We start from the raw sequence: 72,089 nt of genomic DNA on the forward strand, positions 1-72,089 counted from the left end.
AAAAGAGGTCCATAAAATAGTTCAAAAAGACGTTCGTAAAAAAATACTTCAAAAAGAGGTCGTCTAGAAATTGGGCAGATCCTGTCATCTCTCCGCTTTGAAGTCCTTGGGTTAGAACAATATCTTTCTGTTGATTACCATACTTGAAGGAACACAGGAACACCTTCATCTTGCTTCTCCCCCCCCCCTCCCCAAAGGTTGCAAAAAGTTCACAGAAAAGGTCGTAAACAATTCACAGAAAAGGTCAGTTCAGAAAGAGTTCGTAAAATAGTTCTAAAAGATGTCCATAAAATAGTTCAAAAAGACGTTCGTAAATACTTCAAAAAGAGGTCGTCTGGAAATTGGGCAGATCCTGTCATCTCTCCGCTTTGAAGTCCTTGGGTTAGAACAATATCTTTCTGTTGATTACCATACATGAAAGAACACAGGAACACCTTCATCTTGCTTCCCCCCAAAGGTTGCAAAAAGTTCACAGAAAAGGTCGTAAACAATTCACAGAAAAGGTCAGTTCAGAAAGAGTTTGTGAAATAGTTCTAAAAGATGTCCATAAAATAGTTCAAAAAGACGTTCGTAAAAAATACTTCAAAAAGAGGTCGTCTGGAAATTGGGCAGATCCTGTCATCTCTCCGCTTTGAAGTCCTTGGGTTAGAACAATATCTTTCTGTTGATTACCATACTTGAAGGAACACAGGAACACCTTCATCTTGCTTCTCCCCCCCCCCCCTCCCCAAAGGTTGCAAAAAGTTCACAGAAAAGGTCGTAAACAATTCACAGAAAAGGTCAGTTCAGAAAGAGTTCGTAAAATAGTTCTAAAAGATGTCCATAAAATAGTTCAAAAAGACGTTCGTAAATACTTCAAAAAGAGGTCGTCTGGAAATTGGGCAGATCCTGTCATCTCTCCGCTTTGAAGTCCTTGGGTTAGAACAATATCTTTCTGTTGATTACCATACATGAAAGAACACAGGAACACCTTCATCTTGCTTCCCCCCAAAGGTTGCAAAAAGTTCACAGAAAAGGTCGTAAACAATTCACAGAAAAGGTCAGTTCAGAAAGAGTTCGTGAAATAGTTCTAAAAGATGTCCATAAAATAGTTCAAAAAGACGTTCGTAAAAAATACTTCAAAAAGAGGTCGTCTGGAAATTGGGCAGATCCTGTCATCTCTCCGCTTTGAAGTCCTTGGGTTAGAACAATATCTTTCTGTTGATTACCATGCATGAAAGAACACAGGAACACCTTCATCTTGCTTCTCCCCCGCCCCCCCCGCCCCCCCCCCCCCCAAAGGTTGCAAAAAGTTCACAGAAAAGGTCGTAAACAATTCACAGAAAAGGTCAGTTCAGAAAGAGTTTGTAAAATAGTTCAAAAAGACGTTCGTAAAAAATACTTCAAAAAGAGGTCGTCTGGAAATTGGGCAGATCCTGTCATCTCTCCGCTTTGAAGTCCTTGGGTTAGAACAATAACTTTCTGTTGATTACCATACACGAAAGAACACACACACACACACACACACACACACACACACACACACACACACACACACACACACACACACACACACACACACACACACACACAGTGGAGTTTTACAAGCCTTACTCTTGGTAGGTTTCAAAGACAGCTTTTGAAATACGTGTGCGATACGCAACCTTGTGTTGGAAAGAAACTCATGTGCGATACGCAAGCTTGTGTTGGAAAGAAAGGCGTGTGCGATATGCAACATTGTGTTGGAAAGAAATGCGTGTGCGATACGCAACCTTGTGTTGGAAAGAAACGCGTGTGCAATACACAACCTTGTGTTGGAAAGAAATGCGTATGCGATACACAACCTTGTGTTGGAAAGAAATGCATGTGTGATACACAACCTTGTGTTGGAAAGAAAAGCGTGTGCGATACACAACCTTGTGATGGAAAGAAACGGGTGTGCGATACACAACCTTGTGTTGGAAAGAAACGCGTGTGCGATATGCAACCTTGTGTTGGAAAGAAATGCGTGTGCGATACGCAACCTTGTGTTGGAAAGAAATGCGTGTGCGATACGCAACCTTGTGATGGAAAGAAAGGCGTGTGCGATACGCAACCTTGTGTTGGAAAGAAATGCATGTGTGATACACAACCTTGTGTTGGAAAGAAAAGCGTGTGCGATACACAACCTTGTGTTGGAAAGAAACTCATGTGCGATACGTAACCTTGTGTTGGAAAGAAAGGCGTGTGCGATACGCAAGCTTGTGTTGGAAAGAAATGCGTGTGCGATACGCAACCTTGTGTTGGAAAGAAATGCGTGTGCGATACACAACCTTGTGTTGGAAAGAAATGCGTGTGCGATACACAACCTTGTGTTGGAAAGAAACTCATGTGCGATACGTAAGCTTGTGTTGGAAAGAAAGGCGTGTGCGATACGCAACCTTATGTTGGAAAGAAATGCGTGTGCGATACGCAACCTTGTGTTGGAAAGAAACGTGTGTGCGATATGCAACCTTGTGTTGGAAAGAAATGCGTGTGCGATACGCAACCTTGTGTTGGAAAGAAACGTGTGTGCGATACGCAACCTTGTGTTGGAAAGAAAGGCGTGTGCGATACGCAACCTTGTGTTGGAAAGAAACTCATGTGCGATACGCAACCTTGTGATGGAAAGAAAGGCGTGTGCGATACGCAACCTTGTGTTGGAAAGAAACGCGTGTGCGATACGCAACCTTGTGTTCGAAAGAAACGCGTGTGCAATACACAACCTTGTGTTGGAAAGAAACGCGTGTGCAATACACAACCTTGTGTTGGAAAGAAATGCGTATGCGATACACAACCTTGTGTTGGAAAGAAACTCATGTGCGATACGTAACCTTGTGTTGGAAAGAAAGGCATGTGCGATGCACAACCTTGTGTTGGAAAGAAATGCGTGTGCGATACGCAACCTTGTGTTGGAAAGAAACTCATGTGCGATACACAACCTTGTGTTGGAAAGAAATGCGTGTGCGATACGCAACCTTGTGTTGGAAAGAAACGCGTGTGCAATACACAACCTTGTGTTGGAAAGAAATGCGTATGCGATACACAACCTTGTGTTGGAAAGAAATGCATGTGTGATACACAACCTTGTGTTGGAAAGAAAAGCGTGTGCGATACACAACCTTGTGTTGGAAAGAAATACGTGTGCGATACGCAACCTTGTGTTGGAAAGAAAGGCGTGTGCGATAAGCAACCTTGTGTTGGAAAGAAATGCGTGTGCGATACACAACCTTGTGTTGGAAAGAAATGTGTGTGCGATACACAACCTTGTGTTGGAAAGAAAGGCGTGTGCGATACGCAACCTTGTGTTGGAAAAAAACGCGTGTGCGATACGCAACCTTGTGTTCGAAAGAAATGCGTGTGCGATACGCAACCTTGTGTTGGAAAGAAAGGCGTGTGCAATACACAACCTTGTGTTGGAAAGAAATGCGTATGCGATACACAACCTTGTGTTGGAAAGAAATACGTGTGCGATACGCAACCTTGTGTTGGAAAGAAACGCGTGTGCGATATGCAACCTTGTGTTGGAAAGAAAGGCGTGTGCGATACGCAACCTTGTGTTGGAAAGAAACGCGTTTGCGATACGCAACCTTGTGTTGGAAAGAAAGGCGTGTGCGATACGCAACCTTGTGTTGGAAAGAAACTCATGTGCGATACGCAACCTTGTGATGGAAAGAAAGGCGTGTGCGATACGCAACCTTGTGTTGGAAAGAAACGCGTGTGCGATACGCAACCTTGTGTTCGAAAGAAACGCGTGTGCGATATGCAACCTTGTGTTCGAAAGAAACGCGTGTGCAATACACAACCTTGTGTTGGAAAGAAATGCGTATGCGATACACAACCTTGTGTTGGAAAGAAATGCGTATGCGATACACAACCTTGTGTTGGAAAGAAATGTGTGTGCGATACACAACCTTGTGTTGGAAAGAAAGGCGTGTGCGATAAGCAACCTTGTGTTGGAAAGAAATGCGTGTGCGATACACAACCTTGTGTTCGAAAGAAACGCGTGTGCGATATGCAACCTTGTGTTCGAAAGAAACGGGTGTGCAATACACAACCTTGTGTTGGAAAGAAATGCGTATGCGATACACAACCTTGTGTTGGAAAGAAATGCATGTGTGATACACAACCTTGTGTTGGAAAGAAATGCGTGTGCGATACGCAACCTTGTGTTGGAAAGAAACTCATGTGCGATACGTAACCTTGTGTTGGAAAGAAATGCGTGTGCGATACGCAACCTTGTGTTGGAAAGAAACGCGTGTGCGATACACAACCTTGTGTTGGAAAGAAATGCGTATGCGATACACAACCTTGTGTTGGAAAGAAATGCATGTGTGATACACAACCTTGTGTTGGAAAGAAAAGCGTGTGCGATACACAACCTTGTGTTGGAAAGAAATACGTGTGCGATACGCAACCTTGTGTTGGAAAGAAATACGTGTGCGATACGCAACCTTGTGTTGGAAAGAAACTCATGTGCGATACGCAAGCTTGTGTTGGAAAGAAAGGCGTGTGCGATACGCAACCTTGTGATGGAAAGAAACGCGTGTGCGATACAGAACCTTGTGTTGGAAAGAAATGCGTGTGCGATACACAACCTTGTGTTGGAAAGAAATGCGTGTGCGATACGCAACCTTGTGTTGGAAAGAAACGCGTGTGCGATACGCAACCTTGTGTTGGAAAGAAACTCATGTGCGATACGCAAGCTTGTGTTGGAAAGAAAGGCGTGTGCGATACGCAACCTTGTGATGGAAAGAAACGCGTGTGCGATACAGAACCTTGTGTTGGAAAGAAATACGTGTGCGATCAGGAACTCAATGTAATACAAAGTTTTTGTGATAATTTAAAAGCAATTATTCTAACAATTTATAAATCATGTTCTTTCCCAATATTTCTATAACTGATAACAGTAGTTCAGCCGGGATATGATCATTTAAAAATTAGATTTACAGCGCCGAAATCTTGTCTTCGCCTGCTTTTTACGCGAATTGAAATAATTGGTCATTTAATAGTAGCGACCCGTGCAGAATGATGCTTTTACCGCCTCGGCTGGAGCTCGCTTTAACCCTGAAACCTTTTTTGTAACCTAGGTTACTGACAGGAAATAAGAGGGGGGGAAAAGACAAATGCAATTATGAATGATACATTCCAACAAATGCACTGATTAGTTTGCAAAAGGACACGGCGTGGAACCCGCAGAGTCCCGTATAAAAGCTCCTGTTGCGGTCATGCGAATGACTCACAACCTGGTAAAGGGACTCCTACAGAATGGCAATTATGTGGTTTCTTTCTTCGCTCCTTGACGTGCGGTAATCACTCCTTGTATCGCCGAGTCCTGCTGGTCCATGCCGCATTTCTGTAATTGGTCAACGAGCGCCGCCCGCTCCCGAGTACGGCTAAATAACTGTCGGATTGGCTGACCTCCACACTGTGACTCTGACAACAAGTTACAACTACGACACAACTACAAAACCCCAAAATTAGTGAAGTTGTCTTACTTACTTACTTACTCAGTCCTCTTGCACTTCAGGGCGCGTAGAGCCGACCATCAGGTCTCTCCATCTGGGTCTGTTGTGGGCAAGGTGTTGAGCTTGTGCCATAGTCACATTGCAGGCCTTAAGGTCTGGCTCACCTGCACTGGCTTCCTGTGCACTTAAGAAGTGACTTTAAGGTTTTACTACTTACGTATAAAATACTACACGGTCTAGCTCCGTCCTATCTTGTCGATTGCATTGTACCATATGTCCCGGCAAGAAATCTGCGTTCAAAGAACTCCGGCTTATTAGTGATTCCCAGAGCCCAAAAAAAGTCTGCGGGCTATAGAGCGTTTTCTATTGGGGCTCCAGTACTATGGAATGCCCTCCCGGTAACAATTAGAGATGCTACCTCAGTAGAAGCATTTAAGTCCCATCTTAAAACTCATTTGTATACTCTAGCCTTTAAATAGACCCCCTGTTGGACCAGTTGATCTGCCGTTTCTTTTCTTTTCTCCTCTGCTCCCCTTTTCCTTGAGGGGGGGGGGGGGCACAGGTCCGGTGGCCATGGATGAAGTGCTGGCTGTCCAGAGTCGGGACCCGGGGTGGACCGCTCGCCTGTGCATCGGCTGGGAACATCTCTACGCTGCTGACCCGTCTCCGCTCGGGATGGTGTCCTGCTGGCCCCACTATGGACTGGACTCTTACTATTATGTTGGATCCACTATGGACTGGACTCTCACAATATTATGTCAGACCCACTCGACATCCATTGCTTTCGGTCTCCCCTAGAGGGGGGGGGTTACCCACATATGCGGTCCTCTCCAAGGTTTCTCATAGTCATTCACATCGACGTCCCACTGGGGTGAGTTTTTCCTTGCCCGTATGTGGGCTTTGTACCGAGGATGTCGTTGTGGCTTGTGCAGCCCTTTGAGACACTTGTGATTTAGGGCTATATAAATAAAGATTGATTGATTGATTGATTGAAGGTCCTGGGCTAATACATCCAGCCAGCGAGTCCTGGGGGGCGCCTCTAGGGCGTCTCCAGCCAGCTCGCTGCGGGTTGAAGTCCAGGATTTTGCGCGTGGGGTGTTCCCCCGGCAGGCGGATGACATGGCCATACCAGCGCACTCGCCGCATTGCTGCGAGGCGAGAGGCTGGGAGCTGTTGGGTTAGCTCTCTTAGGGTCTTGTTGGTGACATGCTGGCTCCAGGTGATGCCTTCTATCCTCCTGAGGGCTCTGGAATCAAAGCCATCTAGCCTGGCCGCCAGGATGTTATTCAGCGGCCATGTTTCCGAGCCGTACAGAAGGACAGAGATGACAGAGGAATTGTAGACCCTCAACTTGGTGTCCCGAGATATGTGCCGGTGTCGCCACAACGGTCTCCACAGGGACTGCATGACGGAGGCTGCAAGGGCGCGACGGCGGTCCACCTCTCGTTTGAGGTCGCCGGTGTTGGTGACTGTCGAGCCGAGGTATCTGACGGTAGGGACAAAGTGGACAGGGGTATCCTCAAATAAGAAGGGTGGTGGGTCTGGTCCAGTGAAGTGAAGTTGTCACGTTGTGTAAATGGTAAATAACAAGAGAATACAACAAATCCTTTTCAACTCATATTCAATTGAATAGACTGGATGGGTTCGCAGCCGAGTGTGAAGCGACTGGGATGGGAATCAGCACCTCCAAGTCCGAGTCCATGGTTCTCGCCCGGACAAGGGTGGAGTGCCATCTCCGGGTTGGGGAGGAGACCCTGCCCCAAGTGGAGGAGTTCAAGTACCTCGGAGTCTTGTTCACGAGTGAGGGGAGAGAGGATCGTGAGATGCGGACGCTGTATCGATCTGTTGTGGTGAAGAAGGAGCTGAGCCGGAAGGCAAAGCTCTCAATTTACCGGTCGATCTACGTCCCCATCCTCACCTATGGTCATGAGCTTTGGGTTATGACCGAAAGGACAAGATCACGGGTACAATCGGCCCAAATGAGTTTCCTCCGCCGGGTGGTGGGTCTCTCCCTTAGAGATAGGGTGAGAAGCTCTGTCATCCGGGAGGAACTCAAAGTAAAGCCGCTGCTCCTCCACATGGAGAGGAGCCAGATGAGGTGGTTCGGGCATCTGGTCAGGATGCCACCCGAACGCCTCCCGAGGGAGGTGTTTAGGCCACAGGGAAGACCCAGGACACGTTGGGAAGACTATGTCTCCCGGCTGGCCTGGGAACGCCTCGGGGTCCCCCAGGAAGAGCTGGACGAAGTGGCTGGGGAGAGGCTGCTGCCCCCGCGCAAATAGTTTAACAACAATGTGGAGAGGCGGGCCGGCAGTCCGACAGCGAGGCAGGGCACACCAGAGCCCGCTCCAAGATGGCGGCGAGGGGGCGGCGAGGCGGGGCGCGCCGGGTTCGACGCCGCAAACAGTATCAGGTGCGTAGATCGCCCAGCTGGGCACAATCAAATAATCCTCTTGAAGCGTATAAAAGGGCGGCAGCCGTGGACGTGAGAGAGAGAGAGGCGGAGAGGCGAGAAGAAGCCAGAAGGAAGCTGATGTAGAGCCAAAGAGACTGACAGCGCAAGGGAGACGACGACGCCCGAAGCTGAAAAGCTGGAGCGGAGAGGCGAGCAGACGGAAAGGCTGAAAAGCGCATTCTTTGAAATAAAGAAGTCTAAACCTGCTCGCCAACAATGTCATCACTTGGTGGTCCTTGGAACCCTCACGACAGCGAGCGACTGTCACAAACAACATTTCTCAAGCAGCTATTGCAAGGAATTTAGGGATTTCACCATCTACGCTCCGTAATATCAACCAGAGCATAGTACCCTTTTTGACGCATTAGTACCACGATACTGTACTAGTACCGGGGAACCGTACAACCTTAGTACCGACCCTTAAAAAATGGGTCGATCTCTGCTGGACATTGGAAAGAAACACGTGTGCTATACACAACCTTGTGTTGGAAAGAAACGCGTGTGCGATACACAACATTGTGTTGGAAAGAAACACGTGTGCGATACACAACCTTGTGTTGGAAAGAAACTCGTGTGCGATACGCAACCTTGTGTTGGAAAGAAATGCGTGTGCGATACACAACCTTGTGTTGGAAAGAAATGCGTGTGTGATACGCAACCTTGTGTTGGAAAGAAAGGCATGTGTGATACACAACCTTGTGTTGGAAAGAAATGCGTGTGTGATACACAACCTTGTGTTGGAAAGAAATGCGTGTGCGATACGCAACCTTACGTTGGAAAGAAATGCGTGTGCGATACGCAAGCTTGTGTTGGAAAGAAATGCGTGTGTGATACGCAACCTTGTGTTGGAAATAAATATGTGTGCGATACGCAACCTTGTGTTGGAAAGAAATGCGTGTGCGATACGCAACCTTGTGTTGGAAAGACATGCATGTGCGATACACAACCTTGTGTTGGAAAGAAACGCGTGTGCGATACGCAACCTTGTGATGGAAAGAAAGGCGTGTGCGATACGCAACCTTGTGTTGGAAAGAAACGCGTGTGCGATACGCAACCTTGTGTTGGAAAGAAATGCGTGTGCGATACGCAACCTTGTGTTGGAAAGAAATGCGTGTGCGATACACAACCTTGTGTTGGAAAGAAATGCGTGTGCGATACGCAACCTTACGTTGGAAAGAAATGAATGTGCGATACGCAACCTTGTGATGGAAAGAAAGGCGTGTGCGATACGCAACCTTGTGTTGGAAAGAAACGCGTGTGTGCGATACACAACCTTGTGTTGGAAAGAAATGCGTGTGCGATACGCAACCTTGTGTTGGAAAGAAACGCGTGTGCGATACGCAACCTTGTGTTGGAAAGAAAGGCGTGTGCGATACGCAACCTTGTGTTGGAAAGAAATGCGTGTGCGATACGCAACCTTGTGTTGGAAAGAAATGCGTGTGCGATACGCAACCTTGTGTTGGAAAGAAATGCGTGTGCGATACACAACCTTGTGTTGGAAAGAAATGCGTGTGCGATACGCAACCTTACGTTGGAAAGAAATGAATGTGCGATACGCAACCTTGTGATGGAAAGAAAGGCGTGTGCGATACGCAACCTTGTGTTGGAAAGAAACGCATGTGTGCGATACACAACCTTGTGTTGGAAAGAAATTCGTGTGCGATACGCAACCTTGTGTTGGAAAGAAACGCGTGTGCGATACGCAACCTTGTGTTGGAAAGAAATGCGTGTGCGATACGCAACCTTGTGTTGGAAAGAAACGCGTGTGTGCGATACACAACCTTGTGTTGGAAAGAAATGCGTGTGCGATACGCAACCTTGTGTTGGAAAGAAACGCGTGTGCGATACGCAACCTTGTGTTGGAAAGAAACGCGTGTGCGATACACAACCTTGTGTTGGAAAGAAATGCGTGTGCGATACGCAGCCTTGTGCTGGAAAGAAATGCGTGTGCGATACGCAACCTTGTGTTGGAAAGAAACTCATGTGCGATATGCAACCTTGTGTTCGAAAGAAACGCGTGTGCGATACGCAACCTTGTGTTCGAAAGAAACGCGTGTGCGATACGCAACCTTGTGTTGGAAAGAAATGCGTGTGCGATACGCAACCTTGTATTGGAAAGAAATACGTGTGCGATACGCAACCTTGTGTTGGAAAGAAACGCGTGTGTGCGATACGCAATCTTGTGTTGGAAAGAAACACGTGTGCGATACACAACCTTGTGTTGGAAAGAAATGCGTGTGCGATACGCAACCTTGTGTTGGAAAGAAACGCGTGTGCGATACGCAACCTTGTGTTGGAAAGAAATGCGTGTGCGATACACAACCTTGTGTTGGAAAGAGACGCGTGTGCGATACGCAACCTTGTGTTGGAAAGAAACGCGTGTGCAATACGCAACCTTGTGTTGGAAAGAAACTCATGTGCGATACGCAACCTTGTGTTGGAAAGAAATGCGTGTGCGATCCGCAACCTTGTGTGTTCCTGCTGCAACTCTGCTCAGCCCAGAAAATCAAAATGCCTGGAATTTCCTGTCATTTTGCGCCGTAGAAAACACTGTCAGCTCTTCTGCTCCCTGTTGTATCTCTGCCAATAAACTATTTCTCCTCCAGCCATGCGTTACGTGGCAAAAGTCAGCTAAACATAATCCCCCTGGGGGAATTTGAGGAGGACACACGCTCAGTTTCTAGCTCCCGGTGCATCCTACTCTACTCCCCCTCTCAAAGTAGCACAGGCGCGCACACCGCATTCTTTATTTTCCTCTCAATATGCTAATTGTCGCCAGATTGCGACTGCGCCCACTTATCAGTCCTCGGCAGAGCGGCAGGGGTTCAGTTTGCCACGGGTCGTGTTGCGCTTTGATATCGCGCCGTACTTCAAACGACTGGGATGCTTGGAAAAGGTCAATGGCTGCTGCCAAAAACGCTCGAAGAAAGAACCGAGCGAGGATCCGCTCGGCGTAAAAAAAACGCTTGTCTCTGAAGTCGAAAGATCCTCAAGTTTGACTCGAATTCACAGGAATGTCTGCCCCCTCGAGGGTCTGTGCCGCCCCTCCGCATTACCATGAGAATTGTGTTGAATGTTGCAAAAGAGGCACCTTTTTCCAGGTCGAGTAAATCCCTACTAAACCCAAAAGCAGCGCAGTTGTCACGTTGTGTAAATGGTAAATAAAAAGAGAATCCTTTTCAACTTATATTCAATTGAAAAGACTGCAAAGACAAGATATTTCATGTTCACACTGGAAAACGTTGTTATTTTTTGCAAAAATTAGCTCATTTGGAATTGGACGCCTGCAACATGTTTCAAGAAAGCTGGCACAAGTGGCAAAAAAGAGTGAGAAAGTTGAGGAACGCTCATCAAAGACTTATTTGGAACGTCCCACGGGTGAACAGGCTAATTGGGAACAGGTGGGTGCCATGATTGGGTATAAAAGCCGCTCACAAACAAGGACGGGGCGAGGGTCACCACTTTGTCAACAAATGCTTGAGCAAATTGTTTGAGAACAACATTTCTCAACCAGCTATTGCAAGGAATTCAGGGATTTCACCATCTACGCTCCGTAATATCATCAAAAGGTCCAGAGAATCTGGAGAAATCACTGCACGTAAGCCATGATATCACGCACCTTCGATCCCTCAGGCGGTACTGCATCAAAAAGCCACATCAGTGTGTAAAGGATATCACCACATGGGCTCAGGAACACTTCAAAAAACCACTGTCATTAACTACAGTCGGTCGCTACATCTGTAAGGGCAAGTTAAAACTCTACTATGCAAAGCCAAAGCCATTTATCAACAACACCCAGAAACGCCTCCGGCTTCGCTTGGGCCCGAGCTCATCTAAGATGGACTGATGCAAAGTGGAAAAGTGTTTGACGAGGCCAAATTTCTAATTATTTTTGGAAAATGTGGACGTCGTGAATAAAGAGGAAAAGAACAATCCGGACTGTTCTAGGCGCAAAGTGTAAAAGGCAGCATGTGTGATGGTATGGGGGTGTATTAGTGGCCAAGGCATGGGTAACTTACACATCTGTGAAGGCACCATTAATGCTGAGATTGTACGCCTCCCCTTTTATTTGGACTTTCCCTGATTACATGGCAACAGCTAATTCTAAGGGAAGGGGGTCGTAAACAGCCGTGTTTTTGGTCACAAAACAGTTCAAAGAAAAGATGCCTGGAGGGGAGTCGGGCCCTGCTTCCTCTCCGCTTTGTAGATCTCAGGTCAAGACAAAATCTTCCTGTGGATTACAATACATCAAAGAAACCAACACCTTCATGTCGCTTCCCATCCTACACAGTGGAGTTTTACAAGCCTTTTGCTTGGTAAGATCAAAGACAGCTTTTGTCTGCTTGCCGGGAACTCAATGAAACACAAAGTTTTGTGATAACTTAGATACAATTATTCTGACATACGTATTCGTTTTTTTCCCTTTATACCTCAGCGGTCCCTCGGGTATGTTCGTCGAAAATTGCCAGTCACTCCGAAGTCCAAGTTTGCAATAACTGAATGAATAAATTTCCTGAGTCCTTCTCACGTCGAGTAAAACCTGCAATTCTCCCGGAATATTTCTACAGAAGGAAACTACCCAATTGGCATTTATAGCACCCCCTAAGGGTTGGGGGTCAAAACGCTTTGGAAGATGGATGTTATGCAGATACCAACAACGTTTTATAGTCATTAGACCAGAGGTGTCAAACTTGTATTTTGCAGTTATGGTAACATATTAAAATACATGTGTATATATATATATATATATATATATATATATATATATATATATATATATATATATATATATATATATATATATATATATATATATATATACACATGTATTTTCATATGTTACCATAATATATATATATATATATATATATATATATATATATATATATATATATATATATATATATATATATATTTTGCAGTGATGGTAACAATGAGTAACATATGAAAATACATGTATATATATATATATATATATATATATATATATATATATGTATATATAGTTATGGTAACAATGAGTAACATATGAAAATACATGTATATATATATATATATATATATATATATATATATATATATATATATATATACACACATGTATTTTCATATGTTACCATAATATATATATATATATATATATATATATATATATATATATATATATATATATATATATATATATATATATATATATATATATATATATATATATATATTTTGCAGTTATGGTAACAATGAGTAACATATGAAAATACATGTATATATATATATATATATATATATATATGTATATATAGTTATGGTAACAATGAGTAACATATGAAAATACATGTATATATATATATATATATATATATATATATATATATATACATATGAAAATACATGTATATATATATATATATATATATATATATATATACATGTATTTTCATATGTTACTCATTGTTACCATAACTGCAAAAAAAATATTAAAATATATATATATATATATATATATATATATATATATATATATATATATATATATATATATATATATATAAAAAAAAATATATATATATATATATATATATATATATATATATATATATATATATATATATATATATATATAAAATACATTAACAATGTATTTTTTTTTTGCATAAGCTGCAAAATAAATATTTACATTTTCCTTTAAAAACTGGCAGCTCAGTCATCAGAATTTTACAGTAAAAGCAGTGGGTTTTTTACAGCATATAAAAAATTGGAAGAAATGGAATGGAATGGAGAAACAATATCACTGTTTTTAGTGATACAATTCAAGCAACAGAAGCTGTCAGTTGTTTTTGTTTTTTTACCGTAAAATCGTGTTTTAATGGGGTTTTTTGGGGGTTTTTTTTTTTTATGTTTTAGTGTCTTACTGTATATGGAAAAAAACAGTACCAAAGTCGAATTTACGGTAAAAAAAAACTCAGTCGGTGGCATTTAACCGTAAAATCTATATTGTCAATTTTACAGTCTACAATTTGATTAATAATTTGTTATGAACTCATAAGTCAAGCAGATATTTAAGTACAGTATTTATCTTTATTTATCAAATATTTTATTATTTATTAAATATTTTTGGATTACATGATAATATAATCCAAAAATATTTTTGGGGATTATATTATTTATTATATTATACAAAAAAATATTATATATAATATAATATTTTGATTTTGATAATATTGAATTTGAAAAGATATGCAATTGCATGCAGTACATGTGTCAGGACTTGGACTTTGGCTTGGTTTGTTCTCCCGTGGTGCAAATGAACTGGACTGGTGAAGGCTTGAAGGTGGGTACATGATTTATTTAAACTATCAAAAAAGGAATAAACGAAAAGCGCGCACAGGGGCGGAGGTACAAAACTAGACTTTAAACACAAAACTTGCACATTGGCAGAAACTATGAACAATTAAACAAAACACTAACTGTGGCTTAACAAACAAAAACTTACTTGGCATGGAACCGGCATGAAAAAAAGAGTAGCAAGGGTCATCAGGGTGTGGAGAGTGTGCAGGAGCATAAATGCGGGGATGTCGTCAGCACGAACAACAGAAAATGAATGAACTTAAATACTATGGACATGATTAGTGAAAGCAGGTGCGTGACGTGACAGGTGAAAACTAATGGTTGCTATGGTGACAAGAGTGCACAATGAGTCCAAACGTGGAACAGGTGCGTGACGTGACAGGTGAAACTAATGGTTGCTATGGTGACAAAACAAAACAAAAGTGCACAAAAAGTCCAAAATTTAAACCGAACATTACTAAAACAAAACATGATCACACAGACATGACAACATGATTTTTAATGCCAAAAGAGAAAATATATTTAGTAGGAAAAGATTAAGCATTTTATTAACGCATATTATTTACAGGCTTTCGTGGGCCACATAGAATAATGTGGCGGGCCAGATTTTGCCCCCGGGCCTTGAGTTTGACACCTGTGCACTAGACAATTGATCAAAGACTTATGGATAATTACCCTACAAAAATGTTTGGAATATACAGTACATACAGCTTTTTGGAGCAACACATGTTGCCATCCAAGCAACGTCTTTTTCATGGACGCCCCTGCTTATTTCAGCAAGACAATGCTTTTATTTTTATAGAATTTGTGACATTTACTGTAAGTAGTAACTTAAATTCTTCAATTACATAAATAAATCAGAGCTAAGTGTGACCCCAGGATACAGAGACAGTAGTCTGTGCATCATGTGGTCATAGTCTAAAAAAAAATATATATAAATCATTAAATGTAATTTGTAGTGCTTTGTCTCCAAATTTGCACGTTATTCCTGCAAGGCAAAACTGTGTAAAAGTTTCAAGGAGACATATTATGTAATTTTTTTCCCCCCCACAAATTAAAGCAGTTGGGCGGATAATGTTTCGGTCAAAAAAAAAAAAAACCCCAAGGATGAAGAATTATGAGCACTATCTCAACAGGCCTGCAGAGAGCAGCCAGTTTTCGGGGCCGTTGCCCTTTTTCATGCAAATGAACGACCCAAATATGTGTAGACAAGCAATTAAAAGTCCGGCTTTCATAATAACTCCCCTTCATAGTACATTTTTCTTTAGATCAACACAAAAGACTGTCCTCCTTCCACACGCACAATCACACCCAACGGCTGCAGAATTGCAATTACAAATGGCGAAATTAGTTTTTTTTTTAGCGCTATCATGGCCTCTCAAATAACATAATAAGTTAGCACTTTTATGTTTGCCAGACATGCTTCTCAGCGCTTTTTTGAGCGCGTGTACAATTACGCTTTTTTACAAGTGCATTCATCCAAACAAGAACAGTGCCATAAAATGTCCCGTAGGGATTGATTTACTATAATGAATACTCCATCACGCTCTGATAATTAGTTGTTGTTTTTTTTCTTTGCCCGTCGACCAGGGACTCAGTGAAAAGTCCAACAGTAAGATTGCATTTGTATGATTGGACTGGAACTGAATTGAAAGGGAACTGCACATTTTTCCTATCATTCATAATTCTTATGTAGGATATGAACACAAGTTGTTTTTTTTCATTCTAACTCGTAAATAAATGCTGGCAAGTGTCAGCTAACAGTGTAGTAAATGAGAGTCGCTCTATTCCGCCTATAAAGCATTAAAAAAAAAACCTCTATCAATGTTTTATATACACGCTGTAAATATATATGTAATGTAGTAACAAACACCTTCATAACAAGAGGTAACATGTACAATATACACACTGCAAGTATATATATAATGTAGTAACAGACACCTTCATAACAATATGTAATATGTACAATATACACACTGCAAGTATCATATAATGTAGTAACAGACACCTTCATAACAATATGTAATATGTACAATATACACACTGTAAGTATATATATAATGTAGTAACAGACCCCTTCATAACAATATGTAATATGTACAATATACACACTGCAAGTATATATATAATGTAGTAACAGACACATTCATAACAATATGTAATATGTACAATATACACACTGCAAGTATATATATAATGTAGTAACAGAAACCTTCATAACAATATGTAATATGTACAATGTACACACTGCAAGTATATATATATATTGTAGTAACAGACACCTTCATAACTATATGCAATATATACAATATATACACTGTAAGTATATATACATATAATGTAGGAACAGACCCCTTCATAATAATATGTAATATGTACATAATACAAACTGTAAGTATATATATAATGTAATAACAGACACCTTAATAACAATATTTAATATGTTTTATGTACACACTGCAAGTATATATATAATGTAGTAACAGACACATTCATAACAATATGTAATATGTACAATATACATACTGCAAGTATATATATCATGTAGTAACAGACACCTTCATAACAATATGTAATATGTACAATATACACACTGCAAGTATATATATCATGTAGTAACAGACACCTTTATAACAATATGTAACATGTACAATATACACACTGCAAGTATACTGTATATATAATGTAGTAACAGACACCTTCATAACAAGATGTAATATGTACAATTTACACACTGCAAGTATATATATAATGTAGTAACAGACACCTTTATAACAATATGTAATATGTACAATGTACACACTAAGTATATATATAATGTAGTAACAGACACCTTCATAACAATATGTAACATGTACAATATACACACTGCAAGTATATATATAATGTAGTAACAGACACCTTTATAACAATATGTAATATGTACAATGTACACACTAAGTATATATATAATGTAGTAACAGACACCTTCATAACAATATGTAACATGTACAATATACACACTGCAAGTATATATATAATGTAGTAACAGACACCTTCATAACAATATGTAATATGTACAATGTACACACTAAGTATATACTGTATATAATGTAGTAACAGACACCTTCATAATTGCTAGGAGACACTGAGCGTAACAAGCGGTAGAAAATGGATTAGAAAGGACAGATTAAAAAAAATAATAATACAAAATCTCAAATTAACTGTGACCGACTCTGGCTGTCGTCCGGGTTCGTAGGACCACCAAGGAATGACATTGTCGTGAGCAGGTTTGACTTCCTTATTATTTCAATAAGAAAGTCTCTTGCCGGAATGCTTTTCAGCCCTGCCGTTCCCTGCTCGCTCTTACGCCCCGCTTTTCAGCCGCGTGCGTCGACGTCTTCCTCGCGCTCTCTTTCGCTCTCGCTCTGCATCCGTCTCTCTCTGGCTCCTGTTTCTCTCTCCGTCTCTCTTTGCATGAGTTGCTGTCCCCCCCCCCCCCCCCACCTGACGTTCATTTTTATTTTTATTTTTTTTATTTTATTTTTTTATTTTTTTATTTTTTTACTTGTGACTTCTGTAGTTTGGGGACCATTGATTTATATATATATATATATATATATATATATATATATATATATATATATATATATATATATATATATATATATATATATATATACATATATATATATATATATATATATATATATATATACACAATATATATATATATACATATATATATATATATATATATTCCTCGCGTACTGATGATGATGTCGCGTTATCAATGGGAAAAAGCATTTTTAGACAATATGATTTGCCTGAGCGGCTAGGAGACACCGAGAGTAACAAGCGGTAGAAAATGGATTAGACAGGACAGATTTTTAAAAATTATAATTACAAAACGTTAAAAAAAAATAATAATAATAATAATAATAATAATAAAAATAATATATATATATATATATTTTTTATTTTTATATTTTTTTATTTTTTTATTTTTTTATTTCATTTATTTATTTATTATTTTTTACTTGGGACTTCTGTAGTTTGGGGACCACTGATTTATAATCTCAAATTAACTTTCACCAACTCAGAGGCGATGCAGCAGCTCAATATGTCGAAAAATATAAAAAAAAAAATATTTTGTCTTCTTGTCTCTTATAATGATTATTTTTTTTATTTTATTTTATTTTATTTTTTTTAATTGACATCCAGCATCAGACATTCCTATCCATTACATCATATTCACATACATCATATATCTGTTGTCTGCCCTAAATGTCAAAATATTTTTTGTTTATATCCCAACCATACCACCCCCCCCAAAAAAAGAAAGAAACAGCAATAAAACAAAGTAGTATCTACAAATACATCAGTTAAATAAACAAAAAAGAAATAATAATACATGAATAATAATAATCAGAAATAAAATAATATAAACATATATATATATATATATATATATATATATATATATATATATATATATATATATATATATATATATATATATATATATATATATATATATATATGTATGTGTGGGGAAAAAAATCACAAGACTACTTCATCTCTACAGGCCTGTTTCATAAGGGGTTCCCTCAATCATCAGGAGATTTTAATGGAAGCATTCACATACCATGGTTTATATAGGGCACAGAGTGGGTGGGTACAGGCTGGCGTAGGGGCGTGGTGATTGGCTCATGTGTTACCTAGGAGGTGTTTCCGTCTGTGGCGGCATGCTGATACAATTTCGCTGTGCTTGTTGAGGGATGACAGGTCTGGACGGTAAATAATAAACAGTTTCTCTTTCAAGCATAGGTTGCATCTTTTATTACCACTATTGTAAGGTGTGCTGGATGCAAGAATTTGCCATGTTATTGAATATTCAACACTATTGTCTTTGAGGTCCCAAATGTGTTTGCTGAGTTCTGTGGTATTCCGCAGGTTTTGGTTCCTGAAAGAAGCCTTGTGATTGTTCCTATATATATATATATATATATATATATATATATATATATATATATATATATATATATATATATATATATATATATATATATATATACATGTTTTTTTCCCACACATACATATATTGCGCTCTACTACGGCATCGAGCACTATTTTTTGGATAACCTTATTAAGACATATATATATATATATATATATATATATATATATATATATATATATATATATATATATATATATATATATATTCCTCGCGTACTGATGATGATGTCGCGTTATCAAAGGGAAAAAGCCTTTTTAGACAATATGATTTGCCTGAGCGGTGAGGAGACACCCAGAGTAACAAGCGGTAGAAAATGGATTAGAAAGGGCAGATTAAAAAAAAAAATAATAATAATAATAGAAAAAACAAAAAAACATTTTTAGAATTTTTTTTTTAATGTTGGTACTTCCTTCGGCACCCCCCGCGACCCCAAAAGGGACAAGCGGTAGAAAATGGATGGATGAATGGACTTGAACGCTGGCGGACCGTGTCCATATCCGGCCCCAGGGCCGTAGTTTGGGGACCCCTGATTTATAATAGAATAGAATAGAAATGACTTTATTGATCCCTGGGGGAGTTCATCACCACACTCACAGTAAACAATAAACACTTAGGTATTTTTTACATGTGAATAATATAAATATATTGAGCATGAAGTGAGAAGCGCGCAATAGTGTGTGCGCGCGCGCGTGCGCGTGTGGGTGGAGCCGCAGGTCCGGACCTGCCGTGAGTCACTTTGAAGATTCCACCAGCCGCGCGTCGCCGCACATCCACGCCGACATGGAGAAGGATTTCTTCCACTTCTTCTTGCACCCTCCGGAGGGCCACTTTTGAGCGACAACTGCGCGCGGACATGCCCGCTGCGCACCCGACCCTGTTCCGATGTTCCGGCGACTCCCGAAGTCCCTCTAAATGCCGCCAGCATGACGGAGTCGAACCGCAGCGGGCTCTATGCGAACGGATCCGCGTGGACGTCGGCGCCGAACGCCAGCAGCGCGTGTTGGACCTTGGCGCTGGACTCCCGCTCCGTGTGCCTGGGACTCTCCCTGGCCCTGTTCATCCTGCTGGCCATGGCGGGCAACGTCCTGGTCATCCTGTCCGTGCTGTGCAACAGGCACCTGCGGACCGTCACCAACGTCTTCATCGTCAACCTGGCCATGGCGGACCTGCTGCTGAGCATCGTGGTGCTGCCCTTCTCCGCCTCCCTGGAGGTGCTGGGCTGCTGGGTGTTCGGCCGGGTGTTCTGCAACATCTGGGCGGCGGTGGACGTGCTGTGCTGCACCGCCTCCATCCTCAGCCTGTGCGTCATCTCCGTGGACCGCTACGTCGGCGTCAAGCACTGCCTCAAGTACCCCGCCATCATGACGGAGCGGCGCGCCGGGGTGGTGCTGGTGCTGGTGTGGCTCTCCTCCACCGTCATCTCCGTGGGTCCGCTGCTGGGCTGGAAGGAGCCGCAGCCGGTGGACGCCAGCATCTGCAGCATCACGGAGGAGCCCGGCTACGCGCTCTTCTCCTCGCTCTTCTCCTTCTACCTGCCGCTGCTGGTCGTCCTGGTCATGTACTTCAGGGTCTACGTGGTGGCCCGCCGGACCACCAAGAGCCTGGAAGCGGGCGTCAAGCGGGAGCGGGACAAGTCGGTGGAGGTGGTGCTCAGGATCCACTGCCGCAGCGTGATGGAGGACCCCGGCTCCAAGAGCAGCAGGCAGCATCCCTTCAGGAGCTCGCTGTCGGTGCGCCTCATGAAGTTCTCCCGGGAGAAGAAAGCTGCTAAGACTCTCGCCATCGTCGTGGGCATGTTCATCTTGTGCTGGCTACCCTTTTTCTTCTTTCTGCCCATGGGTGAGTGCAGCTCAATGCGTTCCAGGTTCGATCCCCGCTTACGCCTGCCGTTGTGTCCTTAGGCAAGGCACTTTACCCACCTGCGCCCAGTGCCAAATGTAACTCAGATGTTGGGTTTCACTATGTAAATGCGCTTTGAGTCACTAGAGAAAAGCGCTATATAAATATGATTCACTTCACTTGGCACCATCTGGTCAATAATTCCTCTTTTGGACACTTTTACTGCCAACATAAAAAAATGTTTAATCACACCCAACAATTCGCAAGTAAAACAAATTATTAATAAAAAAAAATATTAATACTATTAATTAATATTATAATTTTAATGAAACAATATTAATTTAAAAAAAAAAAAAAAAATTTGCAAGAAATAAAACCAATTCTTGAGTTAAAATAAATGATTGTCTTCAGTTAAAAAAAAAATATTTTTGCAAGTTAAAAAAAAACCGATTTGCAGGTATGAAAAAACAGGATTTCGATAAAAGATAAGCAAGTTTAAAAAAAAATCTCAAAGAAAAAAAAGATTCAAAAGTATTAAAAATATTTTTTTTTTCAGTTATTAAAAACTATTCGCAAGTAAAAAAAAAATTAACACTATTAATTAATATTATAATTTTAATGAAACAATATTAATTTTTTTTTAAAAAGATTTTTTTGCAAGAAATAAAAACAATTCTTGAGTTAAAAAAAAAGATTGTCTTCAGTTAAAAAAAAAAATATTTTTGCAAGTTAAAAAAAACGATTTGCAGGTATGAAAAAACATGATTTCGTTTAAAAAAAAATCTCAAAGAAAAAAAAGATTCAAAAGTATTAAAAAAATATATTTTTTTCAGTTATTAAAAACTATTCGCAAGTTATGAAAAATATTTTCTTCAATAAAAACACGATTTTGTGAGTTAAAAACAACAGCAAGCAAGTTTTTTAAAAAATCTGCAAGAAAAAAATATTCATAAGTATTAAAAAATATTTTTTTCAGTTAAAAAAAACTATTTGCTCGTAAAAAAAAATTTAAAACAATTTTCTTCAATAAAAAAAAGACTGACAAGTAATAAAAACATGATTTCGTGAGTAAAAAAAAAAACATTAGCAAGTTTTTTAAAAAATTGTTTCTTCAGTTAAAAAAACTATTCACAAGTTAAAAAAAATAATTTTTAAACGATTCGCAGATATGAAAACAATTTTGTTCAATAAAAAAAAGACTGTCAAGTAGTAAAAACATGATTTCATAAGTAAAAAAAAAAACGATTAGCAAGTTTAAAAAAATCTGAACGAAAAAAGATTCAAAAGTATTTTTAAAAAATTGTTTCTTCAGTTATAAAAACTATTCGCAAGTAAAAAAAAAAATTGAGTGCAACTCAATGCGTTTTCTCACGGGTTCCAGGTTCGATCCCCGCTTACGCCTGCCGTTGTGTCCTTGGGCAAGGCACTTTACCCACCTGCTCCCAGTGCCAAATGTAACTCAGATGTTGGGTTTCACTATGTAAACGCGCTTTGAGTCACTAGAGAAAAGCGCTATATAAATATGATTCACTTCACTTGGCACCATCTGGTCAATAATTCCTCTTTTGGACACTTTTACTGCCAACACAACATTTTTTTTTAATCACACCCAACAATTTGCAAGTAAAACAAATTATTAATTAAAAAAAATATTAATACTATTATAATTTTAATGAAACAATATTAATTAAAAAAATATATATATTTTTTTGCAAGAAATAAAAACAATTCTTGAGTTAAAAAAAAAAAGATTGTCTTCAGTTAAAAAAAATATTTTTGCAAATTGAAAAAAAACGATTTGCAGGTATGAAAAAACAGGATTTCGTTAGTAAAAAAAAAAAAAAAAAAGATAAGCAAGTTTAAAAAAAAAATCTCAAAGAAAAAAAAGATTCAAAAGTATTAAAAATATATGTTTTTTTCAGTTATTAAAAACTATTCGCAAGTAAAAAAAATAATATTAATACTATTAATTAATATTATAATTTTAATGTAACAATATTAATTTTTTTTAAAAAAAGATTTTTTTTGCAAGAAATAAAAACAATTCTTGAGTTAAAAAAAAAAGATTGTCTTCAGTTAAAAAAAAAAAATGTTTGCAAGTTAAAAAAAAAACGATTTGCAGGTATGAAAAAACAGGATTTCGTTAGTAAAAAAAAAAAAAAAAAAGATTAGCAAGTTAAAAAAAAAATCTCAAAGAAAAAAAAGATTCAAAAGTATTAAAAATATATATTTTTTTCAGTTATTAAAAACTATTCGCAAGTAAAAAAAATAATATTAATACTATTAATTAATATTATAATTTTAATGAAACAATATTAATTTTTTTTTTTAAAGATTTTTTTGCAAGAAATAAAAACAATTCTTGAGTTAAAAAAAAAGATTGTTTTCAGTTAAAAAAAAATAATATTTTTGCAAGTTAAAAAAAAACGATTTGCAGGTATGAAAAAACATGATTTCGTTTAAAAAAAAATCTCAAAGAAAAAAAAGATTCAAAAGTATTAAAAATATATATGTTTTTCAGTTATTAAAAACTATTCGCAAGTAAAAAAGAAAATATTAATACTATTAATTAATATTATAATTTTAATGAAACAATATTAATTTAAAAAAAAAAGATTTTTTTGCAAGAAATAAAAACAATTCTTGAGTTAAAAAAAAATATTGTCTTCAGTTAAAAAAAAAATTTTTTTAATACGATTCGCAGATATGAAAAATATTTTCTTCAATAAAAAAAGACTGGCAAGCAATAAAAACACGATTTTGTGAGTTTAAAACAACAGCAAGCAAGTTTTTTTTTTAAATCTGCAAGAAAAAAATATTCATAAGTATTTAAAAAAATATTTTTTTCAGTTAAAAAAACTATTTGCTCGTAAAAAAAAATTTTAAACAATTTTCTTCAATAAAAAAAAGACTGACAAGTAATAAAAACATGATTTCGTGAGTAAAAAAAAAAACATTAGCAAGTTTTTAAAAAAATTGTTTCTTCAGTTAAAAAAACTATTCACAAGTTAAAAAAAAATTTTTTAAACGATTCGCAGATATGAAAACAATTTTGTTCAATAAAAAAAAGACTGTCAAGTAGTAAAAACATGATTTCATAAGTAAAAAAAAACGATTAGCAAGTTTAAAAAAATCTGAACGAAAAAAGATTCAAAAGTATTTTTAAAAAATTGTTTCTTCAGTTATAAAAACTATTCGCAAGTAAAAAAAAAAATTGAGTGCAACTCAATGCGTTTTCTCACGGGTTCCAGGTTCGATCCCCGCTTACGCCTGCCGTTGTGTCCTTAGGCAAGGCACTTTACCCACCTGCTCCGAGTGCCACCCGCACTGCTTTAAATGTAACTCAGATGTTGGGTTTCACTATGTAAACGCGCTTTGAGTCACTAGAGAAAAGCGCTATATAAATATGATTCACTTCACTTGGCACCATCTGGTCAATAATTCCTCTTTTGGACACTTTTACTGCCAACACAACATTTTTTTTAATCACACCCAACAATTCGCAAGTAAAACAAATTATTAATAAAAAAAAAATATGAATACTATTATAATTTTAATGAAACAATATTAATTAAAAAAATATATTTTTTTTTTTGCAAGAAATAAAAACAATTCTTGAGTTAAAAAAAAAAAGATTGTCTTCAGTTAAAAAAAATATTTTTGCAAATTGAAAAAAAACGATTTGCAGGTATGAAAAAACAGGATTTTGTTAGTAAAAAAAAAAAAAAAAAAGATTAGCAAGTTTATTGACCATCTGGTCAATAATTCCTCTTTTGGACACTTTTACTGCCAACACAACATTTTTTTTAATCACACCCAACAATTTGCAAGTAAAACAAATTATTAATAAAAAAATTATTAATACTATTAATTAATATTATAATTTTAATGAAACAATATTAATTTAAAAAAAATTGCAAGAAATAAAACCAATTCTTGAGTTAAAATAAATGATTGTCTTCAGTTAAAAAAAAAATATTTTTGCAAGTTAAAAAAAACCCGATTTGCAGGTATGAAAAAACAGGATTTCGATAAAAGATAAGCAAGTTTAAAAAAAAATCTGAAAGAAAAAAAAGATTCAAAAGTATTAAAAATATATTTTTTTTTCAGTTATTAAAAACTATTCGCAAGTTAAAAAAAATATTAATACTATTAATTAATATTATAATTTTAATGAAACAATATTTATTTATTTTTTTTTAAAGATTTTTTTGCAAGAAATAAAAACAATTCTTGAGTTAAAAAAAAAAGATTGTCTTCAGTTAAAAAAAATATTTTTGCAAGTTAAAAAAAACGATTTGCAGGTATGAAAAAACAGGATTTTGTTAGTAAAAAAAAAAAGATTAGCAAGTTTAAAAAAAAAATCTCAAAGAAAAAAAAGATTCAAAAGTATTAAAAATATATATGTTTTTCAGTTATTAAAAACTATTCGCAAGTAAAAAAATTTTTTTTTAATACGATTCGCAGATATGAAAAATATTTTCTTCAATAAAAATAGACTGGCAAGTAATAAAAACACGATTTTGTGAGTTTAAAACAACAGCAAGCAAGTTTTTTAAAAAATCTGCAAGAAAAAAATATTCATAAGTATTAAAAAAAATATTTTTTTCAGTTAAAAAAACTATTTGCTCGTAAAAAAAATTTGAAAACAATTTTCTTCAATAAAAAAAAGACTGACAAGTAATAAAAACATGATTTCGTGAGTAAAAAAAAAACATTAGAAAGTTTTTAAAAAAATTGTTTCTTCAGTTAAAAAAACTATTCACAAGTTAAAAAAAATTTTTTTTAAACGATTCGCAGATATGAAAACAATTTTGTTCAATAATAAAAAGACTGTCAAGTAGTAAAAACATGATTTCATAAGTAAAAAAAAAAAAGATTAGCAAGTTTAAAAAAATCTGAACGAAAAAAGATTCAAAAGTATTTTTAAAAAATTGTTTCTTCAGTTATAAAAACTATTCGCAAGTAAAAAAAAAAATTGAGTGCAACTCAATGCGTTTTCTCACGGGTTCCAGGTTCGATCCCCGCTTACGCCTGCCGTTGTGTCCTTGGGCAAGGCACTTTACCCACCTGCTCCGAGTGCCACCCGCACTGCTTTAAATGTAACTCAGATGTTGGGTTTCACTATGTAAACGCACTTTGAGTCACTAGAGAAAAGTGCTATATAAATATAATTCACTTCACTTGGCACCATCTGGTCAATAATTCCTCTTTTGGACACTTTTACTGCCAACACAACATTTTTTTTAATCACACCCAACAATTTGCAAGTAAAACAAATTATTAATAAAAAAAAATATTAATACTATTAATTAATATTATAATTTTAATGAAACAATATTAATTTTTTTTAAAAAAAGATTTTTTTTGCAAGAAATAAAAACAATTCTTGAGTTAAAAAAAAAAGATTGTCTTCAGTTAAAAAAAATATTTTTGCAAATTGAAAAAAAACGATTTGCAGGTATGAAAAAACAGGATTTCGTTAGTAAAAAAAAAAAAAAAAGATAAGCAAGTTTAAAAAAAAATATGAAAGAAAAAAAAGATTCAAAAGTATTAAAAATATATGTTTTTTTCAGTTATTAAAAACTATTCGCAAGTAAAAAAAAAAATATTAATACATTAATTAATATTATAATTTTAATGAAACAATATTAATTAAAAAAAAAAAAAAATTTTGCAAGAAATAAAAACAATTCTTGAGTTAAAAAAAAAGATTGTCTTCAGTTAAAAAAAAAATGTTTTTGCAAGTTAAAAAAAAAACCGATTTGCAGGTATGAAAAAACATGATTTCGTATAAAAAAAATCTCAAAGAAAAAAAAGATTCAAAAGTATTAAAAATATATATTTTTTTCAGTTATTAAAAACTATTCGCAAGTTAAAAAAAATTTTTTTTAAACAATTTGCAGATATGAAAAATATTTTCTTCAATAAAAAAAAGACTGGCAAGCAATAAAAACACGATTTTGTGAGTTAAAAACAACAGCAAGCAAGTTTTTAAAAAAATCTGCAAGAAAAAAATATTCATAAGTATTAAAAAATATATTTTTTTCAGTTAAAAAAACTACTTGCTCGTAAAAAAAATTTTAAAACAATTTTCTTCAATAAAAAAAAGACTGACAAGTAATAAAAACATGATTTCGTGAGTAAAAAAAAAACATTAGCAAGTTTTTTTAAAAATTGTTTCTTCAGTTAAAAAAACTATTCACAAGTTAAAAAAAAATTTTTTTTAAACGATTCGCAGATATGAAAACAATTTTGTTCAATAAAAAAAAGACTGTCAAGTAGTAAAAACATGATTTCATAAGTTAAAAAAAAAACGATTAGCAAGTTTGAAAAAATCTGAACGAAAAAAGATTCAAAAGTATTTTAAAAAAATTGTTTCTTCAGTTATAAAAACTATTCGCAAGTAAAAAAAAAAATTGAGTGCAACTCAATGCGTTTTCTCACGGGTTCCAGGTTCGATCCCCGCTTACGCCTGCCGTTGTGTCCTTAGGCAAGGCACTTTACCCACCTGCTCCGAGTGGCACCCGCACTGCTTTAAATGTAACTCAGATGTTGGGTTTCACTATGTAAACGCACTTTGAGTCACTAGAGAAAAGCGCTATATAAATATAATTCACTTCACTTGGCACCATCTGGTCAATAATTCCTCTTTTGGACACTTTTACTGCCAACACAACATTTTTTTTAATCACACCCAACAATTTGCAAGTAAAACAAATTATTAATAAAAAAAAAATTAATACTATTAATTAATATTATAATTTTAATGAAACAATATTAATTTTTTAAAAAAAAAGATTTTTTTTGCAAGAAATAAAAACAATTCTTGAGTTAAAAAAAAAAGATTGTCTTCAGTTAAAAAAAAATGTTTGCAAATTGAAAAAAAACGATTTGCAGGTATGAAAAAACAGGATTTCGTTAGTAAAAAAAAAGAAAAAAGATAAGCAAGTTTAAAAAAAAAATATGAAAGAAAAAAAGATTCAAAAGTATTAAAAATATATGTTTTTTTCAGTTATTAACAACTATTCGCAAGTAAAAAAAAAATATTAATACTATTAATTAATATTATAATTTTAATGAAACAATATTAATTTTAAAAAAAAAGATTTTTTTGCAAGAAATAAAAACAATTCTTGAGTTAAACAAAAAGATTGTCTTCAGTTAAAAAAAAAAAATTTTGCAAGTTAAAAAAAAACCGATTTGCAGGTATGAAAAAACAGGATTTCGTTAGTAAAAAAAAAAAAAAGAATAGCAAGTTTAAAAAAAAAATCTCAAAAAAAAAAAGATTCAAAAGTATTAAAAATATATGTTTTTTTCAGTTATTAAAAACTATTCGCAAGTAAAAAAAAAAATTAATACTATTAATTAATATTATAATTTTAATGAAACAATATTAATTTTAAAAAAAAAAGATTTTTTTGCAAGAAATAAAAACAATTCTTGAGTTAAAAAAAGATTGTCTTCAGTTAAAAAAAAAAAATTTTTTGCAAGTTAAAAAAAAACGATTTGCAGGTATGAAAAAACATGATTTCGTTTAAAAAAAAATCTCAAAGAAAAAAAAGATTCAAAAGTATTAAAAATATATATGTTTTTCAGTTATTAAAAACTATTCGCAAGTAAAAAAAAATTTTTTTAATACGATTCGCAGATATGAAAAATATTTTCTTCAATAAAAAAAGACTGGCAAGCAATAAAAACACGATTTTGTGAGTTTAAAACAACAGCAAGCAAGTTTTTTTTTAAAATCTGCAAGAAAAAAATATTCATAAGTATTAAAAAATATATTTTTTTCAGTTAAAAAAACTATTTGCTCGTAAAAAAAATTTGAAAACAATTTTCTTCAATAAAAAAAAGACTGACAAGTAATAAAAACATGATTTCGTGAGTAAAAAAAAAAACATTAGCAAGTTTTTAAAAAAATTGTTTCTTCAGTTAAAAAAACTATTCACAAGGTAAAAAATTTTTTTTTTAAACGATTCGCAGATATGAAAACAATTTTGTTCAATAAAAAAAAGACTGTCAAGTAGTAAAAACATGATTTCATAAGTAAAAAAAAAACGATTAGCAAGTTTAAAAAAATCTGAACGAAAAAAGATTCAAAAGTATTTTTAAAAAATTGTTTCTTCAGTTATAAAAACTATTCGCAAGTAAAAAAAAAAATTGAGTGCAACTCAATGCGTTTTCTCACGGGTTCCAGGTTCGATCCCCGCTTACGCCTGCCGTTGTGTCCTTGCGCAGGGCACTTTACCCACCTGCTCCCAGTGCCACCCGCACTGCTTTAAATGTAACTCAGATGTTGGGTTTCACTATGTAAACGCACTTTGAGTCACTAGAGAAAAGTGCTATATAAATATAATTCACTTCACTTGGCACCATCTGGTCAATAATTCCTCTTTTGGACACTTTTACTGCCAACACAACATTTTTTTTAATCACACCCAACAATTCGCAAGTAAAACAAATTATTAATAAAAAAAAATATTAATACTATTATAATTTTAATGAAACAATATTAATTAAAAAAAAATATTATTTTTTTTTGCAAGAAATAAAAACAATTCTTGAGTTAAAAAAAAAAAGATTGTCTTCAGTTATAAAAAAAATATTTTTGCAAATTGAAAAAAAACGATTTGCAGGTATGAAAAAACAGGATTTTGTTAGTAAAAAAAAAAAAAAAAAGATTAGCAAGTTTAAAAAAAAAATCTCAAAGAAAAAAAAGATTCAAAAGTATTAAAAATATATATGTTTTTCAGTTATTAAAAACTATTCGCAAGTAAAAAAAAATTTTTTTAATACGATTCGCAGATATGAAAAATATTTTCTTCAATAAAAAAAGACTGGCAAGCAATAAAAACACTTCTTGAGTTAAAAAAAAAAGATTGTCTTCAGTTAAAAAAAAAATTTTTGCAAATTGAAAAAAAACGATTTGCAGGTATGAAAAACAGGATTTTGTTAGTAAAAAAAAAAAAAAAAGATTAGCAAGTTTAAAAAAAAAATCTCAAAGAAAAAAAAGATTCAAAAGTATTAAAAATATATATTTTTTCAGTTATTAAAAACTATTCGCAAGTAAAAAAATTTTTTTTTAATATAATTCACAGTTATGAAAAATATTTTCTTCAATAAAAAAATACTGGCAAGCAATAAAAACACTTCTTGAGTTAAAAAAAAAAGATTGTCTTCAGTTTAAAAAAATATTTTTGCAAATTGAAAAAAAACGATTTGCAGGTATGAAAAAACATGATTTCGTTAGTAAAAAAAAAAAGATTAGCAAGTTTAAAAAAAAATCTGAAAGAAAAAAAAATTCAAAAGTATTAAAAATATATATTTTTTTCAGTTATTAAAAACTATTCGCAAGTAAAAAAAAAAATTTTTTAAAACGATTTGCATATATGAAAAACATTTTCTTCAATAAAAAAAAGACTGGCAAGCAATAAAAACACGATTTTGTGAGTTAAAAACAACAGCAAGCAAGTTTTTAAAAAAATCTGCAAGAAAAAATAGTCATAAGTATTAAAAAATATATTTTTTTCAGTTAAAAAAACTATTTGCTCGTAAAAAAAAAAAAATTTTAAACGATTCGCAGATATGAAAACAATTTTCTTCAATTAAAAAAAGACTGGCAAGTAATAAAAACACGATTTTGTGAGTAAAAAAAATTATTAGCAAGTTTTAAAAAATTGTTTCTTCAGTTAAAAAAAAAATTCACAAGTTAAAATAATTTTTTTAAACGATTCGCAGATTTGAAAACAATTTTGTTCAATAAAAAAAGACTGACAAGTAATAAAAACATGATTTCGTGAGTAAAAAAAAACGATTAGCAAGTTTAAAAAAAAATCTGCAAGAAATAAATATTGATAAGTATTAAAAAATAAAAAATTTTCAGTTGAAAAAACAATTCGCTAGTAACATTTTTTTTTTTAAAACGATTCACAGATATGAAAACAATTTTCTTCAATAAAAAAAGACTGGCAAGTAATAAAAACACGATTTCGTGAGTAAAAAAAACATAACGTTTTTTTTTTTTTTTAAATTTCAGTTAAAAAAACTATTCACAAGTTAAAAAAATTTTTTTTTTTAAACGATTCGCAGATATGAAAACAATTTTGTTCAATAAAAAAAAGACTGTCAAGTAATAAAAACATGATTTCATAAGTAAAAAAAAAACGTTTAGCAAGTTTTTAAAAAATCTGTAAGAAAAAATATTCAAAAGTATTAAAAAAAACTGGTATGAATGTGAGTTCATGCATGTTTGTTTACGTCTACACTGTAAATTGTCTGTAGGTGTGAATGTGACTTCATGCATGTTTGTTTACGTCTACACGCGCTCTGTGAGTGACTGATGACCCGTGCAGCTCACCCGTGACCCCCACCAGGATAATTGGTCATGACCATCCATCCATTATCTGTACCAACAGGATAATTGGTAGAGATAATGGATGGATGAATGGTAGGTAGACAGGAAAGGAGATTAATTGTCTCCTCGTTCCCCTTAAGGCAGTGGTCCCCAACCACCGGGCCGCGGACCGGTACCGCACAAGAAATAAATAAATAAATAAATAAATAAAAACATTTTTATTAAATCAACATAAAAAACACAATATATACATTATATATCAATATAGATCTATACAGTCTGCAGGGATACAGTCCGTAAGCACATATGATTGTATTTCTTTATGACAAAATAAAAAATTAAAAAATACATAACCCCCCCCCCCCCCCCCGATTCGCAGATATGAAAACAATTTTGTTAAAAAAAAAAAAAAAGACTGGCAAGTAATAAAAACACGATTTCGTGACCAAAAAAAACCAATTACCAATTTAAAAAAAAAAATCTGCAAAAGTATTAAAAAAAACTGGTGTGAATGTGAGTTCATGCATGTTTGTTTAAGTCTACACTGTAAATGTTCTTGAGTTAAAAAATAAAGATTGTCTTCAGTTAAAAAAAAACGATTTTTGCAAGTTAAAAAAAAAACAAAGATTTTTGCAAATTTAAAAAACGATTTCGTTAGTAAAAAAATAAAAATTAGCAAGTTAAAAAAAAAAGATCTGAAAGAAAAAACACGGAGCCCCTAAAGGTACATGGGGGAATTTTTTTTTTATAATATGTATATATATATATATATATATTTTTTTTTTTTTTTTTTCAGACATGTATCTCGTGCGCACGAGATACATGTCTGAAAAAAAAAAAAATATATATATATATATATATATATATATATATATATATATATATATATATATATATTATAAAAAAAAAATTCCCCCATGTACCTTTAGGGGCTCCGTGTTTTTTCTTTCAGATATTTTTTTTTTAACTTGCTAATTTTTATTTTTTTACTAACGAAATCATGTTTTTATTACTTGTCAGTCTTTTTTTTTATTGAAGAAAATTGTTTTAAAAAATTTTTTACGAGCAAATAGTTTTTTTAACTGAAAAAAATATATTTTTTAATACTTATGAATATTTTTTTCTTGCAGATTTTTTTAAAAAACTTGCTTGCTGTTGTTTTAAACTCACAAAATCGTGTTTTTATTGCTTGCCAGTCTTTTTTTATTGAAGAAAATATTTTTCATATCTGCGAATCGTATTAAAAAATTTTTTTTTTACTTGCGAATAGTTTTTAATAACTGAAAAACATATATATTTTTAATACTTTTGAATCTTTTTTTTCTTTGAGATTTTTTGTATGTATATTCTAAAAAAAAAAATTCCCCCATGTCCCTTTAGGGGCTCCGTAAAAAAATGATTCAAAAGCATTAACATTTTTTTTAATTTCAGTTAAAAAAACTATTCGCAAGAAAAAAATGTTAAAAAACGATTCGTAGGTATGAAAACAATTTTCTTCAATAAAAAAAGACTGGCAAGTAATAAAAACACGATTTTGTGAGTAAAAAAAAACGATTAGCAAGTTTAAAATACAATCTGCATGAAAAAAATATTCAAAAGTATTTAAAAACAATTGTTTCTTCAGTTAAAAAACTATTCGCAAGTAAAAAAAATTTTTTTAAACGATTCGCAGATATGAATAACAATTTTCTTCATTAAAAAAAGACACGATTTTGCAAGTAAAAAAAACGATTAGCAAGTTTAAAAAAAAATCTGCAAGAAAAAAATATTAAAAAAACTGGAAAGGAGATTAATAGTCTCCTCGTTCCCCTTATAGTACAACTTGTGGACTACCTTGGGTTTATTTTTGTTCTCAATGATTTAGGTTTAAGTCCAACTTTAGGCTCTAAATACTTCTCTCTTGGCTCAAGGTGAAAGCGGTCACATCCCCTCCCTCTCTGTTTCTGCCTGCTTGGCTCTTTGTCTGGTCCTGTCTTGTTATCAAGTTGTTTTTTTCCTGGCCCCAGACTGAGCACCCCCTCCAAAGGAGCCTAGTCTGGGATCGACTTTGTATTTTTAACTCATCCTACCCCTTTACCCGCTGTAAGTGGCGACCCATCTGTGTTTTTTGTTCCGTCACCGCGTACAACGCGTGTCTGCTCTTGAACGCTTTTGTACTGAAAATGAAATTCCGTTGCACTTGTGCTATGACAATAAAGTTCCTTCCTTACTAAAAAGCATGTGCAAACGATACAACTGTGTGTTAAATCAGTGGGCATGTCAAGACTGTGGTCCTGATCCACTATGATCCGAATACCAAGCGCTAAACTAGCGTGTGCAAACTACAAAATTGTGTGTGCTATTAGTGGGCGTGTTGCGTGGGATCTACTAAAACCATGGGCACAGTTGATAACCGATGCAGACCGCCTTATCTGAATGAGGTACTATGCGGCTTTCACCATGGAGACACTCATTTACTGCACATTCACGTTACCAGGCTCCTGCAGTGCCTGTTGCTATGTTTTGAAACATGCGGCAGACATGTACCACTTTTTATGGGCATTTTAGAAGCAGTCCTGCAATGAGAGCAACAATGTTAAAAAAATATACTTTTTTTTTCATAACTTGGTGCGTGCATTGGAATGTTCCAGACGCAAGACAATGAAATACATATATATATATATATATATATATATATATATATATATATATATATATATATATATATATATATATATATATATATGTATGTGTGGGAAAAAATCACAAGACTATTTCATCTCTACAGGCCTGTTTCATGAGGGGGGGTACCCTCAATCATCAGGAGATTTTAATGGGAGCATTCGCATACCATGGTTTATATAGGGCACAGAGTGGGTGAGTACAGGCTGGCCTAGGGGCGTGGTGATTGGCTCATGTGTTACCTAAGGAGGTGTTTCCGTCTATGGCGGCATGTTGTTACAATTTCGCTGCGCTTGTTGAGGGATGACAGGTCTGGACGGTAAATAATAAACAGTTTCTCTTTCAAGCATAGGTTGCATCTTTTATTACCACTATTGTAAGGTGTGCTGGATGCAAGAATTTGCCATGTTATTGAATATTCAACATTATTGTCTTTGAGGTCCCAAATGTGTTTGCTGAGTTCTGTGGTATTTCGCAGGTTTTTGTTCCTGAAAGAAGCCTTGTGATTGTTCCATCTGGTTTTGAATTCACCCTCGGTTAATCCTACATATGTGTCGGATGTGTTAATGTCCTTGCGTATTACCTTAGATTGGTAGACAACTGATGTTTGTAAGCACCCCCCGTTGAGGGGGCAATCAGGTTTTTATATATATATATATATATATATATATATATATATATATATATATATATATATATATATATATATATATATATATATATATCAAATTGATGCGTTTTGGTTTCTGCTAGTATGTTTTTAATGATGTTTGTTTTTTAATATATATATAAGGGAATAAGCGGTAGAAAATGGATGGATGGATGGATATATATTATATATATATAGTATATATATATATATATATATATATATATATATATATATATATATATATATATATATATATATATATATATATATCAGTGCGGTGAGGTTGATGGCTGGTGAGGCACTGACTTCATCACAGTCAGATTTACAAACATTTGAACCCTAAAAAGTATCTTATTCACCATTTGATTGGCAGCAGTTAACGGGTTATGTTTAAAAGCTCATACCAGCATTCTTCCCTGCTTGGCACTCAGCATCAAGGGTTGGAATTGGGGGTTAAATCACCAAAAATGATTCCCGGGCGTGGCGCCGCTGTTGCCCACTGCTCCCCTCACCTCCCAGGGGGTGATCAAGGGGATGGGTCAAAATGCAGAGGACACATTTCACCACACCTAGTGTGTGTGTGACAATCATTGGTACTTTAACTTAACTTTAACTTGTTATGAAGGTGTCTGTTACTACATTATATACCGTATTTTTCGGAGTATAAGTCGCACCGGAGTATAAGTCGCACCTGTCGAAAATGCATAATAAAAAAGGAAAAAAACATATATAAGTTGCACTGGAGCCCGGCCAAACTATGAAAAAAAACTGCGACTTATAGTCCGAAAAATACGGTATATACTTGCAGTGTGTACATATGACCCCTTTAAATTTCAAAGCCACATTTTGCCCATTAGTCTTGATGGATGCAAAAGAAGGTTTTCACAAACACATCAATTAGTAACCTTTCGCCTGACGTGCACTTGAAGCACCTATTTATTTTGTGGCTGGTGATGCAGACAGAGTGCTTTGACCTATCCCAACTTCCAATAGCATTTGGCTTTTAGTCACAACTACTTTGTTCAGCACTGTAAAGAGCCTCTCAGACTGTATTCACAGAATATTTTGGACTAATTGAGCCCAAACAAGCAACAACAAAAACGCATTTTTAAAGGTTGTATCAAAACTGGAGAGTGGCTGTTTATTTGTTTTATATAACTGAACATAGTTTATAAAAGTATCGACTTGGAGGAGAGATGTCTGAATCAACGTTTTTAGTTATTATTAGTAAGTAGACCCGTGGTCCGGATCATGTTTTTGTTATGTTCTGTTAGTTTTGGACTCCCTTAGTTCCTGTTTTTGTGCACTCTTGTTTGTTTTGGTTACCATGGTTATGTATTGTTTCCACCTGTCTCTGATTGGTGTTCGCCAGCTCACCTGCTGCCCGAGCACTAATCAGGCACTATTTAAGCCTGCCTTTTCTGATCACTCGTCCTGGCGTCCTTCAGTCACGACGTGGTTTTCGCAGCTTACTGCGAGGTTTGTTCTCCCGGGATGCAAACGGACTGTTCTGGACAAGGCTTGCAGGTAGGAACATATTTATTAATTTAACTACAAAATAACAGGCAAACAACAAAGGCAAGCGGAAGCTAAGGCGAAAACTTGGAACTATGGACAAGGCAAAAACTCTCTAACTGTGGCATGAAACAAACAAGACTTTACGTCGAGGGTTGCGTGGAGTAAACAAGGATGCCAGGACCAGTAATCAGAAAAGGCAGGCTTGAATAGTGCCTGATTAGTGCTCGGGCAGCAGGTGAGCTGGCGAACACCAATCAGAGACAGGTGGAAACGATACATAACCGTGGTAACCAAAACAAACAAGGGTGCACAAAAACAGGAACTAAGGGAATCCAAAACTAACAGAACATAACAAAAACATGATCCGGACCACGGATCATGACGCTAAAGTAAACACCATTACACATTTTTATAAAGTATATCTTATTAAAAGTAGAATTTGCTAGTGTCGTTGTGAATAAGATGATGTCAAACATTTGTGGTATTGAACGTTACGTACAACATTTTGCAACAATATGCTACCAAAAACGGAATGTCAATCAATCAATCAATCAATCAATCAATCAATGTTTATTTATATAGCCTTAAATCACAAGTGTCTCAAAGGGCTGCACAAGCCACAACAACATCCTTGGTTCAGATCCCACATCAGGGCAAGGAAAAACTCACAACCCAATGGGATGTCATTGAGAATGACTATGAGAAACCTTGGAGAGGACCGCAGATGTGGGTGAGAGTCCAGTCCATAGTGAATCTAATATAATAGTGAGAGTCCAGTCCATTGTGGATCGAACATGATAGTGAGAGTCCAGTCCATTGTGGATCTAACATAATAGTGAGAGTCCAGTCCATAGTGGATCTAACATAATAGTGAGAGAGTCCAGTCCATAGTGGATCTAACATAATAGTGAGAGTCCAGTCCATTGTGGATCTAATATAATAGTGAGAGTCCAGTCCATAGTGGATCTAACATAATAGTGTGAGAGTCCAGTCCATAGTGGATCTAACATAATAGTGAGAGTCCAGTCCATAGTGGATCTAACATAATAGTGAGAGTCCAGTCCATAGTGGATCTAACATAATAGTGAAAGTCCAGCCCATAGTGGATCTAACATAATAGTGTGAGAGTCCAGTCCATTGTGGATCTAACATAATAGTGGGAGTCCAGTCCATAGTGGATCTAATATAATAGTGAGAGTCCAGTCCATAGTGGATCTAACATAATAGTGTGAGAGTCCAGTCCATAGTGGATCTAACATAATAGTGAGAGTCCAGTCCATAGTGGATCTAACATAATAGTGAGAGTCCAGTCCATAGTGGATCTAATATAATAGTGAGAGTCCAGTCCATAGTGGATCTAACATAATAGTGTGAGAGTCCAGTCCATAGTGGATCTAACATAATAGTGGGAGTCCAGTCCATAGTGGATCTAATATAATAGTGAGAGTCCAGTCCATAGTGGATCTAACATAATAGTGTGAGAGTCCAGTCCATTGTGGATCTAACATAATAGTGTGAGAGTCCAGTCCATAGTGGATCTAACATAATAGTGGGAGTCCAGTCCATAGTGGATCTAACATAATAGTGAGAGTCCAGTCCATAGTGGATCTAACATAATATTGTGAGAGTCCAGTCCATAGTGGATCTAACATAAGAGTGAGAATCCAGTCCATAGTGGATCTAACATAATAGTAAGAGTCCAGTCCATAGTGGATCTAACATAATAGTGGGAGTCCAGTCCATAGTGGATCTAACATAATAGTGTGAGAGTCCAGTCCATAGTGGATCTAACATAATAGTGAGAGTCCAGTCCATAGTGGATCTAACATAATAGTGAGAGTCCAGTCCATAGTGGATCTAACATAATAATGAGAGTCCAGACCATAGTGGATCTAACATAATAGTGAGAGTCCAGTCCATAGTGGATCTAACATAATAGTGAGAGTTCAGTCCATAGTGGATCTAACATAATAGTGAGAGTCCAGTCCATAGTGGATCTAATATAATAGTGAGAGTCCAGTCCATAGTGGATCTAACATAATAGTGAGAGTCCAGTCCATAGTGGATCTAACATAATAGTGAGAGTCCAGTCCATAGTGGATCTAACATAATAATGTGAGAGTCCAGTCCATAGTGGATCTAACATAATAGTGGGTGTCCAGTCCATAGTGGATCTAATATAATAGTGAGAGTCCAGTCCATTGTGGATCTAACATAATAGTGAGAGTCCAGTCCATAGTGGATCTAACATAATAGTGAGAGTCCAGTCCATAGTGGATCTAACACAATAGTGAGAGTCCAGTCCATAGTGGATCTAACATAATAGTGTGAGAGTCCAGTCCATAGTGGATCTAACATAATAGTGAGAGTCCAGTCCATAGTGGATCTAACATAATAGTGAGAGTCCAGTCCATAGTGGATCTAACATAATAATGAGAGTCCAGTCCATAGTGGATCTAACATAATAGTGTGAGAGTCCAGTCCATAGAGGATCTAACATAATAGTGTGAGAGTCCAGCCCATAGTGGATCTAACATAATAGTGAGAGTCCAGTCCATAGTGGATCTAACATAATAGTGAGAGTCCAGTCCATAGTGGATCTAACATAATAGTGTGAGAGTCCAGTCCATAGAGGATCTAACATAATAGTGAGAGTCCAGTCCATAGTGGATCTAACATAATAGTGTGAGAGTCCAGTCCATAGTGGATCTAACATAATAGTGAGAGTCCAGTCCATAGTGGATCTAACATAATAGTGAGAGTCCAGTCCATAGTGGATCTAACATAATAATGAGAGTCCAGTCCATAGTGGATCTAACATAATAGTGAGAGTCCAGTCCATAGTGGATCTAACATAATATTGTGAGAGTCCAGTCCATAGTGGATCTAACATAAGAGTGAGAATCCAGTCCATAGTGGATCTAACATAATAGTAAGAGTCCAGTCCATAGTGGATCTAACATAATAGTGAGAGTCCAGTCCATAGTGGATCTAACATAATAATGAGAGTCCAGTCCATAGTGGATCTAACATAATAGTGAGAGTCCAATCCGTAGTGGATCTAACATAATAGTGAGAGTCCAGTCCATAGTGGATCTAACATAGTAGTGTGAGAGTCCACTTCATCCATGGCCACCGGACCTGTACAGTATAGTACCGCGATACTAATGAATCATATTCGGTACTATACCACCTCTAAAAAGTATCACACTCTGATTGCCCCCTTGTGGTGGAAAATGATAACAATGCTAACTTCCTTCCACGTGCTCCAATCTTCTTGGAATTTTTTTGGTGGTGGGTCCGGGCATTGGAGAGGACTCTCTCAATGTTCCGTTGACGTTTTGTGGAACGTTCAGGCATATTGGTTGACACCTGCATCCTTCCTTGCAGGCTCCTTCTTCCCGGCGTTGAAGCCATCCGAGACGGTCTTCAAGGTGGTCTTCTGGCTGGGCTACTTCAACAGCTGCATCAACCCCATGATCTACCCTTGCTCCAGCAAGGAGTTCCAGCGAGCGTTCACCCGCCTCCTCAGGTGCCGCTGTCGCCGCAGGCGCCGCACCCTGCGTCGCTTCTACGACCAGAAATGGCGCTCGGCCGTCCGGGCGAGGGGACCGAGAGGACAAGACGAGGCCTCCTACGTTCCGCACGGGTCCTGCGGCAGCTCCTTGCTGAGCGGGCGGGGGGGCAGTTTGAAGGGATGGAACTTGTTTCCGCCCTTGCAGAAATCCTCCTTTCAGCTGAAAGAGACGGTGAACAATCTGTCCAATAGAATGAAAGGAGGAGGCACGGCTGCTGTGGGCGACGTGGGGATTTACAACGTGTGCGAGCAGAGCAGCTATCACATCTACGACTGTTACGGCCTGAAGGAGACTGACATTTAATGGGCCGCAGGAGGACGCTGGAATTTTTTTACCATCTTTAGCAACATCATTCCATTTTTATTTATTTTTTTCCACGTTTTTTTTTCCAATCAGAGCATATTTTCGGTATATTAGATGGAATTTTTACCATCTTGAGCAACATCATTCCATTAAAAAAAAAATTCAATTTTTTTTGTAATCTGACCATATTGTCGGTATATTAGATGGAATTGTTACCATTTTGAGCAACATCATTCCATTTTTTTTATTTATTTCTTGTTATCAGTACATAAGATGGAATTTTTAGCATTTTGAGCAACATCATTCCCTTTTTTTTTCTTCTTTTTTTTCACTTTTTTTTGTAATCAGAGCATATTTTCGGTATATTAGATGGAATTTTTCCCATTTTGAGCAACATCATTCCCTTTTTTTAAATTATTATTATTATTTTTATTTATTTTTATTTTTGTAATTGTCTTGTAATCAGACCATATTTTCGGTATATTAGATGGAATTGTTACCATATTGAGCAACATCATTCCATTTTTTTTTTTTATTATTATTATTTTTTTTATCAGACCATATTTTCGGTATATTAGATGGAATTTTTAGCATTTTGAGCAACATCAATCCTTTTTTTTTTTTTTTTTTCTAAATTTTTTGTAATCAGACCATATTTTCGGTATATTAGATGGAATTGTTCCCATTTTCAGCAACATCATTCCCTTTTTTAAAAATATTATTATTATTTTCATTGATTTTTATTTTTTTTAATTGTCTTGTAATCAGACCATATTTTCGGTATATTAAATGGAATTTTTACCATTTTGAGCAGAGTCTTTACCTTTTTTAAAATTATTATAATTTTTATTTTATTTTTTTTAATTGTCTTGTAATCAGACCATATTTTCGGTATATTAAATGGAATTTTTACCATTTTGAGCAGAATCTTTACCTTTTTTTAAATTATTATCATTTTTATTTTATTTTTTTTAATTGTCTTGTAATCAGACCATATTTTCGGTATATTAGATGGAATTGTTACCATATTGAGCAACATCATTCCATTTTTTTTATTTTAATTTTTTTTAATCAGACCATATTTTCGGTATATTAGATGGAATGTTTAGCATTTTGAGCAACATCAATCCTTTTTTTTTAATTTTTTTCAAAAAATTTTGTAATCAGACCATATTTTCGGTATATTAGATGGAATTTTTCCCATTTTCAGCAACATCATTCCCTTTTTTAAAAATATTATTATTATTTTAATTGATTTTTTTTTTTAATTGTCTTGTAATCAGACCATATTTTTGGTATATTAAATGGAATTTTTACCATTTTGAGCAGAATCTTTACCTTTTTTTAAATTATTATAATTTTTATTTTATTTTTTTTAATTTTCTTGTAATCAGACCATATTTTCGGTATATTAGATGGAATTTTTACCATCTTGAGCAACATCATTCCATTTTTTATTTTTTCAATTTTTTTTGTAATCAGACCATATTTTCGGTATATTAGATGGAATTTTTACCATTTTGAGCAACATCATTCCCTTTTTTTTTAATTATCATGATTATTTTTATTTTATTTATTTTTTTAATTGTCTTGTAATCAGACCATATTTTGGGTACCGTATATTAGATGGCATTTTTTTACCATCTTTAGCAACATCATTCCATTTTTATTTATTTTTTTCAAGTTTTTTTTTACAATCAGAGCATATTTTCGGTATATTAGATGGAATTTTTACCATCTTGAGCAACAATTTTTTTTTATTATCATAATTTTTTTTTTCAAATTGTCTTGTAATCAGAGCATATTTTCGGTATATTAGATGGAATTTTTCCCATTTTGAGCAACATCATTCCCTTTTTTAAAATGATTATTATTTTTTTTTTTATTTTTTTTATTGTCTTCTAATCAGACCATATTTTCGGTTTATTAGATGGAACTTTTACCATCTTGAGTAACATCATTCCATTTTTTATTTTTTCAAAATTTTTTGAAATCAGACCATACTTTCGGTGTATTAGATGGAATTTTTACGATTTTGAGCAACATCATTCCCTTTTTTTAAATTATTATTATTATTTATTTATTTTTTTAAATCTTTTTTTTAATTGTCTTGTAATCAGACCATAGTTTGGGTATATTAGATGGAATTTTTTAACATCTTTGGCAACATCATTCCATTTGTTTTTTTTTCAAGTTTGTTTTAACAATCAGAGCATATTTCCGGTATATTAGATGGAATTTTACCATTTTGAGCAACATCATTCCCTTTTTTTATTTTTTATTTTTATTTTTTATTTTTATTTTTTTTTATTGTAATCATACCATATTTTCGCTATATCAGATGGAATTTTTGCCATCTTGAGCAACATCATTCCATTTTTTTTTTTAAAGTTTTTTTTATAACCAGAGCATATTTTGGGTATATTAGATGGCATTTTCACCACTTTGAGCAACATCATTCCATCTTTTATTTTTCATTTTTTTAATAGTTTTTTTTCTTGTAATCAGACCATATTTTCGCTATATCCGATGGAATTTTTACCATCTTTAGCAACATCATTCCATTTTTATCCATTTTTTTCACGTTTTTTTTTCCAATCAGAGCATATTTTCGATATATTAGATGGAATTTTTACCATCTTGAGCAACATCATTCCATTAAAAAAAAATTCAATTTTTTTGGTAATCTGACCATATTGTCGGTATATTAGATAGCATTGTTACCATTTTGAGCAACATCATTCCATTTTTTTTTTAATTTCTTGTTATCAGAGCATATTTTCAGTACATAAGATGGAATTTTTAGCATTTTGAGCAACATCATTTCCTTTTTCTTTTTTTTTCAAATTTTTTTGTAATCAGAGCATATTTTCGGTATATTTGATGACATTTTTCCCATTTTGAGCAACATCATTCCCTTTTTTTAAATTTTTTTTTTTTTTTAATTTATTTTTTATTTTTTAATTGTCTTGTAATCAGACCATATTTTCGGTATATTAGATGGAATTGTTACCATATTGAGCAACATCATTCCATTTTTTTATTTTTTATTTTTATTTTTTTTAATCAGACCATATTTTCGGTATATTAGATGGAATTTTTAGCATTTTGAGCAACATCATTCCTTTTTTTTTTTTTTTATTTCAAAATTTTTTGTAATCAGACCCTATTTTCGGTATATTAGATGGAATTTTTACCATCTTGAGCAACATCATTCAATTTTTTTTTTATTATCATAATTTTTATTTCTTCAAATTGTCTTGTAATCAGACCATATATTTGGTGTATTAGAGGGAATTGTTACCATATTGAGCAACATCATTCCATTTTTTATTTTTTTATTTTTTTTGTAATCAGACCATATTTTCGGTATATTAGATGGAATTTTTCCCATTTTGAGCAACATCATTCCCTTTTTTAAAATGATTATTATTTTATTTTTTATTTATTTTTATTTTTTTAATTGTCTTCTAATCAGACCACATTTTCGGTTTATTAGATGGAACTTTTACCATCTTGAGTAACATCATTCCATTTTTTATTTTTTCAAATTTTTTTGAAATCAGACCATACTTTCGGTGTATTAGATGGAATTTTTACGATTTTGAGCAACATCATTTCCTTTTTTAAAATTATTATTATTATTTATTTATTTTTTTTAATCTTTTTTTTAATTGTCTTGTAATCAGACCATAATTTGGGTATATTAGATGGAATTTTTTTAACATCTTTAGCAACATCATTCCATTTTTTTTTTTTTTCAAGTTTGTTTTAACAATCAGAGCATATTTCCGGTATATTAGATGGAATTTTACCATTTTGAGCAACATCATTCCCTTTTTTTATTTTTTTTATTTTTATTTTTATTTTTTTCTTGTAATCAGACCATATTTTCGCTATATCAGATGGCATTTTTGCCATCTTGAGCAACATCATTCCATTTTTTTTTTTTAAGTTTTTTTTATAACCAGAGCATATTTTGGGTATATTAGATGGCATTTTTACCACTTTGAGCAACATCTTTCCATCTTTTATGTTTCATTTTTTTAATAGTTTTTTTTTCTTGTAATCAGACCATATTTTCGCTATATCAGATGGAATTTTTACCATCTTGAGCAACATCATTCCATTTTTTTTTGTTTTAAATTTATATTTTGTAATCAGACCATATTTTGGGTGTATTAGATGGAATTTTTACCATGTTGAGCAACATCATTCCCTACACAAAGTACACAAAGAGGCCTCATCAGTGAAGCCGCTTGCACAGTGTGATATGGAGTGTAAGGAAAATGATTATGGAGTCAAATTACTGCCAAAAACACTAACACATTTTTTGGTTTTCACTCACGCCCAACAATTCACAAGTAAAAAAAACAATTTCTTCAGTTAAAAAAACGATTCCCAAGTAGGAAAATAATTTTCTGCAAATAAAAAATGAATTACAAATGTAGAAACATGTAAAAAAAAAACTATTTGCAAGTATAAAAACATATTTTTCAATTAAAAAAGACACAATTGTAAACAAAACATTTTTTTTCAGTTATCAAAAAAAAAAAAAAGAGTAAAAAAGTTTAAAAAAAATACATACAAACATTCTGCAACTAAAAAAAACGATTTGCAAGTAAAAAACAATATTTTCTGCAAATAAGAAAGCCATTCCCAAGTATATAAACCTTTTTTCCCGGGTTAAATAAAAAGTTTACAAGTATTACAAGTATTAAACAATTAAAAAACGATTTGAAAGTGAAAAAAAAATCAAAAAACGATTTCCTCAATTAAAAAAAGTTTTGCAAGTATAAATAAAACTTAATTTTCTTCAGTTAGAAAAACGATTCACAAGTAAAACTAATTTTCTGCAATTAAAAAAGCAATTTGCAAGTATGAAAACAACTTTCTTCAATTAAAAAAAGATGTGCAAGTATAAAAAATATTTTCTGTCATAAAAAAACAAGTCACCAGTAAAAAAACAAAAAAAAAACAATTTTCTGCAGGTAAAAAAAACATTTGCAAGTGTGAAAACAATTTCCTTCAATTAAATAAAAACGATTTGCAAGTAAAAACACTATTTTCTGCAAAAATTTAAAAAAAGATTTGCTAGTCAAAACACAATTTTCTGCAACTCGAAAATTATTTCCAAGTTCAAAAAATATTTCTTCAGTTTAAAAAACGATTCTAAGGTATGAAAACAATTTTCTGCAAGTAAAAAAACGTATTACAAATGTAGAAACAAGTAAAAAAAAACGATTCGCAAGTACACTTATTTTATTCTTTTAATAAAATAACAATTCGCAAGTATAAAAACAATTATGTGCAAGTAAAAAAAAAAAAACTATTTGAAAGTATAAAAACATATTTTTCAATTAAAAAAAGACTCATAAGTATAAACAAAACAATTTTTTTCAGTTATTAAAAAAGGAAAATAGTTACAAAAAAATATTTACAAACATTGTGCAACTAAAAAAACGATAAGCAAGTTATTTTCTGCAGGTAAAAAAGCCATTCCCAAGTATAAAAACTTTTTTTCAAGGTAAAAAAAAAAAAAGGTTTACAAGTATTAAAACATTTCGGCAAATAAAAAACGATTTGAACGTATAAAAGAACTTAAAAAAAATGTTTTTCTTCAGTTAAAAAAACGATTCACAAGTAAAACAAACTATTTTCTGCAATCAAAAAAGCAATTGGCAAGTGTATTGTAGCAATTTTTCACAAGTATATACACAATGTTACGCTATTAAAAAAAGATTTGCAAGTAAAAACGCAATTTTCTGCAAATAAATAAATAAAAATGATGTCCTAGTATAAAGATAATGTTGTGCACTTAAAGATGATTCTTAAATATAAAAACTAGTTTCTCAATTAAAGATTCGCAAGTATAAAAAACTATTTTCTAAAGTTAAAAAAAGATTCAGAAGTAAAACAATTTTCTAAAGTAAATAAAAAAGATTCAGAAGTAAAACAAACCATTTTCTGAAGTTAAAAAAAAGATTCAGAAGTTAAACAAAGTATTTTCTCCAAGTAAAAAAGCAATTAGCAAATATAAGAGCACATTTCTTCAATTAAAAAACGATTCTCGAGCATATAAACAATGTTATGCAATTAAGAAAAGATTCAAAAGTTCAAAAATAAATAAAAATTCTGCAATTAATTTTTTTTTTCCGAGTATAAAAACATTATCTTCCAATGAAAAGAACGATTTTAAAGTATAAAAATAAAATTTCTTCAGTTAAATTTATGCAAGTTAAAAAGCGATTCGCAAGTTTAAAAATAATGTTTTGTAATTCGGAAATTAATTGGCAAATTAAAACACAATTATCTGCAATTAAAAAAATATATTTCCAACTATAAAAACTATTTTGTGCACTGGAAAAAAAAAACGCGTCGAAAGTATTAAAACAATTTAATGCAAGTACAAAAAAAACAATTAACAAGTATAAAAACACAAATCTTTGAGTGATAATATTCCACCCTGCGCAATTCGACTCTACAACGACAGGTGGTGCTGCTGAGTCAAGTTAAGGCCGCCAAAGCTACTGTTATTAGCGTATGGTGCCGTCCGCCAAAAAGAAGAAAGAACAAGAAGCAGGGTGGGCAGTAAAACGGCGGACAGAAGACAGGGAAACAAGCTCAACCTGTAAGTTAACACATGTATTTTATCACCCCCTCGTAAATCATGCAATGTTATTCATTAATGCCTGCTGTTTTATTGTTATTTTGTTGTATTCAGCTGGGAAAACAGACGAGGCCTTAAATTGACTCAGCAGCACCACCTGTTGCTGTAGAGTGGGGATTACGGGTGTGTGGATCGGCCAAGGTATCAAAAGTTTCAACTGGGAAAAAAAAAAGTTTTTCACTGGCCGTGATTCAAAAAAAACATTTTGGTGTGTTTTGGGAGTTTTTGGCAGTAATTATTAAAAACAAAATCCTTTATGCTCAGTTTTTACCTTTTGTATTGATTCGATGAGACATGCAGGCAACACATGGTTATGATTGTTTGGGTGTAGTTATGGTTGTGTGGGTTTAGTTATGGTAGTTTGGGTATAGTTATGGTAGTTTGGGTATAGTTATGGTAGTTTGGGTTATGAAAGAGAACAGTCCCAGCACATCACACTTTATGTGGGGGGGGAAAAATGACCAAAATACTTTATAAGTGTAAATGAAAGTGAAGTGAAGAGTGCTACTGTGAAATTCATGTTTTTCATTCAAATAAATATTTTTCAAAGGTAAATCTCATGAACCTTTTCCTTTTTTTCTTCCTTTTCGTGCTGGGAAAGAGACGCACTTTTCCAGCAGATGGCGCTGTTGTTTTATTTTATTTTTTTCTTATGGCAACAAAGACTTCATGCATTGTTTTTATATTGATTATATCTCCAAACGAGAGTAAGTGATGACATGTAATTTTCTGATTTATTTATATTAAGTGGGATGAATTTAAGGCAGATGAATTATTATTATTATTACTGCTGTATGTATATTTATGAGGGGGTGCACAAAAAAATGTATTCACATCCGAATCGTGATTCACCCCCATTTTATATATACATACATATATGTATACAGTATATATATATATATATATACATATACAGTACATATATATACATATATATAAATATTATATGTATATATATATATATATATATATATATATATATATATATATATATATATATATATATATATATATATATATATATATATATATATATATATATAGTGTATTATTTAGTATAATAATCATATTTAAACTTTTTAAAACAGGTTACAGGTTACAACAGCTCCTTGTAGTTGCATAGAGATGGCCTATTTTTTTTATTTTTTATTATTAAAAATAAAAATATAAATATAAATAATAATGATAAAGAATGAAATAAAAATAAAAATAATATTTTTATATATATATGTATATATGTATATCTATATATGCATATATATGTATATACAGTGTGTATACCTATATATGTGTGTGTATATATATATATATATATATATATATGTGTGTGTGTATATATATACACATATATAAATATACATATATATATGTATATAAATATACATATATAGATATACATATATATAACGTACATACACACATATATGTATATATATACATATATATATATATATATTTATATATGTGTATATATATATATATATGTATATATGTATATCTATATATGTGTATATATATACATATATACATACATATGTATGTTTATATATGTATATATATATATGTATATCTATATATGTATATATATACATATATACATATATATGTATATTTATATATGTGTATGTATATACATATATAAATATACATATATATATATATATATATATATATATATATATAAAAATATATATATATATGTATATCTATATATGTGTATATATATACATATATACATACATATGTATGTTTATATATGTATATATATATGTATATCTATATATGTATATATATATACATATATATGTATATTTATATATGTGTATGTATATACATATATAAATATACATATATATATATATATATATATAAAAATATATAGATATACATATATACATATATATACATATATAAATATACATATATATGAATATATATACATATATAGATATACATATATATGTGTATATATGTATATAGACATACATATATATATATATATATATATATATATATATATATATATATATATATATATATATATATATATATATATATATATATATATATATATATAGTATTATTATTATTTTTATTTTTATTTTATTTTTTTAGTATTATTTGAATTTTTTATTTGTATTTTTAATAATAAAAACAATAAATTAGGCAATCTCTGTGCAACTACAAGGAGCTGTTGTAACTGTAACCTGTTTTGAAAAAGTTTAAATATAATTATTATACTAAATAATACATTGGGAGAATCAGGGCCGGCCCGTGGCATAGGCCGTATAGGCAAATGCTAAGGGCGCCGTCCATCACGGGGCGCCACGCCAGTGCCACAAATGTTGGGAGAAAAAAATAAAAAATAAAATAAAAAATAGTTGGTACTATTATTTCTAAATACAAAAAATAATCCCACGTTAATTAAAATGCAAAGTAAAGCCTATTTAATATAAATATTATTTGATACAACATTACGCTATGAGTTAGTATACAACAGTTTTGTACTATGTAATTAATTAATTAATTCAGTCATTATTAACATACTGAGATGAAGAATATCTTATTTTCAATAAGGTTGAAAGTATTTCTCATGATTCTTCTTCTTTGTACTCTGTAAGCACTATTATTTTGAACAACCTCTTAAACTGGATCATATCAGTACATTTTTTAACTTTTTTACTTAATCCATTCCATAATTTAATTCCACATACTGATATGCTAAAAGTTCTAAGTGTTGTACATGCATATAAATGTTTGTATTAGATCTCTCTCAAGCAGGTGTTTTTTGTTTACATTGTTATCGCCTTCTGGTTAGCTAATGTTTGCCCTGCAGGTAATAGTCACTTTTCCACCCCTTTATATATTAGGTATAGTTCCTCCCACTTCCAAAGACATGCACCTGGGGATAAGTTGATTGGCAACACTAAATTGGCCCTAGTGTGTGGCTGTGAGTGGGAATGTTGTCTGTCTATCTGTGTTGGCCCTGCGATGAGGTGGCGACTTGTCCAGGGTGTACCCCGCCTTCCGCCCGATTGTAGCTGAGATAGGCACCAGCGACCCCAAAGGGAATAAGCGGTAGAAAATGGATGGATGGATGGATGGATAGTTGTAAGTAAAAAAAAAAAGGTCAAAGACAAAGCTATTCGGATTCTTGTGAGTATATACACTTCACTGCCGATGTGGGGGGGGCGCCACCTAAAATCTTGCCTAGGGCGTCAGATTGGGGAGAATCGAGAATAGATTCTCAATCGAATTGTCATCCCAGGAAAAAATGAGCAATAGATAATACATGTCGTGTATAAACGGTTGCACAATGCATACACAAACAAAACAAAAACACAATTATTTTAGCACTGCGTAATAATAAGTAAATGTATTTTTTGTACCTTCTTCAGCTGTGGTCCGTATGGGTCGCAGTGGTACTCAGTTGTAGTACACTTTTTCACCACTTGTGGCAGTAATGACAATATCAAACAAACAGAAGAAGTCTGCAGCTAAAGTCATAGAGAAAAATTAGGACTAAAGTGGTGAAGCTGTATTTTTGTTTGCACTCTCATTTTATTGACAGTTTAGTTAAGTAACATATTCATTAATAATTTAATTACAACATCATTTGATCTCAATTTACTTTTTGTCAGTTATTGAGTCCCTCCTTAAGCAGTTTTTTTTTATAGTATATACTTTTCCAATCAGTCTGACCTGGGCCCAAAGTTGATGATAAGTAATAATAATTGTGATTTTGGTTGTCAAATGTAAGTAGATTATGTATACTTATTGAATATGATCAAAATCAAGAGTAAAATGACTAGTTCAGTGTCCTTCAGTGACCTTGTCAAAGAGGAAACCGGCTCTTTATCATAGTTGTTTTAGTTCCTGTTATCAAGGAAACAATCGATGGCAGCAGATATAAGCTAAGCTGTGGATCAGAATAGTTTAAACATACGCAAATATTACACGGTTAGTAGGGATTACTTGGTTCTGAAATATTGGCTATCATTTTGTTGTGGTTTTTATTGTAAACAGTCCATAGGTGGTGACATATGCCCATGCTTTGACAGTGACATCACTATTTACACATTTCCTTCATTTAAAAAAAAACGTTGTATACAACAGCAATACACAGGAAAAAATACAAAAATGATAAGTAGGAATAAAATGTACTTATGGGTGTAAAAAGTGTAAATACAACTGGAATTAAATTAGGACATGATTAAAAAATACACAATTGTACGTGTGTACACTTCAATGACTTCATATATCAGGAAAAAAGAGAAAAGTGAATAAAAATAAAGTAAATAAAATTTAAAAAAAGAAGTAAGTCAATATATTACATACATATACATATATATACACCAATACACATACATATATAAATGCATATATATTTGCATGTATATATGCATGTATATACATACATACACACATACATACATACATACATACATACATACATACATACATACATACATACATACATACATATATACATACATCTTGTACTGCTTATATATATATATATATATATATATATATATATATATATATATATATATATATATATATGTATTAGAGATGCGCGGATAGGCAATTATTTCATCTGCAACCGCATCAGAAAGTCGTCAACCATCCGCCATCCACCCGATGTAACATTTGATCAGAACCGCACCCGCCCGCCATCCGCCCGCCATCCGCCCGCACCCGCCCGTTGTTATATATCTAATATAGACGATGCAAGGCATTAGTGAGGTTATAAAGCTTTTGCCTGTTAAAAAAAGGAGACTGATCCAATGCAGCACAGACATTCGCGTGCCACGCTGTCACGACCCAGACGCACACCAGTGCGCAATCATATGGGAGCCCCGCTGAGCGCACCTCCAAGCGCGTCTCGCTGCCGGCGACGGCCGGGTATGGGCCCAACGCTCCAGCGCCATCCATTTTCAGGGCTAGTTGATTCGGCAGGTGGGTTGTTACACACTCCTTAGCGGGTTCCGACGTCCATGGCCACCGTCCTGCTGTCTATATCAACCAGGGTGAGCCCCACCCCTTTCGTGAGCGCACTGCGCGTGGAGTGACCCCTGGTGGCGGGCAGGTAAGCTGCGCGGGCGGAGCGCGCGGAGTGACCCCTGTTACGAGCCCCCGGCCACGGGGGTGGCGGGCAGGTAAGCTGCTTACCTGCTGCGCGTGACGCCGGCCGCGGCAAAGGCGGACGAGGCGGGGTGTCGGTGCGGTGGGCGCGGTGGTGACCCTGGACGTGCGTCGGGCCCTTCTCGCGGATCGCCTCAGCTACGGCTCCCGGTGGGGCCCTCTCGGGGGAAGGGGCCTCGGTCCCCCCGGCGAGGCGTCGGGGGCCTTCTCCGCACCGTAAAAGTGTCCATCTCTTTTTTTTTTTTCCTTCTGTTGTGGCATATGCTGCAGGTGCCTGCTCGTTTTTCGTATTTGGGTAACAACATTTAACTATGTATATATATTTCCGAATTGGTTTAACTGCCACCCGCCTGAATCTATTTAAAATCAAAATTTTTTTTATTTCAACCGCCCGACCCGACCCGACCCGACCCGACCCGCGGATAAAATCTAATTTTTTAAAATTTCATCCGCCCGGTCCGCGGATAATCCGCGGACTCCGCGGTTGTGCCCGCAAACCGCGCATCTCTAGTATGTGTATATATATATATATATATATATATATATATATATATATATATATATATATATGTATATATATATATATACATACATATATATAAACATATATATATATATATATATACATATTTTTATATATATATATATATATATTTATATATATATATATATATATATATATATATATATATATATATATATATATATATATACACACATATATATATATATATATATATATATATATACATATACGTTAAGTCAGGAAAAAACACAGAGGCTATTTCATCCCTACAAGCCTCGTTTCCCTTCTCGTCAGGGGATTTTTAATAAAATCTCTATGTCTCCCAGGCCAGCTGTCGAGGGTCTTCCACTTGGCCTTCTACCGGTAAGACATGCACTAAACACCTTCCCAGGGAGGCCCGACCCACCTCACCTGGTTCCTCTCCATGTGGAGGAGCAGCAGCTTTACTCTGATCTCCTCCCGGATGGCAGAGCTTCTCACCCTATCTCTAAGGGAGAGACCCGCCACCCGGCGGAGGAAAATCACTTCGGCCGCTTGTACCTGTGATCTTGTCCTTTCGGTCATAACCCAAAGCTCATGACCATAGGTGAGGATGGGAACGTAGATCGACCGGTAAATTCAGAGCTTTGCCTTCCGACTCAGCTCCTTCTTCACCGCAACTGTTCGATACGGCACGGAGTAACTGGATTTTCAACTTCAATGTTGACATCACAGAACCGATAACCGAGGTACCAAGTTCGACTTAAATGCTGAAAATGCAACCCATACAAACCCCCAAACCCCAACATTATTTTATTGTGCATCGTTTGCTTCCTTCCTGGTGTGTGATAGTTCCATTCCAGGGGAGATTCCAGGTCGGCATACCCGAAAGCCCATAAACATAAGGAATGCCTTCCGGAAGGAGCGATTGAAGAAACCGTACAGTAAGGGATTCAGAGACGAATTAATGTATCCTAGCCATAGAAATATATCCCAGATGAGCACCTCTGTGCTGTACTCAATAAAGGGGTCCACGATGTTGATGGTAAAAAAGGGCATCCAGAAGAGGAGGAAGACTCCCATGATGATCCCCAAAGTCTTTGCTGCCTTTCGCTCCCTCTTCATCGTGTTGCGATGCTTCTTCTTCTTGGTAGAGTCCTTGCCAACACCGGCGGCCATCTGGCTTTCCATGGCGCTGATCTGCTTCGCCTGCCGTTTGGCCGCTTTGAATATCTTCCAGTAGGCTACCAACATGATAGCCATGGGCAAGTAGAAGGCGATCAAGGACGCCATTATAGCGTAGACGCGATTGACTATTAAGACGCATACATCTTGAGGGAGAACCAGGTCCACACCGACAGCGTGGAGGCCGAGCATGATGGGTCCAAAGGAGATGAGCATGGGAACAGCCCAACATACGACGATGAGGAAAGCCACTCGATTCTGGGACATCATCAACGAGTAAACCAGCGGGTTGCAAACGGCGTAGTAGCGATCAAACGCGATGCAACTCAGATGGAAGATGGAGGCGGTGCAGAGCATGACGTCGAGACTGGAGTGAAGCCGACAAAAGAGGACTCCGAAGTACCAGCAACCTTCCACGGTCCGGATCATACTGTACGGCATCACCACCAGGCCCACCAGGCAGTCGGCCACGGCCAGGGACATGACGAAGGAGTTCGTGGGCGATTGCAGCTGCTTGAAGTAGGCGACTGATAGGACTACCAGGAAGTTGCCCACCACCGTGCACACGATGGCGACGAAGAAGAAACCATAGAGGACAATGCGGAACGCCTCGTTCCTCAACATGACACAGGACTGAGGATCCATCTCAAGGGTGGCGTTGGCGTCGTCTTGAAAGCTGGTGTTGTCCATTCTGGTCTCAAACCTGCCAAAATAAAGACATCATTGATTGGATGACACTGTTTAAACCTGCTCAGTGGCCTTGTGGTTAGAGTGTCCGCCCTGAGATCGGTAGGTCGTGAGTTCACACCCTGGCCGAGTCATACTAAAGACTACAAAAATGGTACCCATTACCTCCCAGCTTGGCACTCAGAATCAAGGGTTGGTGTTGGAATAATTGTTTGTAAGTTATCACAAAAGAAACGTTGTATTATGAATGCTGTCTTTCGAGGCCTAACAAGAGGAAGAATGCTCGTGAAACGCCACTGTGATTTCAACACGGACAGATGGCAGGATCTGCTCAACTTCCAGAGGAACTCTCTTTGAAGTGTTAAACGAACTCTCTATGAAGTATTTCACAAAGTCTCTTCCAACTATTTGGTAACCGAGGTCAACGCTATTTACGACCCGCTGCCCTCTTGAAGTTGCCGTGGTCAGGAGACGGGAGGGGTTATCCATTGTCCTCCAACACCTGCCCCAGCTGGATCCAGGAAGAGCCCAAGCCCGAGAAATCCTCTTCTTGGTCTTCAAAGCGACCGAAAACAATGACTGTTTTACATACTTCCCATTCCTGCTGTGACATGTGTTGGTGCGTGAACATTGAACATCTGAATAAATGAGGAGACGAAAACCTTCTTCGTCAGAGCGTGGTGCAGGACTGTGCAGAGAGTGCAGTGGCCATGTCTCTCCTCAATATTGAGTCCAAATTGAATTCTGTCTCTGTTTGATTCCTTGCCTTTTGTCTTGTTTAATAGATGTCCTCAGTGTTTGAACGTGACAGTTGGAATTGGGGGTTAAATCACAAAAATGATTCCCAAGCGCGGCTCCTCTCACCTCCCAGGGTGTGGAACAAGGGGATGGGTCAAATGCAGAGGGTAATTTCACCACACCTAGTGTGTGTGACTATCAGTGGTACTTTAACTTTAACTTTTTAATAATTTTGTGTTGGATAATACAGAGGAGCCCCAATTTCTGAACTCAAGCAGTTCTTGAACAGAGTTCGTAAATCAAAAATTTTGGGTAGTGCAGCAAATTTCTCCATAATGTACGTTTGTAAATATTAAAGCTGCATGCAGCGATGAACGGGTCATCGTACCTCTGTGTGACTCTGCGTTCGCGCAAGTTGGCGGGCACGCATGACACAGTCCAGTCACGTCTTTCCCAATGCCTTGACCCACCACCAACCTTCCGGAGGATCGGGTGGTTGTTACTGGAAAGGGGGCGAACTCGGTGAGCTAGAAACCAAATTATATCCATCCATCCATTTTACTACCGCTTGTCCCTTTCGGGTACAGCTGAAAAAGTGGCATATTTACAGTTAGCATGTGTCAAGTACCATGTTATATGAATTTGAGGCATTCGGCTGCAAAGTTGGCTAAAAAAAAAGTTCTAATGCAAGTTTAACAAAAGGACAAAAAGCCCGAAGCATCAATTTTCTGCCTCATGTTATTAACGTGAAATTTGATGAATGATATTTAATATAGTGCTATTTCAATATTGTCTCCAGACGCTTTATTTACATTGGGAAACCATTACATTGACGCTTAGTCGTGATGAGTCACAGTTACGTCAGTCACTACGTTTCCATGCACTAAACTAGTCTGATTTCTCAAATTTTTTTGTATTTTCACACCTACGTCTGATGTATGTTTCTTGATCGTGTCAGGACAGAGCGACTGTGTGATGAGCCAAGAAGACGGCAACGAGGAATCGTCGAACAAAAAGCTTTATTTGTTTCAGCGAGCCTCAGACTGGAACTGCAGCTTCCAGGAGAAAGAGTATCAATCAATCTCAATCAATCAATCTTTATTTATATAGCCCTAAATCACAAGTGTCTCAAAGGGCTGCACAAGCCACAACGACATCCTCGGTACAAAGCCCACATACGGGCAAGGAAAAACTCACCCCAGTGGGACGTCGATGTGAATGACTATGAGAAACCTTGGAGAGGACCGCATATGTGGGTAACCCCCCCCCCCCCCTCTAGGGGAGACCGAAAGCAATGGATGTCGAGTGGGTCTGACATAATATTGTGAGAGTCCAGTCCATAGTGGATCCAACATAATAGTAAGAGTCCAGTCCATAGTGGGGCCAGCAGGACACCATCCCGAGCGGAGACGGGTCAGCAGCGTAGAGATGTTCCCAGCCGATGCACAGGCGAGCGGTCCACCCCGGGTCCCGACTCTGGACAGCCGGCACTTCATCCATGGCCACCGGACCTGTGCCCCCCCCCCCCCCCTCAAGGAAAAGGGGAGCAGAGGAGAAAAGAAAAGAAACGGCAGATCAACTGGTCCAACAGGGGGGCTATTTAAAGGCTAGAGTATACAAATGAGTTTTAAGATGGGACTTAAATGCTTCTACTGAGGTAGCATCTCTAATTGTTACCGGGAGGGCATTCCATAGTACTGGAGCCCGAATAGAAAACGCTCTATAGCCCGCAGACTTTTTTTGGGCTCTGGGAATCACTAATAAGCCGGAGTTCTTTGAACGCAGATTTCTTGCCGGGACATATGGTACAATGCAATCGACAAGATAGGACGGAGCTAGACCGTGTAGTATTTTATACGTAAGTAGTAAAACCTTAAAGTCACATCTTAAGTGCACAGTTACGTCAGTCACTACGTTTCCATGCACTGAACTAGTCTGATTTCTCACATTTTTTTGTATTTTCACACCTACGTCTGATGTATGTTTCTTGATCGTGTCAGGACAGAGCGACTGTGTGATGAGCCAAGAAGACGGCAACGAGGAATCGTCGAACAAAAAGCTTTATTTGTTTCAGCGAGCCTCAGACTGGAACTGCAGCTTCCAGGAGAAAGAGTATGGGCCTGATTACTCTCCTGATGTCCTCTCGAATTCACCCAGTCCCTTTTGGGGTCGCGGGGGGTGCTGGAGCCTATCTCAGCTGCATTCGGGCGGAAGGCGGGGTACACCCTGGACAAGTCGCCACCTCATCGCAGGGCCAACACAGATAGACAGACAACATTCGCATTCACATTCACACACTAGGGCCAATTTAGTGTTGCCAATCAACTTATCCCCAGGTGCATGTCTTTGGAAGTGGGAGGAAGCCGGAGTACCCGGAGGGAACCCACGCAGTCACGGGGAGAACATGCAAACTCCACACAGAAAGATCCCGAGCCCGGGATGGAACTCACTGTGTCAGGCTTGCCCCTGACAGTTTGGTTGTGTTTTAGTTTTTCCTCTGTGTGTGTGTGTGTGTGTGTGTGTGTGTAGTATTTCCTGTCAGCGCTCTTGTTTTGGTTCTGTTTCCTGTTTGTCTCCCTGCGTGCTGTGTCCCCTCAGCTGTGGCTGATTGGCACCTGGCCACACCTGGTGTCAATCAGCCAGCTGCTATTTATACCTGTCCTACCCTCCAGTCACTGCTGGATTATTGTCATTGTCATTGTCGTTCCTACCTGTCGTGTCGTTGTTCTTAATACTTGTCGTTGTAGCTCTGTCTACTTTTGTTTCACTCTGCTCATGTCCTAGTTCCTTCGTGTCACAGTGAGTGTTTTTGTTTCTTGTCCACAGTTAGCCTCTGTGCTATTTTAGTTCATAGCCATGTTTGTTCTCCGCCTTGTGCGCACCTTTTGTTGTTACCCTTTTGTTTGTTGTTTTGCCTTAGTGTTTAATTAAATCATGTTTTCTTGCACAATGCCTTCCGCCTTCTCTGCATCTTGGGGTTTGGCACCAACAAACTCTGACACACTGTCAACCACTGTCCCTAAATACCCCTTACACGAAGACCCCCCACTCTTCGTAACTCTCGCCTTGGAGCCGGCCAGTCTGGACAAAGCCCAGTTTGTTGTTTGGCCAGTCAACCTATTTCCTGACCTCTTTCCTCTGCTCAGTTTGACCCCTATACTCTACTCCTACCTGTGGGGGCTCCTATCAGATGTCGCTAATGTGTTTATAATAACTCCTAAAATCCAAGCTTGCATTCCATTAGGATCCCAAAGGAAAAGACTGTTCGTGCATCCAGAGGAACGTTGGGAACAGGCAAACTCAAAAAATAGCAAAACTGATGTTTAGTATGTTTTTGTTCTTTTTTTCATGACATTCACTTGTCATACGTGTTGCTACGCTAAGGAGTAGAGCTGCAGCTATCGATTATTCCCATAATCGAGTTGTCAGAATAATTGTATCTAAGTTATCACAAAACTTTGTGTGTTGCCATGAGTTCCCGCCGAGAAGACACAAGCTGTCTTTGATCCTACCAAGAAGGAGGCGTGTAAAACTCCACTGTATAGGATGGGAAGCAACATGAAGGTGTTCTGTTTCTTTCATGTATTGTAATCAACAGAAATATGTTGTCTTGACCCGAGAACTACAAAGCTGAGAGGAAGGCGACCTTTTCTTTCAATTGTTTACGACCTTTTCTTTGAACTGTTTTAATCAAAGGCGATGGCTGTTTACGACCCCCGTCCCTTTAGAAACAGCTGTTGCCATGTAATCAGGGAAAATCCAAATAAAAGAGGTGTACAATCTTTCATCAGAGCGTGGTGAGACTGCACAAAGAGTACAGTCCAGACGTTTCTTCTCAATGAGCTAAATTTAATTCTGTCTTTGCTTAATTCCTTGCTTCTTGTCTTGTTTAATAGATGTCATCAGTGTTTGAACCTGACACGAGTAATCTATCCAAAACATACGTTATTGTTACGTGCTCACATAAATGCCGCTTTGGTTGGAGGCCTGATCCCAGGATGCAGAAGAAGGCAGCAAGCGACGTGCGAGTGACACGGCCCTTTTATTAGGAACAGCAGGCTCGATGAGCACAGGTAATGCAGGAATGACAACTAAACACCGCGGCATGCAGAGGACCAAGCACATAGCAGGAACAAACGCATGGTAAATATTGATTTAGCACCACCCGGCACCTGGTGCGGGCAAATAAACTCTAATTGTGGCGCTCCGGCCAGAGTGAGCGAAAAATAAAAGTAGAGCGCCTGACAGGAAGTAATACCAAGAACAGCAAAACAATACAACATCCAAACAGTGGGATGGATCTTGACATTTAGTGCTTTGAGGCGTATAAAAGTAGTAAAAAAACAGGGTACAAGGATATGGCTTAAGGAAAATGAGAAGTGTGAGCACTAGAATTGGGTGTAGTCTGGACAAATGGGGCCAATTATTTTTAATGTATTTTTATTTTCTTTCTTTCTTCTTAATCTTTTTGTATGTGTTTTTCACTTTTCTCATTTTTTCTTTAAAAACCTTTTGGGTTGCAAATCAGCCTGTGGCTAGAAGTCTTATGTACTATGCATAGCAATGTTTCATTGTACTGTCCCCGTCAAATAAATACACAAATAAAATATATAAGTACACTTTTTCCTTTTTTTGTCATAAATGCACATTATCAACATTGCAAGTGCATCCATAAAAAGTGCATCAATAACTATTCACTGCCACATACTGTAGATCATAGCACCCACACAATATCGTTCTCATGTGCGCTCTATTGAAGCGGCCATGGGGAAGCTGTGTCCGCATATTTATAGTTCCAGGCACTCACTGTCAGGTGCAGATTTTGTACGTTTGTATTGGTTGCACTTATTAAACGATTAATCGAAGTAACAGATTATAAATCAAAGTTTTTTTCTAATCGATGAATCATTGCAGCCCGACTAAGGAGCATTTATGGTCAAGGGGGGAAGAGAAAATACAAGGAAAACAAAACAGCCTTAAAATCATTTCAAAAAAAAGATTATAAAATTAAATGAAAATTGTAAAATTTTGAATACAAGGAGAATTACTTAAAAAATGTTTAAGTTATGAGTGTAAAGTTGTCATTTTTTTGGGGGGGGGACTATTCTGAGAGTAACGTCACAATACTAAGGAATAAAAATGTTAAGAAAATAAAGGACGACTTTAAAGAAGAATTGGGTCATATTATGGTTTACTTGGTTTACTAAAAACTACATTTCCCAAAATGTAGGTCGATTAACATATGGTAAACCCCCTCCCCCCAAAAACAAAAACAAAATTAAAATAATTATATAAATATATATATATATATATATATATATATATATATATATATATATATATATATATATATATATATATATATATGTATATATATATATATATATATATATATATATATGTATATATATATATATATATTTATATATATATATATATATATATATATATATATATATATATATATATGTATATATATATATATATTTATATATATATATATATATATATATATATTTATATATATATATAATTTTTTTTATATATATATATATATGTATATATATACATATATATGTATATATATCTATAAAAATATAGATATACATACAGGATATAAATATATACACACATAGATACATATATTCATACATATACATATATACTTACATATATACATACATATACATATATATACATACATACATACAGTACATATACATACATACACTTATATACATATACATACATATATATACATATACTCATACAAATACAAATACATATATACACTTTATATACATATATATATATATATATATATATACATATATACACATACAGTATATACATATACATATATATGTATAACATATATGTATAACATATATACATATTCATAGGTATTGAGCACTGTATAACCAATAAACCACAGAAACCTTGACTATATATATATATATATACATATATATATATATATATATATATATATATATATATATATATATATATATATATATATATATATATATATATATATATACATATATATATATATATATATATACATATATATATATATATATACATATATATATATATATATATGTATGTATGTATGACTATATATATATATATATATATATACATATATATATATATATATATATATATATATACATATATATATACATATATATATACATATATATATATATATATATATATATATATATATATATATATATATATATATATATATATATATATATATGTATGTATGTATGGAAGTACATATATTCATGACTTCACTTTTAATTAAAAAAAAAAAATATATATATATATATATATATATACAGGTAAAAGCCAGTAAATTAGAATATTTTGAAAAACTTGATTTATTTCAGTAATTGCATTCAAAAGGTGTAACTTGTACATTATATTTATTCATTGCACACAGACTGATGCATTCAAATGTTTATTTCATTTAATTTTGATGATTTGAAGTGGCAACAAATGAAAATCCAAAATTCCGTGTGTCACAAAATTAGAATATTACTTAAGGCTAATACAAAAAAGGGATTTTTAGAAATGTTGGCCAACTGAAAAGTATGAAAATGAAAAATATGAGCATGTACAATACTCAATACTTGGTTGGAGCTCCTTTTGCCTCAATTACTGCGTTAATGCGGCGTGGCATGGAGTCGATGAGTTTCTGGCACTGCTCAGGTGTTATGAGAGCCCAGGTTGCTCTGATAGTGGCCTTCAACTCTTCTGCGTTTTTGGGTCTGGCATTCTGCATCTTCCTTTTCACAATACCCCACAGATTTTCTATGGGGCTAAGGTCAGGGTAGTTGGCGGGCCAATTTAGAACAGAAATACCATGGTTCGTAAACCAGGCACGGGTAGATTTTGCGCTGTGTGCAGGCGCCAAGTCCTGTTGGAACTTGAAATCTCCATCTCCATAGAGCAGGTCAGCAGCAGGAAGCATGAAGTGCTCTAAAACTTGCTGGTAGACGGCTGCGTTGACCCTGGATCTCAGGAAACAGAGTGGACCGACACCAGCAGATGACATGGCACCCCAAACCATCACCCAACCATGCAAATTTTGCATTTCCTTTGGAAATCGAGGTCCCAGAGTCTGGAGGAAGACAGGAGAGGCACAGGATCCACGTTGCCTGAAGTCTAGTGTAAAGTTTCCACCATCAGTGATGGTTTGGGGTGCCATGTCATCTGCTGGTGTCGGTCCACTCTGTTTCCTGAGATCCAGGGTCAACGCAGCCGTCTACCAGCAAGTTTTAGAACACTTCATGCTTCCTGCTGCTGACCTGCTCTATGGAGATGGAGATTTCAAGTTCCAACAGGACTTGGCGCCTGCACACAGCGCAAAATCTACCCGTGCCTGGTTTACGAACCATGGTATTTCTGTTCTAAATTGGCCCGCCAACTCCCCTGACCTTAGCCCCATAGAAAATCTGTGGGGTATTGTGAAAAGGAAGATGCAGAATGCCAGACCCAAAAACGCAGAAGAGTTGAAGGCCACTATCAGAGCAACCTGGGCTCTCATAACACCTGAGCAGTGCCAGAAACTCATCGACTCCATGCCACGCCGCATTAACGCAGTAACTGAGGCAAAAGGAGCTCCAACCAAGTATTGAGTATTGTACATGCTCATATTTTTCATTTTCATACTTTTCAGTTGGCCAACATTTCTAAAAATCCCTTTTTTGTATTAGCCTTAAGTAATATTCTAATTTTGTGACACACGGAATTTTGGATTTTCATTTGTTGCCACTTCAAATCATCAAAATTAAATGAAATAAACATTTGAATGCATCAGTCTGTGTGCAATGAATAAATATAATGTACAAGTTACACCTTTTGAATGCAATTACTGAAATAAATCTAGTTTTTCAAAATATTCTAATTTACTGGCTTTTACCTGTATATATATATATATATATATATATATATATATATATATATATATATATATATATATATATATATATATATATATACATTAAAAAATATATATATATATATATATATATGTGTGTGTGTGTGTGTGTGTGTCATGGGCCAATAAAAAACACCTTTGCTGTATAAGTCATGGAGACATGACACGTTACTATTGTCATGCAGCAGGTCACACATGACAGAATATTTAAGTTGCAGGTCCAATGATGTGAAGAGAGACATGATGGTTTTAATGAAGACCACTGGGACTACTCAGTGATGGCAAAGTGACACTTTCCTGACAAACGACTAAAATGATGATCTATTTAGAGAAGCTTATTATTATTATAAATCATAATCATGGAGGATTATGACAAAGTAGAATTTAATTGAGAGGCAACTTCTTATCCTTTTTTCAGCTAATTGCATACCATCCATTTTTGACATTAACCAGAAATAATCCTCACACTAGTTAAAAATGCTTTAAATCATTATTATATGGTATTCATCAAAGAATATTTTTTTTATCAATGTCTCCTGTATCAATGTTACTCACTAAAATGTAAAAATATACAATAAGTTAACATACAAATATCGTTTTTTTAGTAGAAATACATGGAAAACAAAGTATTGATCTGTTAGTTAGCAGGCGTGGAAAAAGCCAGAACAAAGACACTCACGGCAGAGAGGAGATGATCCGTGGTCACGTCGCCATGGAAAGCAAGTCCATCAAGACCCCGATGAGAGGAGACGAGCTCCGCGTGCGAGAGGTGGGCTGTAATGAATGCATGCAAACACACTGAGAGGAGGAGAAGACATTTCAAGACGATGGAGAAAAGGGTTAAAGCCTAGAAATGAGTTTTGAGAATGGCACGAGCCTCTTCTTGAGTTTATGTAGTCGCATTGTTTCTATGGCAAGCAATGCTCCATATTTATCATAACTGATACATTTTGCAGGAAATGTGGTTTCATTCATTCTAAAAACAGTATGCCCGACTTTCCTGACTACTGAAATACAATTAGTCGTGTGAGGTGTTGGCTTGGGTATCAATTACATCTTCAACAGGGGGTTTAAATAAATATGTTAGAATCATTTTATTTAAGTTATCACAAAAACGTTGTGTTGAAATGAGTTCAGACCAAAAGATGTCTTTGAAACCTACCAAGAAGGCTTGTAAAACTCCACTGTGTAGGATGGGAAGCAACATGAAGGTGTTCTGTTTTCTTTCATGTATTGCAATCAACAGAAAGATATTGTTTTAACCCAAGGACTACAAAGCGGAGAGAAGGCGGGATCTGCCCAATTTCCAGACGACCTCTTTTTGAACCTCCTTTTTCAACTGTATAACGAACCTCTTTTTCAACTGTTTTACGAACCTCTTTTTGAACTCTTTTTCTTTTGAACTGTTGTAATCAAAGGCGATGGCTGTTTACAACCTCGTCACCTTAGAAGCAGCTGTTGTCATGTGGTCAGAGAAAGTCCAAATAAAGGGGAAGACGTACAATCTTTTGGCAGAGCGTAATTACTGTCAGGTCTGTGTAATCATGTTTTGTTTAGTTATAGGACTCTTTAGTTTCTGTCTTTTCACTCCCTTGTCTTGTTTCCATGATTACCCCATTAGTTTCACCTGTTCCACATTTGGACTCATTGTGCACTCTTGATTGTCACCATAGCAACCCATCAGTTTTCACCTGTCACGCACGCACCTGTTTCACGTCTTGAGTCACGCACCTGTTTTCGTTAATCATGTCTGTAGTATTTAAGTTCAGTGTTTTTCAGTTTGTCTTTCTGACGACCTCACCACATTTATGCTCTGTCCATGCCTGACACTTCTTTCCATGTCCATTCTTCATGCAACTATTTTTGTCCAAGCCAAGTAAGTTTTTGTTCCATGTTTATAGTCTTTTTGGTTTCATAGTTTGTTCTCCGCCATTGTGCGTGTTTTTCGTTTGTACTTTTTTGCTATAGTCTTTTGGTTTCATAGTTTATTCTCCGCCACTGTGCGCACTTTTTTTTTTATATAATAAATAAATCATGTACCTTCATTCCCGTCTCGCCCGTGCCAACTTTCCGTTGCATCCCGGAAAAGCAAACACCCAGGACCAAGTCATGACAATTACACTGTCCAAGGGTACAGATGTCCAAGCGTCTCTCCTCAAATTGAGCCAAATTGAATTCTGTCCCTGTTTAATTATTTGCTTCTTGTCTTGTTTAATAGATGTCATCAGTGTTTGAACCTGACAATATATTTTATAAATTGTACAACAATTTGAAACGTGGACTCGTCAGACCACAGAACCCTTTTCCACTTTGCATCAGTGCATCTTCAATGAGCTCGGGCCCAGTGAAGCCGGCAGGCGTTTCTGGGTGTTGTTGATAAATGGCTTTGGCTTTGGGAGAATATTTGCACCGCAACACAACATAAACACCACAGAACAAATTCCCAGAATTCCCCACAGCACCAACTTTTCCGGGACGCTACAATATAAACAAACGCCATTGGTGGATCTACACCTAACATCCACTGTAATGATACCAAGTACAGGAGCGTATCTAGTCGATACTACTTTTCGGTTTTTTTTAAATTCATATGTTTATAAAGTCAGGAAATATGTCCCCGGACACATGAGGACTTTGAATATGACCAATGTATGATCCTGTAACTACTTGGTATCGGATCGATGCCTAAATTTGTGGTATCATCCAAAACTAATGTAAAGTATGAAAGAAGAGAGGAATAAGTGATTATTACATTTTAACAGAAGTGTAGATAGAACATGTTGAAACAGAAAGTAAGCAGATATTAACAGTAAATGAACAAGTAGATTAATAATACATTTTTACAGTTTGTCCCTCATAATTTTGACAAAATAATAGAAAAGAAAAGCTGGGTTAGGGTTACGTCAGCAGACTAATTAGGAGCTTTTGTTTGTTTACTTACTACTAAAAGACAAGTTGTCTAGTATGTTCACTATTTTATTTAAGGACTAAATTGCAATAATAAACATATGTTTCATGTACTCTAAAATGTTTTGGTTAAAATAAAGCCAATAATGCCATTTTTTTGTGGTCCCCTTTATTTAGAAAAGTATCGAAAAGCATCGAAATACATTTTGGCACCGGTACTTGGTATCGGATCGATACCTAAATGTGTGGTATCATCCAAAACTAATGTAAAGTATCAAAGAAGAGAAGTAGATTAATGATCAATTTTTACAGTTTGTCCCTCATAATGTGTACAAAATAATAGGTGTATAAATGACACAATATGTTACTGCATACGACTATTTAGGAGTCTTTGTTTGTTTACTTACTACTAAAAGACAAGTTGTCTAGTATGTTCACTATTTTATTTAAGGACTAAATTACAATAATAAACATATGTTTCATGTAGGCTAAACATTTTTGTTAAAATGAATCCAATAATGTCATTTTTTGTGGTGTCCTTTATTTAGAAGAGTATCGAAACGTATCAAAAAGTATCGGAAAACATTTGGGTACTGTTACCAGTACAAAAATTTTGGTTCGGTACGTACCTCGGTTTAGAGGTCACCATCCATCCATCCATCTTCTTCCGCTTATCCGAGGTCGGGTCGCGGGGGCAGCAGCCTAAGCAGGGAAGCCCAGACTTCCCTCTCCCCAGCCACTTCGTCCAGCTCTTCCCGGGGGATCCCGAGGCGTTCCCAGGCCAGCCGGGAGACATAGTCTTCCCAACGTGTCCTGGGTCTTCCTCGTGGCCTCCTACCGGTCGGACATGCCCTAAACACCTCCTTAGGGAGGCGCTCGGGTGGCATCCTGACCAGATGCCCGAACCACCTCATCTGGCTCCTCTCGATGTGGAGGAGCAGCGGCTTTACTTTGAGCTCCCCCCGGATGACAGAGCTTCTCACCCTATCTCTAAGGGAGAGCCCCGCCACCCGGCGGAGGAAACTAATTTCGGCCGCTTGTACCCGTGATCTTGTCCTTTCGGTCATAACCCAAAGCTCATGACCATAGGTGAGGATGGGAACGTAGATCGACCGGTAAATTGAGAGCTTTGCCTTCCGGCTCAGCTCCTTCTTCACCACAACGGATCGATACAGCGTCCGCATTACTGAAGACGCCGCACCGATCCGCCTGTCGATCTCACGATCCACTCTTCCCTCACTCGTGAACAAGACTCCAAGGTACTTGAACTCCTCCACTTGGGGCAAGATCTCCTCCCCAACCCGGAGATGGCACTCCACCCTTTTCCGGGCGAGAACCATGGACTCGGACTTGGAGGTGCTGATTCTCATCCCAGTCGCTTCACACTCAGCTGCGAACCGATCCAGTGAGAGCTGAAGATCCTGGCCAGATGAAGCCATCAGGACCAAATCATCTGCAAAAAGCAGAGACCTAATCCTGCAGCCACCAAACCGGATCCCCTCAACGCCTTGACTGCGCCTAGAAATTCTGTCCATAAAAGTTATGAACAGAATGGGTGACAAAGGGCAGCCTTGGCGGAGTCCAACCCTCACCGGAAACGTGTCCGACTTACTGCCGGCAATGCGAACCAAGCTCTGACACTGATCATACAGGGAGCGGACCGCCACAATCAGACAGTCCGAAACCCCATACTCTCTGAGCACTCCCCACAGGACTTCCCGAGGGACACGGTCGAATGCCTTCTCCAAGTCCACAAAGCACATGTAGACTGGTTGGGCAAACTCCCATGTACCCTCAAGGACCCTGCCGAGAGTATAGAGCTGGTCCACAGTTCCACGACCAGGACGAAAACCACACTGTTCCTCCTGAATCCGAGGTTCGACTATCCGACGTAGCCTCCTCTCCAGTACACCTGAATAGACCTTACCGGGAAATTTTCGGTACAGTAAGAAAACAACAAAATATACATTTTTTGGTTATTATTATGTATGTTATGCCATATTTTACACATTTGGTAAATATACCAAATGTGTAAAATATGGCATAACATACATATACACACGGGGTCCATTGCCAGGGTTACTGTGGTCAACATATATAAAATAAACACTAAATAAGATAAGGCTCAGAATGGTTTCTTAACAAAACCTTTCTACATATAAAGTGCTTTTTTTGATTGATTGATTGAGACTTTTATTAGTAGATTGCACAGTGAAGTACATATTCCGTACAATTGACCACTAAATGGTAACACCCCAATACGTTTTTCAACTTGTTTAAGTCCACGTTAATCAACATTAAACTGCCCCAAGTTGTTGCTCAGATTAAATAAAATGACAAAACTTTTCTTCTACATATAAAAAGTGCAGCATTAAACAGTTTAGAGGGATGTCCGATAATGGCTTTTTACCGATATCCGATATTCCGATATTGTCCAACTCTTAATTACCGATACCGATATCAACCGACACCGATATATACAGTCGTGGAATTAACACATTATTATGCCTAATTTGGACAACCAGGTATGGTGAAGATAAGGTCCATTTTAAAAATAATAATAAAATAAGATAAATAAATAAAATAAAAAATCTGGAATAAAAAAGAGAGTAAAACAATATAAAAACAGTTACATAGAAACTAGTAATTAATGAAAATGAGTTAAATGAAGTGTTAAAGGTTAGTACTATTAGTGGACCAGCACGCACGCACAATCATGTGTGCTTACGGACTGTATCCCTTGCAGACTGTATTGATTTATATTGATATATAATGTAGGAACCTACCACAATATTAATAACAGAAAGAAACAACCCTTTTGTGTGAATGAGTGTAAATGGGAGAGGGAGGTTTTTTTGGGTTGGTGCACTAATTGTAAGTGTATCTTGTGTTTTTTATGTTGATTTAATTAAAAAAAAATTAAAAATTAAAAAAAAACAAAAAAAAACGATACCGATAATAAAAAAAAAACGATACCGATAATTTCCGATATTACATTTTAAAGCATTTATCGGACATCTCTAGTTTCAAGTAAACTCAGCCTCAGATTAACTTTTCTTCCCACCCCAGCCTGGCTAACTTGGCAGTAAGAGGATATATGGGCTCATTGTTCTTCCACCATAGAAGTGGGTCAAAATCTAGTTTTTAATGCAATATGGACTTAAATCTGCTGCTATAAAACATTTGTTATTGCTTTAGCCCTGCCTGACTCGCCGAGGAGAGGCTGCTTGAATGCGGTGGTGACGCTTCAAATGGGTTAGCATGTGTTATGAGAGTAGCATATGTGTGTGTGTGTGGCCCTTTAATATGTGACAGCATGTGAGGTGAGTGTGTGGGCGAGCGAGGTGAGGGAGTGAGGGGAGTGGCTAGTGTTTTGTTGGATTGGCTGTGTGCAAGACCTCAATAAAGCTACCATTTGCAACTAATCGCCGGACTCGTCATTTACCTGGGAGTCCGGAGCTGTGGAGAGTGAAGGGTGTTGCCCCCGAGAATACATCGGCCCTGGAGGAGTGTCTCCCCTGAGCTCCTCGACTACGGTCTGGGAGCAGGAAAGGTGCAACACATGATTGACGTGTTGTCAGAAGCAGCTGCTGAACAATGTCGGCAAACCTCCATCCTCCATCGTTGTATCGCGCAGCCAAAGTGTTCCCAAACGGGAGATCTTAACGAGGCAGGAGGGTCTTCCAGCTCTGGCTTTTACATGTTGTCCTAGCCTGGTCGCTGCTAGCATGTTTTTTTTTTTTTTAATTCAAATTTTTTTTAATTTGTAAAATTTTTTTAAACTTTTTTTAATTTTTTAAAACAATTTAAAACAATTTAAAACAATTTAAAACAATTTAAAACAATTTAAAACAATTTTTAATTTTTTTAATTTTTTTAATTTTTTTAAACAATTTTAACAATTAACATTTTTTTTTAGGGTTAGGGTTAGGGTTAGGGTTAGCGTTAGGGTTAGGGTTAAGATAAGGGTTAGGGTTAGAGTTAGGGTTAGGGTTAGGGTTAGGGTTAGGGTTAGGGTTAGAGTTAGGGTAAAAAAATTTAAAAAAAAAAAGTTAAAAAGAGTTAAAAAAAAGTTAAACAAAAAGTTACAAATATTTAAAAAAAAATTTAATATATAAAAAAATAAAATAAAATAAAAATTTTAAAATTTAAAAAAAATTTAAAAAAAATTAAAAACATTTAAACAAAATTTAAAAAATTAAAAAATTTAAAAAAATTAAAAATATTTAAAAAAAATTAAAAAATTACAAAAATTTACAAATTTTAAAAAATTTAAAAAATGTTACAAAAATTTTAAAAAAATTAAAAAAAAATTTAAAAAAAATTAAAAAATTTGAAAAAAATTTTAAAAATTTGAAAAAAAATTTAAAAATTTGAAAAAAATTTAAACAATTATTTAAAAAATAAAAAATAAAAAATAAAATGTTTTAAGTTAAAACATGATTTTCAAGGTAAAAAATTATTTTCAAGGTAAAATAAAATTTTCAAGGTAAAAATTTCTTTTCAAGGTTAAAAATGATTTTCAAGGTAAACAAATGATTTTCAAGGTAAAAAAAAAAATTCAAGGTAAAATCTTTTTTTCAAGGTAAATTTTTTTTTTCAAGGTAAAAAATTTTTTTCAGGGTAAAAATTTTTTTTCAAGGTAAATTTTTTTCCATCTCCATCGTTGTATCGCGCAGCCAAAGTGTTCCCAAACGGGAGATCTTAACGAGGCAGGAGGGTCTTCCAGCTCTGGCTTTTACATGTTGTCCTAGCCTGGTCGCTGCAAGCATGTTTTTTTTTTTTTTAATTCAAATTTTTTTTAATTTGTAAATTTTTTTTTAACTTTTTTTAATTTTTTAAAACAATTTAAAACAATTTAAAACAATTTAAAACAATTTAAAACAATTTAAAACAATTTTTAATTTTTTTAATTTTTTTAATTTTTTTAATTTTTTTAATTTTTTTAATTTTTTTAATTTTTTTAATTTTTTAATTTTTTTAATTTTTTTAATTTTTTTAATTTTTTTAATTTTTTTAATTTTTTTAATTTTTTTAATTTTTTTAATTTTTTTAATTTTTTTAATTTTTTTAAACAATTTTAACAATTAACATTTTTTTTTAGGGTTAGGGTTAGGGTTAGGGTTAGCGTTAGGGTTAGGGTTAAGATTAGGGTTAGGGTTAGAGTTAGGGTTAGGGTTAGGGTTAGGGTTAGGGTTAGGGTTAGAGTTAGGGTAAAAAAAATTTTAAAAAAAGTTAAAAAGAGTTAAAAAAAAGTTAAACAAAAAGTTTAAAATATTTAAAAAAATTTAATATATAAAAAAATAAAATAAAATAAAAATTTTAAAATTTTAAAAAAATTAAAAAAAATTTAAAAACATTTAAACAAAATTTAAAAAATTTAAAAATTTAAAAAAATTAAAAATATTTAAAACAAATTTAAAAATTTAAAAAATTTACAAATTTTAAAAAATTAAAAAAATGTTACAAAAATTTAAAACAAATTAAAAAAAATTTAAAAAAAATTAAAAAAATTTGAAAAAAATTTAAACAATTATTTAAAAAATAAAAAATAAAAAATAAAATGTTTTATGTTAAAACATGATTATCAAGGTAAAAAATTATTTTCAAGGTAAAATAAAATTTTCAAGGTAAACATTTCTTTTCAAGGTTAAAAATGATTTTCAAGGTAAACAAATGATTTTCAAGGTAAAAAAAAAATTTCAAGGTAAAATCTTTTTTTCAAGGTAAATTTTTTTTTTCAAGGTAAAAATTTTTTTTCAGGGTAAAAATTTTTTTTCAAGGTAAATTTTTTTCCATCTCCATCGTTGTATCGCGCAGCCAAAGTGTTCCCAAACGGGAGATCTTAACGAGGCAGGAGGGTCTTCCAGCTCTGGCTTTTACATGTTGTCCTAGCCTGGTCGCTGCTAGCATGTGTACTCGTTTGGTACACCTCCGAACCGAACCCCCCGTACCGAAACGATTCAATACAAATACACGTACCGTTACACCCCTAGTTACCGGTACCAAAATATTGGTATCGAGACCACCTTATAATAAATATGAATGAAGTGTTTGCATGTATTAATTCAATCAATGTATTCTTGGTTGCCTAAAAGTACTATTTTCATTTTC

General features: G+C 35.1%; 2 protein-coding genes across 2 annotated transcripts; one reads left to right on the top strand and one right to left on the bottom strand.

The window, feature by feature from the left end:
• Positions 1–19,988: 19,988 nt before the first annotated feature.
• adra1d (adrenoceptor alpha 1D) lies at positions 19,989–40,217 on the top strand. The gene is made up of 2 exons (XM_061984367.1): positions 19,989–21,106; positions 39,685–40,217. The coding sequence occupies exons 1-2, from the start codon at positions 20,191–20,193 to the stop codon at positions 40,173–40,175; spliced, it is 1,407 nt and encodes a 468-aa protein (XP_061840351.1). The 5' UTR covers positions 19,989–20,190; the 3' UTR covers positions 40,176–40,217.
• A 13,094-nt stretch (positions 40,218–53,311) lies between these two features.
• LOC133621970 (trace amine-associated receptor 3) lies at positions 53,312–63,768 on the bottom strand. The gene is made up of 2 exons (XM_061984466.1): positions 63,748–63,768; positions 53,312–54,386 (listed from the first exon to the last, which is right to left on the bottom strand). The coding sequence occupies exon 2, from the start codon at positions 54,371–54,373 to the stop codon at positions 53,312–53,314; it is 1,062 nt and encodes a 353-aa protein (XP_061840450.1). The 5' UTR covers positions 54,374–54,386; positions 63,748–63,768.
• Between the last annotated feature and the right edge of the window lie 8,321 nt (positions 63,769–72,089).

Source organism: Nerophis lumbriciformis, linkage group LG25, assembly GCF_033978685.3.
Source record: "Nerophis lumbriciformis linkage group LG25, RoL_Nlum_v2.1, whole genome shotgun sequence".
Classification (NCBI taxonomy): domain Eukaryota; kingdom Metazoa; phylum Chordata; class Actinopteri; order Syngnathiformes; family Syngnathidae; genus Nerophis; species Nerophis lumbriciformis.

Coding starts and splice junctions, on each gene's coding strand:
- adra1d (XM_061984367.1), top strand. CDS start 20,191: ATGACGGAGTCGAACCGCAGCGGGCTCTATGCGAACGGATCCGCGTGG. Junction 21,107..39,684: donor TTTCTTCTTTCTGCCCATGG/GTGAGTGCAGCT, acceptor CCTTCCTTGCAG/GCTCCTTCTTCCCGGCGTTG.
- LOC133621970 (XM_061984466.1), bottom strand. CDS start 54,373: ATGGACAACACCAGCTTTCAAGACGACGCCAACGCCACCCTTGAGATG.